Genomic DNA, 72,089 nt, shown 5'->3' with positions numbered 1-72,089 from the left:
AAGCATCTTGTAAAATTATGGCACCTGGTGTGAAGTCGTTTTCAAGAAAATGGTATTTTTGTAAACATTTCCAACGGTGGTCGGCCGACCAGCGTTGGAAAAACCTAACTATTTTTCAACTACTGCTCCAAATTTACCATTTTTTCAGTCCAAATTTGTTTGCTATTGGTTACATGTTCATGAACGGGTGCAGGCCAGCTAGACTGGTTCCCTTGCCTTACAATTTTCCATCATCTATAAATTGGTCCATTTTATCTTTTGTGGAGTCAGGGAACCAGACTACTTGATCATTTGTGTTTTTCTTTGTTTTTCCAACCTTTTCGAACACAAAACTTCAAAAATGTCAGTGTAACGATATTTGATCTATTATACTAACCTCTCAAATAGTTCATTTCTGAAAATTACAGCAAAAGCCAATGATGTACATTCCCTTCAAAACCCAACTTTTTAAATTAAAGAAGCAATATGTTTGTATGCCAAGTTCGAACATTCTCACATTTTAACCCCTACCCATTTTGTACTAGCTGAATCAGGATGTGATAAATTATTATACGAATGTTTGGAAGCTCATATATTATTTTATTGTTAGTCAAGCTATTGCATTAGGTTATACAAGTTGGGTAAGACACTATTGGCAATGTTATTTAACCAACATTTAGAACGAAACTACTTCAATTGTTAGTTCATCCGGGTAACACTTGCCCAATTTTTGGGAGGAATTTGCCCAAGAGTTGGTACCTTGGCCAACTCACTGGCAAAATATCAACCCATATTTACCAGACTCTTTTGAGTTTCGTGAGGTGTCCACACGTTATTTCGTAATATCTGTTTTACCTCTTTCTAGGGATGATTGTGATTGCCGTGCTCTCCGCCCGAAAAATAGAAACGAGAATAGAAAAGAAAACAATAATCAAATCACGTGACCTGCAAGCTAACATCTGACGTAGGGCCTATGCTGCTTTCCCGGATCGTGTTGGGAGATTATCATGAGTGCATTTTTTTTATTTCCAAGAAATTACGCATTAATTGCCGCGAACCATGGGCGTCGCCAGGATTTTTTTCTAGAGGGGGGCAAAAACACATTATTATGTGGAGTACTGTGGCCTCGTGGTTAAGGGCACTGATTCGTGGTCTGCGGGTAAAGCTGCAGGTTGTGGGTTCGAGTCCTGGCGGGGTCATGGTGCGTGTGCCCTTGGGCAAGGCACTTTGTCACTCATTGCTTCTCTCCACCCAGGAGTAAATGGGTACCTGTGAGGGCAGAGATGGTTATTGTGATTGAATTAGCTTCCTTGCGCCTAACAGGCTGCATCGAGCTGTATACTCCCCAGGGAGCTGAGATGGTATTTGGAATGTTTCATGTGCCCAATGAGCAGGGGTAATAATGATGTAGCGCCTTGAGCACCAGTCCTGGTGGATACGTGCGCTTTATAAATATCCACTATTATTATTATTTCCCCCCCTCCAAAAAAAACACCTCTATATTTTCCAGCATTTTCCCGATTGATCTTTTTTCGAGGGTGGGCAGGGACATTTGCCCCCTCCCCAAACCCATTAAATTAACAACAATATGATTTCGGGAGTTCAATTTTTCTGTGAAACCAGCTAGAGCTTCAAAACCCCACAGCCAGTTTAAATTAAACAGAGTACACGATTTATACAAAGTAACAGTCTGAGGTGGAATTATGAACAATCTCAACAACCAACTTGGTTAACATTCATTTAAAAATTTGGGAAGGTAAAATTAGTCTTTTCAGCGTTATCATAACCACTGAGTGCACACCCATTCCCCCCTATTCTCCCAGGTCCCCGAGCCCCCCCCCCCCGCAGTCTCAGCCCTGCAAGTCCCCATCCAAAAGTCATCCCCTCCCTAAAAAGAAAACCCCATAGTCAGGTGGCATATGGTCGGAATCGTGACCGACTGGTCCAAAGCACCAAACTTGGCAGATAGATTCTTATAGACCTAGAGAAGATATTTAGAAGGGGTGACACCTGAAATTCTTTTGGGAAGGGTGCCTAATTTGCATAAATCTTTAATCCCTGCCGTGTAATATATTTTTCCCATATTTGGGTATATTTTTATTTTTTATTTTTTTGAAAAGTGTATACTGGTGATTCTACTTGCATATTCTTACTTCAATAACATTTTCTAAAGCATGTAAGTGACTGAATAATTAAGAGGACATAGTAAATCACCAAAATGGCTACTATTTTACCCTAAAGTTACGCGTATTTACCTTTTCCTCAGATATCATCAAATAGTCTTGCCAAACGTGGGTATTGATGAGCTTCAAATTCACAAAGGTACTTACTGACATAGTTAACCTAACAAAAATAAATGGGAAATCATGTGAAAATTGATATCATCTTGATGTTTGGCCCAAAAGACCAAAAAAGGGGAGAAAATGTGGTGTCCGTAAATTGGGCTACTACGGGAAGGGTAACGAGGGGACTTGAACAAGTTCAACAAAATCCCCCCAAATAAGAGATTATTGTTGTTTACAATTATTTTGTCTACGCCAAAACGTTTTCTCAACAATAGTTTTGGGAATTTCCTTGAACTTATTCCAGTCTTCCATGTTAGGCAACCCTTCACCTTACTTGTTAGCCCAATTTATGGACACCTCGTTTTTTCCCCAGTTTTTGTTTTCTGGGCTAAATATCAAAATGTTCTCATTGTTCACATGATTTTGCATAAGGTTTCAATAGGGTAACTGTACTAGTAAGCTACGTGGTGAATTTGAAGTTCATCAATGCTGATGTTTGGCAAGACTAATTGATGATATCTGGGGACAAGGTAAATGCGCGCAATTTAGGGCATAATAGTAGCCATTTTGGATCGTTACTTTGTCCTCATAATTATTCAGTCACTTATATGCTTTGGAAAATGTTATTTAAGTAAAGATATGTAAGTAGAATCCCCAAAATACACTTTTCAAAAAATAAAAAAATAAAAATATACCCAAATATGGGAATAAATATATTACATGGCAGGGATTAACCATTTATGCAAATTAGGGACCCTTCCCAAAAGAATTTCAGGTGTCACCCCTTCTAAATATCTTCTCTATAGGTCTATAAGAATCTATCTGCCAAATTTGGTGCTTTGGACCAGTCGGTCACGATCTTGACGAAAATTAGATCCAAGCCACCTGACTACCAAGAAATCATGAGTATGAAAAAACAAGTTCGTCCTTGTTCCTTCCCAACAACAACAACAACAACATAAAAGGGTCACCATGCAGATACATGGGAGTCATTCGACGCACGAGGTTTCATGATAATAATCGTCTGTTCCGTTGTGTCAACATTATCGAGAAGTGATAACAATGACCGAGTACAGGGGACCGCTGTGCTCAACAGGCTTCCACGAACTAAAATTACACATAAAAGGTATATGAGGTGTACACTTCGTCATTTTCAGATTATATAGCTTAAAATTATCTCTGGCTCCTAACATTTTGAAATGTTGCTGAACAGGTTAAACTTTACCGTAGAGCACGAACGTTGTATTTTTAATGAATGACATGCATGCATTTACATATAATAGGCCGCTAAATGTATTTTTTACCCTCCATGGTATACTGAAAACAATCGTGATAATGAAAGGTTTGCCGGGAAACACCATGTGCGAATAATTTCTCAACTAAGAGAATGGTTCTGAAAAGAACCAGAGGTATAAACTCGACGTTCCGGTCAGTATGCTCTGACCGTTTTCAGGAGAGGTCGATCAGAGCATACTAACCGGAACGTCGAGTTTATACCTCTGGTTCTTTTCAGAACCATTCTCTTAGTTGAGAAATTATTCGCACATGGTGTTTCCGCAAACCTTTCATTATTTAGTATCTCCACCATGCAAAGCCTCAAATCTTACTTAATCGTCATATGATCTTGTATTCGGGACTAAACCTTCACTCAAAATCACCCACACATCTGTTATACCAATCCTTGCTCATTCTAAACTTGGGATTTCTCTGATGCGGTGATGCCCAATAAAAAGTGTGTGTTTCGCAGACTGTAAATCTTCCAGCGAGGCTGTCAGTGTGTGCTCATTTAACGCAATGGGGAGACGCGTCGCTATGGCAACGGTGTGACCCATTAAGACCGTACCGGGTCGACCCAAGCACCTTGTAGGGTGATCCTATCGAATAACATCACAGCCAGTCTGCACAGTGTGATTGATTCTTGCAAGATGTTGAAGGCCATCTAGAAATTGTCTCAGGAGCCAAGCTATACATGCAGTTCAGCAAATCAGAGCGGTTGGCTCAATTTCTAGTAATTCACATCGTAGAAAAGGGATTTCTTATTATGAGTCACATTTGATATGAAAAAAAAATGTGTATTGGTTGAACAATAATTCTTAAAAACAAACGATGGCATTAAGGACTGCTGCAAACTCTGACTGGATTGACCTACAAATCTAAAAATGTAATGCGGCCTGACGTTGCGATCTTAACAAATTCTTCTTCAGAGGCAAACTGACAGAGGTACAAGAAACAAACATGTAGAGACTCATAAGCATATCGGGTTGGGAGGAGAAACACAACAAATTAATAAGAATTTCGATGATGAGATTGAAAGGGGCCTATCCATAAACATTGACTCTGTTTATCCCAACATGAGGAACAAGAAGATTAAGTGGCTTGCTTGCCAAGCAACAACACCGCAGACATAAACGCGCAGACGTCCCAGGCCCCAATCCACACCACCACCCTCTTCCAATACTGTAGTCATGGAGGAAGGAATAGACTTTTTTTCCTCCTCATCCATATCTGACGCTGAACATAAACTTCTCTCCAAAAGTCCAAGGGTCTCAACTTTTGTCCCGCTGCATGCCCGTTGTGTGAACGACGTTCAGCTCAGCCAAGATCTCACAGATTACTACTGGTAGGATCCGTCTTCGTGAGTTTTTTCCTTGTTTCTGACCCATGTGACCCTCCCGTGTTAAACACCCCCTCCCAAGAATCGTGTACCAGACCTTGAAACATTATGTTGAACTTGTCAGTTCCCAGGTCACTAACCCTGATAACTCCCCCACAGGACAAAACGATCTCCCAGAGAGAATTAGCATTTGGAACTTTCAGCGTAGACGAGGTTCATCGTCACAGGTTCATTATGTCAACAGGCACAACAGGTGCTTGATGGTATGCGATCATGTGACCAGCTATGCAAAGAAAGCTCACAAAATGTCTTCCCCCACTGGCTGTAGGACTGCCAGATTTTACCTTCTCTCCAACCATTCAGCTACATATATGCTCCAACATTCACAAGGCGTGTAAGTTGAATGAAACTTTTATTTACGACTTCTTCTACTTCTTGATATAGCAGAGGTCGATCTACCACAGCCCTTGCAACTGATTACCCAAGCAAGACAACACTTTTATCGAGTCTTAGTTCCCAAATTGAAACTTCAATTGTAGGGGAGTCTCATACCTCCCTTTCCACTCCCCTAACCACGCCTCTCACCTCAACTTCTGCCGAACAACACGTCATATCAATTTGGAGTATAGCCCCCACCATGAAGGATAAGTTTACAGCTTCCAAGGCTCAGCTGGCGCGCGAGGACTCTGTCGTCTCCAAGTCGCCCAGTAAAATTCCCTTCATTTTGGTGGGAATCTTCGCTGCAGCCACCATCGCCCTAATGATTACCACAAGTGAGTACAGATCAAGTTTTTTTCCGGGGGGGGGGGGGTCGAAACCCTTACAATATTGATAAAATGAATGAAAACAATGAATCTGAAACCATTAAAACCTTGCGAATAATTAATCTGATCAGTCTCACATTCTCATAAGGTTCTCACTAACGGTTTGATAACTAAGATTTTACTGTTTGAAATTCTTCGTGAAACACCCCGGTCCAGATACAGAGACCGGCAATTTAAGAAAATTTACAAAGGAACAACCGTGCTCAGCATTGTACTTTACTAGGCTCAGACAGAAAGTTGCTCAGCAAAGTCAGGTTACCAGCCATTTAGTCACGCAGTGTATCATATTGTTCATGGCTGGTTCTCAGACGGCTCATGCTTAGCACTAACATTTCCCAAGCAATTAACGTGGTATGGCGACAGGCGCGGATCCAGAAATATTTTAAACGGGGGGCACACTGTTGTAACAAAATCATTTGCTCCGAGAATTAATGCGAGCGCGGAGCGCGAAGCCGTTACGGCGTGGGGTCCGGGGCCCGCTTAAGGGCCCCGGGAAGTTTTGGCTTCTACATGCTCTGTGGTGCAATCTGAGGCGATTCCTGGCTCCTTTCGCCTGAATTAGTTCAGCAAAAGTTTTTAAGATAAGTATTTTTTAAACACATACTCTTACTTTTACAAATTTAAGTTACTCTGTGCTTGAAAGTCGAAAACTATTTTTTCTCTTTATATTTTCTTGCTTTTATTTTTGAAAAGGAATTGTATTGACTTCGGTTTGTTAACTGTTGCAACGCGTGCGTTGTGACATTTGCTCCGAGGACTAATGCGAGGGTAGATCACGCCTGTCTTACCACGTGGGGTCCGGGGCCCGCTTAAGGGCCCCGGAAAATTTGGAATTTTAGATGCTCTGTGGTGTATTCTGAGGGGACTCCTGGCCCTTTTCCCCTGAGTTATTTGAGCAAAACGTTTTAAGATTACGACATTTTTCATTGGTTTTATAATTTACTCTTTCGTTTACAAGCCTTTTATTTTTTACTGTTCTTCACTTGTATGCCAAACATTTTCGTCTGCATGTCTTCGTGCAATATATTTTTGAAAAAGGAATTGAATTGTAAAAACTTAGTTTGGTAGCTGGTGTAAGGATGCTTTCTATTAAATGTTCTGTTTGAAGTAGAAATTTTCAGTTATATCAACAAGAACAAACCGCTTGAACATGTTAATCGAATTCAAGTTTAAAATTAGTGTAATTTAATCAAACTTAAACAGAGGAGCAATTAGCCTCCATTGTAACTTCACTCCTCAGTTTTATCTCATGACTACAGAAATTAGTCAAACGGTCATCCAAGTTTCTCCCTCTTTTTTTGCGTAATGTAAAATGCCCAAACATTTTAAGGAAATTTACCTCGCTTGCAATTCAAAGAGCAACACACTTGCGTTTCGTCTAGCTTGCAAGAGCATGTCTTGAGTGCTAAAACTTGCTGAGGTTGGGCAATAACTGCTGATTGTTTTGTCCTAAGAACAAACAGATCTCTTTTATGTACCAAAATTATCAGATTTGTATTTTCTGCAAAGCCTAGTAACGTCAAAACCCAACTTTTGGATCTCAACTTTCTTCGTTAAAAAAAATGTTTCATTGACGGATCCATGACCTTCAGGGGTGTTTCAATTTTTTTCAGGGTTTTACATCGTTTCTCGAATAAAGTCTTTACGAATGATGACGTGACGTTGAAAAAGTCAATTGAAAACAAGGACATGTTTTGGACTCCGTGAAAAAGTATAATTTGTAATTCAAAAGCGCGTGGAACTGCTGGCAAATTGTTCTTACTATAACACACTAGTTTAGTCGGAAAAGGGGGGTATCGTGCACCCTCGGAAATCAATTTCTAATCAACGTTCCTAGGTCAGAAAAAATGCGTAGAAAACGATTTGCTATGTTAAAAAATTCAAAAAATGTCCCATGTATTGTTTTTATGCAAATTAGTGCCGCCATTACCGAAAAATCTATTTTTAATTATATCTCAGCCAGTATTGCAGATAACTGAACGAACTAGGTGTCTAAACCCATGTTTTCAAGGTCAGAGATCACAATAAAACTATTCTGGAAGTGACCACATGTGTCTGTGGCATAGGAATATGCAAATTAGTGCCGCTAATACCGGAAAATCATGTTTTTGGCATATCTCGGCCAATATAGCACATAAGTACACCAGTAAGGTGTCTAAACCCATGTTTTGAGGGTCAAGTATCATTAGAAGACCATTCACGAAGTAACTTTGTGTGTCTTTGGCATGAAAATATGTAAATTATAAAGTGTCGGTTTATCAGATATTTGATTCTTAGCCAATATCTCGGCCAATATTGCACTTAACTGCACAAGTAAGGTGTCTAAACCTATGTTTTGAGGGTCAGGTATCATTAGAAGACCATTCACGAAGTAACTATGTGTGTCTTTGGCATAAAAATATGTAAATTCTAAATTGCCGGTTTATCAAAAAAATTATTTTCAGCCAAATTATATTCAATTTCAGCCAATATTACAGTTTATTTTGAATATGATGGCTTAAAATAAACTTTGATCATTATTGCTTATTAAAAACCCTTCTGTCAACATTAGCTGCAATATTGGCCGAGATGTTGGCTAAAAATCAAATTTTCGATAAATCGACACTTTAGAATTTACATATTTACCTGCCAAGGACACACATAGTTACTTTGTGAATGGTTTTCTAATGATACCTGACCCTCAAAACATGGGTTTAGACACCTTACTTGTGTAGTTATGTGCAATATTGGCGAGATATTGGCTAAAAATCAAATATCTAATAAACCGACACTTTATAATTTACATATTTTCATGCCAAAGACACACAAAGTTACTTCGTGAATGGTCTTCTAATGATACTTGACCCTCAAAACATGGGTTTAGACACCTTACTGGTGTAGTTATGTGCTATATTGGCCGAGATATGCCAAAAACATGACTTTCCGGTATTTGCGGCACTAATTTGCATATTCCTGTGCCACAGACACATGTGGTCACTTCCAGAATAGTTTTATTGTGATCTCTGACCTTGAAAACATGGGTTTAGACACCTAGTTCGTTCAGTTATCTGCAATATTGGCTGAGATATACTTACAAATAGATTTTTCGGTAATGGCGGCACTAATTTGCATAAAAATAATACGTGGGACATTTTTTGAATTTTTTAACATAGCAAATCGTTTTTTACGCATTTTTTCTGACCTAGAAATGTTGATTAGAAATTGATTTCCGAGGGTGCACGATACCCCCCTCTTCCGACTGAACTACACCCTTGACCAATGGTGTGGTCCAAAGAGCAATGCACAACGTGTGTTTGTCGCGCACAGCACATAAGCTGCATGTTCGTAGAGAATAAATCGTGTACGTTCTTACGAATCGGTTTAATAACGGTATATGCAGGGTAATACGCACGCACGTACGGGCTACGATGGGATCGTGGTTTATTTCGAAGCTTCTCGTGTTGAGTACGCAATGTTTGCAAGCTCAAATTTAATATCGGCGCCGGTATTTTTGTAAGGAGGTTCCCTCCTCTCCTCCTTTTCTCTCACCTCCCCCTCTTTTTACCCCTTCTATTTTTTTTTTTGACTCAAATTTGACGGGGGGCACGTGCCCCCGCGGCCCACCCCTGGATCCGCGCCTGGGCGACTCCCCTTTGAACACGGTGAAAAAGAATTATGGTGAAATTTCAATCACATTTTGTTTGGGTTTGTCTGATGCTATTTTGTGAATCAGACTTGAATGTTTGCAAGGTCACGAGTAAAAGATTTGACATTGGCAACAGGTGTATTTATTGTATAAGCTGTGATAGGGGACCATTAATCGACGTTTCGATCACGTGGGTATGTTCGCAGTGGCAAAGCGGGGGGGGGGGGGGGGCTGGCCATTCGGCCCAGAACATTTGGGCACATTTTGTTGTGGATCCGCCCTTGGTGCTCACATAAAGTGCTGGTACCCCCGCCGTGGCCACCCCCCTCTTAAAAAAAGATCCTGCCTATTGCACTGTATGTTTGTCTTCAGAATTTGACGAGTTTGTTTACGTGTTTTCCAGTTGTTTTCGCACTACAGAAGAACGAGATTGCCGCCAAGCTGGACGAACTGAAGGCAAATAAACCACCGGTGCCCGTGGATCGGGAGACGTGCACGACAAAGCAATGCTATGACTCCGGTAATAAGACAGGGATATCATACCCTGCACATTATCTGAATGACCAGGTCACACGGGTGACAACATGACCGACACAAGCTACAGTCCCTTTCAACTATTGCCTCGAAGGAATGTCACAGTTCAGAGAGACCGCAATGACACATTGTGGAAAAGTGTGAACTTAATGAACCAAGTTTCCACCTAAGATGTAATTACTGGTGAGAAAACACTTTCAAACTGCCGATATTCATCAAAGAAAATGTGAAACTCGGTAAGACTTTGTTTTACCTTTTTAAATTTTGTTTTACGTCTTATATCGTGTCTTCTCTTTATTTCTACAGCATATGCATACCTGAGTAATATGAATCAGAGCGTGAATCCCTGCGATAATTTCTTCGAGTACGCCTGCGGGGGCTGGAACCAGCGACACACCGTACCAGAGGACCAGACTAAAGTCTCTATTTTCAGTTCACTGAGAGACGATTTGAGGGACAAGCTCAAAGGTAACTCATGCCCCTAAATGTCATCTTATCCGACCTTCTCACATTTGTCTCCTTTAACTGATTGTGTCTGTGACATGTCACCCTCATCGTCACATCCCCGTCATTATCATGGCCCTTGTTTCTATCATCAACATCATCACCATCTTTTTTCATTGCCATCAATATCTTAATCAGCCCAACTGTCGGTTCTTTTCCCGCCGTCATTAATGTCGTCATAAAGATTTTCGTGCGACAATGACAGCACCGTATAAATCAGTCAGACATCTTCATCGACAGTAGCGTCATCGGTGAATGTCGTCGCCGATCTTGTGTTGTTATTGTCGTGATATTTTACTGATTGTTTGAGTACGCTGTACAAGAATTTGTCATTAAAACTGCCGTATTGGTCATTTCTTTATCAGTTCTATTTGAACGGAGCCCCATTGCCGGCGAACCCTCGTCGTATCACATCATAAGGAACGACTACCAGTCTTGCGAAGATCTGGGTAAGTTGTCTCATCTACCAAGCAAAGGACACCATCTATGAATTATCAGTTTGGCTATTTAGAACAGGAATCACACTCAAATTACGAAGTTGTCTTTAAAAAATATTATCAGAGTGAATTTGCTTTACAACTTTTTACCCCTACCCCCCCAAAAAAACAACAATGACGACTTCTATTAATGTCAACGACAGGCTGTACTCACACATATTTTTTTAGCGATTGTAATACGTCGTTGATATTTGTGCGCATCGTTAGCAGTTAGATTGAACTTTAAAAAATATCTATAGTTATTCAGTTATATAAAGGTAACAAGTCAATAACACAGTCAATTTGAGACTTCAGTTTTCGCACTTATCCAACAGACACCATCAATGAGTTGGGAGCCAAACCTCTGACGGACGTGCTGACTTCGCTGGGCGGCTGGCCGGTGCTGGGGTCTACCCCTGCCGGCGGTAACTGGAACGCCACCACCTTCGACTTCGAGAAACTCTGGGCCGCCCTCAGGGGCACACACGGCGTACAGATGATTGTGTACATAGACACGGTGACCGATCCTAACAACAAGACCAAGCACAAGTTGACTGTAAGCTCTTTAGGACACACAAGTTCGACCCGGATTCCGTGTTCGATTTGACCAGACATTCTTCTGAGTCAGAATGAACAGTGACACATTTCTCCTTCCAAAATACGATTTTTGTGTCAAAATAACTCCTTCCCGCGTTTTGTGGTATTGAAAAGTGACTCATAGAATGTCATTTTGACCCTCAAAAGAGACGGGTATTAAAGAGTGTATAATATTATTTGTAGTATTGTCTGTATTTACATGTAATAGGAAAAAGTATGCCTGTATTTTCAAAACAATCGGGACTATATCTTTGCTAGATATTGAAGAGTTGAAGTGCAACGTAGTTTATTCACCGATAAATCTACGCTGATGTAAATCAACGCTCTGTGAAATTAGCACAAAGACATACAAGATTAGAGGTCGATGTATGTCTGAAAACAGATCGTGCAGGGCGAGTCAAAAAAAGTGGAACCCAAACACAAATAAATATATTTCATATTTAAAACAATATTGAGCACCATTGGAAGCCCATTTATTTAACTACTTTTCAGTGCAAAATTTACTTCAGTTGCTCTACACGTTATTTTTTTTTATCACTAAATGCGATTTCACAAATTGTCTTCAAACATCACCAGCGATAAAACCTCAGTTTAAAAGTTAAAAATATTCAACAAAGTCCTTTTGAAGGCTCACCCTTAAAAAAAAATGGATTTTACAAAGCCCAAGCACTAAGCAGAGTTGTTAATACAGATATTTATGTACTTCAGTTGTTGAATCAAGTATTATGTGTTATTTTTCTTTGTTGTCCCAAACAGTCAGAACACACAATACATTGCTTTTTTGGACGAAACTGATTTTGGGGTTACCTTGTTAAAAAAATGATAAAAAAATTAACGCGGAGTAATTGAAATCATTTTTTTTAAATTGAAAAATAGTTTAATAAATGGGCTTCCCAGTCATAATTATTTTTGGTGATACATATTTTTGTAAATATTTATTTGGGTTTGGGTTCTGCATGTTTTGGGTTTTCCGCATTACGATTTTTTTGTGAGTTTATTTTTTTTTTGCCGATTTGCAGTCATGTGAAGCGCAGTCATGTATAATTTCGTGCACAAAGTGCAAATTATAATATTTTGCTATAGTAGCTAAAAAGTATAAATTTTTGAAAGGCCCCTGATGCCATGGCCAAACCCATGATTCCCTTGGTTACCACGTTTCACCCCAATCTCCCTCCCCTTCGCAAGATCACTAACGACAATCATCATATCCTCCATACTTCAGATCGCCTTGCCCGCGCCATCCCCAACGGCCCCACATTGGCTTACAGGCGTCCTCGAAATCTACGGGACTTGATTGTTCGAGCTGAAGTCCCTTCCTTAGATGCATCCCCTCCCACCCAGCATGGTACTTTCAAGTGCAGTTCCAGATGTGTTGTCTGCCAGATTCATGTCCAGGAGTCTGACTCCTTTTCTGGCCACTCTTCTGTCACTACCCACAGAACCATTGGTAACATCACTTGTAACACCTCTAATGTCATATATCTCATTTCTTGCAGGGTCTGTTGAGTGCAGTATGTAGGTGAGACTAAGAATACGCTCAAGAAGCGTTTCTATGCCCACCGGTCAACGGTCAACACCAAGAAACTAGACACCCCTATTGGTCATCACTTCAACCTGCCTAACCACTCCATTTCTGATATGATTTTGCAGGGCATTGAATCTCTTGGCCATCGCAAGGACTCAGTTCGCCTCAGCAGAGAGAAAGTGTGGATGAATCGTCTTCGAACTATTCAACCACATGGTCTCAACATCCAACTTGGAAATGATTAATCCTTTTCTTCCTCCATTGTCTTCTGTTACAAATAATCCATCTGGTCTTCCTTGTTTGTGTTTACCCATCTTCCCCCATCTTTCATCCCTTTCCACCTCAATACTGTTCCCCCCCACATCATCCCTTCACTCTCACACTCTTTTGTCCGTTCCCACTCCCTGTGACCTTTGATCCTTCCCCTTTCTGGTCCCTCCCCTGTTCACACAAGACCCCTTGTGGTTTGCCATCTCCCTTTGTTTCTTTGCTCTCTCATCCACCCTCCCCTGCATCTTTCCACACCTTTCACACCTAATCCTCCTTTTGTGTTTCTTCTTTCAGCCCTGCATGTTTGTGTGCACCCCCATGTTAATGTATGTACCTCTGTCATTTCTGTTTTAGCCTCTGAAGAAGAACTTGCTAAGTTCGCAACGTCAGGCCACATTAATTTTTAGATTTTTTTGAATACTAGTATTATTATTTACATTCGCACAAAGTTTCAAAGCGATCGGATTATGATGACGTCATGATGACGTCACACATTTTCTATATTTTTGTGCAAATATGTATGATCTAACAAAAAGGTGTTTGCCCATAATTACGTCATGATGACGGCACTTGTCATATGATCTTATTCTGTGTGTCAAGTATGGAGTCGATCTGAGCAAAGACAGTGTCAAATTTTGTGAGTAGAATGAAATAACAAAAAATAAATAAATCATCAACAAAAATCACCCGATGTCGTCATCGTGACGTCAGACATGTTGTAACGTATTTTTGCAATTTTTTTTTTTATCAGGCGTCCACTCCGTTTTTCGTGGTACCAAAGGTCGGCATCGAGAAGACGCACTTGCGGGGTGTGAAGACTTTGGTAAGGAAAATCCCGTTATTTGCCATTACGTGTTAATATGCGAGCGATTCTATCCACACAATGAAAACGTGAATCACAAGAAGCTCAGATTGCTTTGGATATTGCGGTGACTTTAGCTGTATTGTTGAAATAGAAATGAAACAGTCTTTCCATGAGCCTTTCCATGAGCGCGTTATACAGGGTGACCCCCCAAAAATGCAACCCTGAAATATTTGCCTTTTTCCAAAAACGTGATCGGTGAATTTTTATGTTTTGGATATCAGATTATAGCTGGTAGCTTTTTTTTCTTTCAAATACTGAAAAAAAAATCATGAAAATAGCACATTGGGTTGCTGAGAAAATGCCAATTATGTAAAGGAAGTGATTTTTCATCTTGTACACAAAAGCTTCAAACAGTGAAACATTTTACTGTAAGCCCACTGTGCAACTATCTTTCATTTGTGCCATTTCTTTATTATTTTGACATATTTATGATGCTGAAAATGTTTGAAATAGGACTAAAAAGGATGATATACATGTTCAGGTAGAAAATAAAAGGTATTTCCGTGAAATTCATTTGTACTCTTGTCATAGTAGGTGCCGTGTTCTTTGTATTAGGACATGCACAAATAGATATACAGTGTAAATCCCTTAATGTGGTAATTTTTGTGTACCGGGAAGAAAAATCACTTCTTATACATAATTGGCATTCTCTCAGCATCCCAATATGCTATTTTCATGATTGTTTTTCAGTCTTTGAAAGAAAAAGCTCTCAGCTTTAATCTGATATCCGAAAAATAAAAATTAACCTATCACGTTTTTTGACAAAGGCAATTGTTTTAGGGTTGCATTTTTTGGGTCGCCCTGTATAGGCGTATTTATACGGATCGGATACAATACAGACTGAAAATACGTTTTACGTATCACCATTTATGACACTGCATCTTTATGTTAACGACTTTAATTTGCATTTGTTTTCTCCAGATTGACGAACGAGACTATTCTGAGGAATTGGGGATAAAGATCCTTTTGGATGAGAGTTATTCGAAGGTAGGTGATGCATAATCCCCTGTTCCCTTCCATACTAATCAAACAGCAGCCTATACTTGCCAGCACGTTGAACTCTTTGTTAGTCATAAACTATCCCAGTTGATGGCAAGTTTCTTCAAATTCCGTTTGGCACGGCCCTCATGCTTGCACGGAGGTCTCTGGCAAGCACATTGATATAGTGTTACGAGGGCGTTCCCTCCAACTTGCCACGACTGCGTCCCGTCATCGTCGCAATACTCAGTGCAAAGTGCACGGTGAAATTGTGCCCGATTGTGTTTTGGGCCCTCCATATGGTCTCATGATTTCATACAATTACGTTTTTTTCACCAACGTTTTCTTTCAGGAGAGGAAAGCGTACCTCCAGTACCTGATTGACATCGCCGTGGCTCTTGGCGCAGACGAGACAGTAGCGAAGGAGGATATGAAGAACCTCATCGAGTTCGAGTCGAATATGGCTAACGTAAGACATTCGTAGAAATTCGTCATCGATTCTTTCCTTGTCGATGTTTTTTTCTGGAAAGGCCAATTGGATTTGAAAATTGGCTTATTTATTTCGAAATGCACCCCTATCCAATTTACACATCTCGCAGCCTATATTGACGTATTTTAAGGGTGTGATATGATTTTGATTTTTACTCATTCGCTATGGTATTATGGAATGCAATTGTCATTTTCCTAAGTATATGAAACTGATATTTATTTATATGTTGAATATATGACAGGTAAAGAAAGTACAGAATTTTAATATTATTGCGTTTCTTTTTTTTCTTCTACAGTTGACTGTATTGCATCCATACCATGGTACCACTGAAAACACTCTCAAGGAAATTGGAATGGATGTGGTAAAGGTTTGACATTATTGCTTCGAGACTTGGTACATGTTCAGACTTTCCGTTGTTGTTGATGGGCATTTCTTCACAAGTAGACGTTTCATACAAATATCATGATATGAGTTGTTAAAGGGGCCTAGACGCAGCAAAGCAGAATTCTCATATATTTAGAGTTTCGAGACAGTTAAAATTAAGTTAGATCCAATACGCAAGGTTTCGCCAATTACTGTGCACTCCATACAACTTTATAACACAAATTGTTGAAACTATTAATTCTTTATCAAATTTGCACATTATACCCAAATTATCATCCAACCGCACTTTTAAACACAGTCTGTAAGGATATTATTTTTTTTTTCAAGATCGACTGGACGCGTTTCTTTCAACTAATGTTGCCGGCAAGCGTTGACCCAGGAGTAACAGACGACGAGCCAATCGTCAACTACAACCCAAACTATATCGGCAATGTCACCATGTGGATAAAAGACCAAGACAACAGGTGGGTAAAGAATTAATAGGAAAAGGACCACCCTAAGCTGGATTTCATGGAAGGAATTCATTGAAAGAACTTTGAAAAGTACCAATTAACATAAAATCCTCCGTGACCATCGTTGTTTTGCAGAATGTCGCTTGCCGGGCTATTAAATGGGACTAGCGGTTAAGTCGTAGCAGCATCGATATTTCATGTCGAAAGTATTTAAATAGGCCCCACCTGTCGGATTGGGGTGAAATGGGATGTGTTATGGAATAGTGGAAAGCCTTTGTCATAATAGCATAAATCTAGACTGCGATACCATTCTTGCATATATTTATTGTATTTGGAGACTCATCACTTCCCATTATATGATATCATCTGATATCATAATGGGAACACGCCATCTGATATCAGACAAGAAAGGGATAATCATTTCTGGAAGCAAATCGTGTTCAGAGAAACTTTAAAGATAGGTCAGTTTGTTTTTTCTTTTCCCGTCAGAGTCAAGGCCAACTACATGATCTGGTGTCTGGTGAGTGAGATGGTCCCCTTCCTGAACGAGACATTCCTAGCCATCCAGCACGAGTACCAACTGGAAGTGAACAAAACGATGTCTCCTACAGCTCGCTGGAAGACATGCGTCAACAACGCCAATGACCAATACATGTTTATCAGCGGTAGGATGTACGTGGATGAACACTTCACTGAAGATACGATACAAAAGGTACTGACAACAAAGAGGCAGTTCAAACGAGGATGATTAGTCAACTAGTGGCTGATTTGTGACGTAAACTGGGCATGCGCACTAATAGCAAAGTCTGAACGTCTCTCATCAATCGATGTTCAAAATGTCATCGCGAATCTTCTTGATCCTGGCTCCCCGTCATGCTTTATGATGCGCGCCTGGCTGTTGGTAACCAGCGATGCAACCGTACGCGTGCCCCATAAATACCTTAGACAGCTTACCCATTCCTTTTGGTCGAGAGTTTGTCCCGTGGCCGGTCTTAAACGGTTGAAAAAGTCTGGTGGGCTGGCTGGTCTTAAACAATTTTCCAGTGTCACAAGAAATTTTGACTCCTATGAAATCCGGTGCTTTTCACCGTTTATTGGTTGAACATTCACAATCCTCACGTAGGCGCATGCGCAGTACTACCAGTGACTCAGTATTTCCATAAGAAATGCGATAGTTTTGTTAACAAAATCTGCTTTCCCCCCTGTAGACGCTTGAAATGGTTCACAATGTGCGGGCGGCTTTCAAGTCCATGCTGAAAACAAATGACTGGCTGCAGGAGGAAGACAAGGGCGCGGTGGCTGAAAAGGTAAGGTCAAAGGTCATCAAGGTGACAGTATGAAGGTCAAAGGGTCGTTATGAATATGATCCCACAAGCTGGTATCCATGCTTTGAAATGTTGGGAGACGTATACATCATTTCGAAGTAACTGTCTCCATGGAGATATGGTCAAGTTCTGAGAAGAAGAAGAAATACCAAACCCATCGTTTCGGTCACTGTGGTCAGAGCCTGACTCGAAAAATATATCTCGGAACCATTTCTCTGTGAATTTTCAACTGTGTCTACCCTGTAAAGCCCCAAATCACTTTGATAATTGGAAGGCTTTTCGTAACTCTGGACTCGGTCATCAATTATTGATTCATGTGCTTTGTGTTACCACGTATAACAGTTGTAAATCAGGCCCTGTTTACTGGCTTTGGTTATTTTTATTAGAAAGATATAATTTTATGGAAATGCAAAGTAGCCGTTTTCAGCGATTTTTGTTGTTATTATCATCCCCATAGGCAGATGCTATGGACATCGCAATTGGTTATCCAGAATGGATCAAAAACAACACCAAGCTTGATGCGAAGTATGCCGATGTAAGTAGCAAAAAAAACCCCAAAAACAAATTGGGTAGTTTTAGGTGAAAATAATGTTAGATTCCACCCCGTGTATGTTAGGGTGCCAGGGTAACCGGGATGCCGTCGTGCATGTATTTGACAAAAAAATAGCACAGTTACACGGCAATAACACAGTTTATGGTGTTGATATAGCGCTTTATACCAAAGGTTTCACGGTACGTCACACTGTCTTACCCCTGTTCATCAGGCCATGAGACCATTTTCTCTGCAGCAGCAGCTTGAGATCAGCGCAATCTGCTTTCCACCTTCGTAGGTTCCCATTTATACTCCTGGGTGGAGAGAGGCAATTATAGTCAAGTGTCTTGCCAAAGAACACAAGCATCCCATGTTCCCAGTCAGGATTCGAACCCACGTACCACGGCACATGAATCGAACACGGTTACGGCGAGGGGTTCGGGCCCGCTTAAGGGCCCCGAAAACTTGTTGGATTTTAGATGCACTATGGTGCGATTTGAGGCAATTTCTTACCACTTTAACCCCCTTTTTTCCTGAGGAAAAGACGGTGGTGTTCGCAGTGCCTGCCTTTATTGCGACGTCACTTAAAAAATAAATAAAATTGGGTTCGTTTTTTTTTTTGGGGGGGGGGGGGAGGGGCCTGGCGCCCGTTGGCTCCCCCTGGATCTGCCCTTGAAACATTGGACCATAGTTTGCTTATGGGGTTGCCGTCAATATACTTCCTCTGATAGTTCTTGATAGCAAGTTGTGGTTCCGAGTCTGTTTGCTCTTTGTTTTACGGATTGACCTTATTAATAAAATCAAATAGAGCGCTGCACCTATATTCGCACAGACCCTTTCACGTCGTCACTACCTGGCTTGTTAAAGTCTCTCCCATCCCAGTATGTGTGTATCGCATTCTGGTACTGTATAAAAATCACAAAGAAAAGGGAGGTCCTCTTCTAGCCGAAACGGAAAGATGACTGTTATGCGATTGTCTCTTTCTCTGCCCAAAGCTGACTGCCACGGACGACGAGTATTTCCAGAATAACCTGAGATACCGCGAGTGGCTATCCCAGGGTGCATTGGCTCGCTTACGTGAAGAGGTGAACGACGATTATTCACTGTGAGTAGGTTTTGAATGTTTGGATAATTTAGTTGCTCGTGTCCCAATGTCGTCCTTTTTCGCTTCGACTAAAGCCTATAAACTTATGTGTATAGCTTTTAAAAGCACCAGCGGTCTTCTGTAATTACAAACTCTACCCTGGGTTTTGTGTCTTGGCTTTCAGTTCATTAATGAACAACAACTGTAAATATAATCTATTTGTTTGTTTCATTTGTTTGTTTGTTTGTTTGTTTTTACGAGAAAAAAAAGAAAGGTTTTTTTTTCTGTTCTGCTTCTAGGTGGTCTATTGCCGGGCCGACCGTCGTCAATGCTATGTACGGTGTATCCATTAATGGAATTTGTAAGCTATTTATGTCTTTCTTTTATACAATTATGTAACACAGAAGACAACCCTACATTAGCCACCACGTCAGCTTTCATTTTGCCAACCATCATCCAAAGCCACACACAACCTAGCCACACAGTCGTGTTTTACTACACTACTGAGGACAATGCTTTGTGTTTCCCTTTGTCTCTGTAATATAACACTTTCCCATAGACTAAGCACATAACTGTACGACAGAGGACGGTCTTCAACAAGGGACACCCGAGGACTGAAACAATTCCTTTGTTCTCTCTTCGTGTATCGGTCCGGGGGGAGGGGTATGTAGTACAGGTACATCCATGCACATCACAATAGACTCTTTAAACTAAAATCCGGAACACTCTAAAACATCCATTTCGACATCCTTTTTGCGGGTCTAAAATGACACTTTTCGGGTCAAACATGACACTTTTTTGGGACAAAATGACATTTTTATTTCGAGTCAAAATGAAGAGTGTCATTTTTAACCCGGAAAGAGTTGAGCCGATAGAACCCAGATTCTGAATCAATCTGATCCGAATTTTTTGTTTAAGTGTGTAGCAACCAAACACTTAATCCATTCACCAACCCACCGACCCGTCTATGCCTCCTTTCCTCTCACGCTCATTGCTTTTTAGCCACAAACTAGCCAATAACTAAAATAAACTCACTACCCAGTTATACAAGACGCCAATTTACTCACCAGTTTAACCAACCCTTGCAACCAACCAAGGAAAGCCTTTCGTCGGCTGGCGGTGGCCGGTACCATCCGGCCAACTGACAAACCGACCGACAAACCGACCGACCAACTAAACTATAAACAACCATTATCAGTACATCAACTGGCCCACCATTTGACACCAGTACCCTCCCAACGACCAATCACGAATCAGCCAACGCCATAACGTAATGTTCTTTTTTTTATTCTAGTGATTCCAGCGGCCATTCTCCAACCACCTTTCTATCACAAGGATCTTCCCTGGTATTAAAAGTAATAATTAGGCCTACTTCAATCCTCTGAATCCATTAATATTTAAAGTTTAATCTTTCAAGATTTTTCCCATTAAAAATGAAGCGAACAAGTGAACTGTAAGAACCTTAGCAATTATGCTAGTTAGCTTATGGTAGTTTCTCAAGCTACCGTCGGGTTAATCTTGTCATTAAACCAATTAAACCAGTTTTCTTTATTTCTATTTCAGGTACTCCAATTATGGTGGAATCGGTGTCATCATTGGGCACGAGATTACCCACGGTTTTGACGACTTTGGTAAATTAATCCTGAGATAACCCACGGTTTTGACAACCTCGGTAAACTAAGCCAAAGTCAATACAGATTATGATACCTCTGGGTAAAACTGAGTACATTTTTGGAAAATGTCTGTATTTGGAACCTTAAAGAGACTAGTTTTTTTTGTGGTGCAAAGATGGGCGTCGAGAGGTTGGGGGGGGGGGAAGGGGGGCGCTTGCCCCCCCCCCCCTCTCCGGAAAAGCCAACCTCCCCCCCCCCCGAAAAAAGGCGAAATGAAAAAAAAAAAAAATGAGAAAGAGGTTTTAAGTCATATTTGCTGTTAACTTAATAGACAGTTAACAAAATGGGCGTCTGCAGGGGTGTCAATGGGATGGGGTGGGCAATGTCCCCCTGCACACCCTCGAAAAAAAATTGATAAATTGAGAATAGATGCTAGAGAAAGTACATGGATATTTTTGGGGAAAATGTGCTTTGCCTCCCCCTCAAAAAAAAAAAACAATCCCGGCGACGCCCATGAGTGCAAAGGATACTTTAACCTAGATATTCAGGTCCCTATCATGCACTAAAAAGGTCGGTTGCAAGGATTTTTCAGGGGTTAACTTTGTTTTATTTGATCTTAGATTTAGCTTTTATTAGAAATCGTATCGTTGAGCACAATCAAATATACGTACTACTTCGATGAAAAATGTTGCTGACTAAATGACGTTAAGGTTCAATTAAAAGAAGGAGGATTATGTAAGTATTATGATTGATTGATGGGAGGCCGCCATTTCCAAGACATAGTTTCAATTCCAATATCTTGGTCTTTTTTTCACAGGGCGACGCTTCGACAAAGACGGCAACTATACAGTCTGGTGGCGTCAAGAGTCCATCGACAATTTCCTGGAGAGGGCGCAGTGTATCATCGACCAGTACTCCGAATTCATCATGCCGGAAAAGAATAGAAGCGTACGTTTTGCTTTGAGCCCTTCCTTGAATGATGACGGCCACACAGTTTAAAAGCGCCTTTTTATTGTGGTCGCTTAAAGAAATGGCAATCGGATCATTTTTGTCAATGGCTTTCCGGTTTCCATAAAAAAGGGAACACAAGGGAATGACTGGTTGACCGTTTGAATCATTGTAAATTTAGAAATTCTCCAAAATCTAATATTTTTTAATTTTTTTTATTTATTGATTATTATTATTATTATTATTTTTTTTTATAGCTGAACGGAGATCAGACGCAGGGTGAAAACATTGCTGACAACGGAGGCCTGAGAGAGTCTTACAAGGTATCATCAGCATGAATCACATCTTAAAATTATATTCATTGCAAGTGTATTTTTATTTCAGAAGCCATCTTGATAATCCAGGAAAGTTAAGGAACTTTGTTTTTTTCCCCAATCGGCTGATTGCATCTCGGTCACCAATATAAACTTTCCTCGTAAGATTCTCTCAAGTTGAGTAATACACAAAATGAACGTTCAGGGAAATTTTTTTGCGGAATTTTTGCGGGATTGTTTTTGAGATGAATCCTTTAATGCATGTAATTACGAACACATACACCCTTCTTAAATATCGTGACGCTAATGAATGGTACAATATATATTTTCCCCAACAACATTTCCTCTTGCGTCAAGGCTAACATGGACAACATATCCAAGCAACCTCGTCTCCCCGGCATTGACTTCACTGAAGAGCAGATGTTCTTCCTGTCATATTCCCAGGTATACAATTAAAACCGATCCATTCAACCCCGCCCACCTGCCCACGTGCGCATGCCCAGTGCTATATGCTGGGCGTGTCATTTGCAAATGCACGCATAGCGGACATTTCTCGGACAATCAAGGCTGTGATTGGTCAATACATCTGGAGGCGGGGCTTAGTCAATCGGTCTATTATCAATTTTACATCATAACACCCAAAACCCAACCCCCAAATGGATAAATCCAAAAAGCAGAGTTTCTTGTTCATTCCATTATTTAGGTAATGTTCAGCTCCTTATAATTTAGAAACCGATTCTCGCTCCAATTTACAGACCCGTCCCTTCAAAACTATTTTGACGTTTTTAACATCATGAACTTAAAAGTATCTATTGTCTCTCCTAATATCATAAGGTTTTATGTGAGGTTGGACAATGACCACAAAGGCCAATATCCATAAAAAAACGCGTCAAAAATTTGGCTAAACTCAAGTTTTTTGTACTTCTTTAATGTACAATAAGAGTTTGAAAAATGAACTATCGTGCAGCTATAGGTTTAGCCATTTTCATGAAAAACTGTAATTAATTTCTTGCAATCAAGCTATGGTGTAGTGTGTTCACACCAGCGGGAGTGGATGACTACATCTACAATAATGTGCACAGTCCTGGCCGATACAGGTATGTCGGGTGATTTTTTAAAACCTCGGGCTCATTGTCCGTCTTTGCTTCAGACGATTTTAAATTCCTCTCTCGGGAACTCTAGGTCAATACAGGTCATCTTCTGGTTGTGATCATATAGAGGTCACAGGTTAAGATGTTTCCGTTTGTATCGGACTTGAAACGTTTCTGGAGTCACACTTGAAGACGATTCATTTCCCATGTCTGATCCAAGGCACATTACGATGAAATTGCGCCACACTCTGCAAAATGTGAAATGATATATCTGTAGCAGGCTTCGTTTTTACACATTTGTCTGAATAATGTACTCGGCCCTCTAAAATCAAGGATTTATACATGTCCAAATCAAGAAATTATGTGTCAGTATGATTCAGAACATGACCAGATTAAAAAAAACACCCTTGCAATAAGCTTGTCAGAGAAAACTGCTAGTGTTATTTGACGTAATAAAACAGAATACTGAAAGAAAGCGCTCAACTGGTAAAGCTTTAAACATTATTCTGCGAGAACACTCTCAGATTTAAAAGTTGAAGCAAGGAGAAAATAAAGTAATTTTGACAAATCAAATAACAAACGGTTTGTAAACATGGGCATGCGAAAACAAAAACGACATACGTGGTAGCACTTATAGTTACTAAATGAAAAAAAGAGCTCTAACTATATTTCCTAATTTACCAATTCTAGCGTTTTAAGTAAACGTAATCAACTATTTCTATAATAATTTCTATAATATCATTTCTATGATATACATTTCCCAAAAATGATAACTCCATCTCGCTTTATCGTTCTCGTTCGCACAGAGTCATCGGTGCGCTTCAGAACAACGAGGCGTTCAGCGCTGCGTTCAACTGTCCGGCTGGAAGCTACATGAACCCAGACCTCAAATGCAAAGCCTGGTACTAACTTCCTCCAGAATAGACCGTATGTGTAGCGGCCATCTTAGAGGGCATCATTATTTTGTTTTATACAACACCTGATTAAAACCCCGTCATCTGATTGGTGGATCGTTGATCACATGTCATTGAATTATTCGTACCAACGCACGGCGCGCGCGTGGCGCGCAGCGCACAGTGCAATGGAAGTTCTATTGCACGGTGAATTGCAACTTCCATTGCACGGTGTCACTGCTGCTGGTGGTGGCGCTGTTTTAAATCGAGATAAATTGAATATGATTGTTCTGAACCTGTTGAACAGTTTGCATTAACATAAATATGATGAACTTGTCGAACTTTGAAACAGTTTTTAACCTGATTAAATTGGCTATTAAAAGTCAACCAATCAGATGACAAGGATTTATTCAGGTGTTATGTAAAACAAATAATGAATGTTTCACGTTCGTGGAATGGAAAGAATAATTTCATGAGGTGACAGATAAAATGTTCCATCCCACTCGGCTTCGCCTCGTGGAATGGAACTTTTCATCTGTCACCTCATGAATTTATTCTTACCATTGCACTTACAAACATTCATTATTTGTATAATAACAAGGGTTGCACAAATGGGTGAACAGATTGCTGCAGTTAAACAAAGCCATTGCTATCCAAGATGGCTGCTACGCACCGGGTCCATTTTGGCGTGGTGTTCATCGTAAATATTATATACTTTATTTGTAAAACATCAAAATTGAAAATCAACTGATAACTTAACTTTGAACAGATTTTCTTATTGAGTTAAAACTTTATCATTTTTTTCCCCGGTTCAGTCACTGGTAACAGTATTCGTAACATGAACAGTATGAACGGAACACAATAATTCTAGAAATGTACTTCTGTTAAATTGTTTTTATTTAATTAAATGCATAGGGCCTAGGATCATTTGCATTTATTCCGGAACTAACCTACATTATCAAGAAGCTTTATACTTGGATTTAATATCGTACTGGTACTAAATACTGGCTTGCTGCCATTAACGACAAAAATGTAGGTGATTTTCCCAAAGATCAGTCAATAAATTGACTTATTTTGACAGAGTGCTATCGACGAAATCGTGTTTCGTGATCAAAACTGTTATGCATGTACTGAGCTGTAACGTCAACATGTTTAGGCCTGAACCAGTGGCGTCACCAGACTTTTCAGTCTGGGGGGCACAGGGGGGGGGGCACCAGCATTTGATGGGGGGGGGGCACTTAGGTGGATACGGATCGCCGTCCTGGGGGAGGGGTCTAAGGGGAGGGGGTACCCCCTCCCCTTTGGAAAATTTTCGCATACGGAGGATGGGCTAGATGCAAAATGGTGCCACATTTGATGCTAAATTCGATCTGAAGATATCTCCAGAAATTGCTATTTTTGAGGTAATGATTTTAACAACGCGCAGAATTTTGCAGAGGATAGGGGGGGGGGGGCACCAGCATTTGATGGGGGGGGGGGGCACTCGGGGGGGGGGGGCACTAGGTTTTCCAGGGGGGGCACATGCCCCCCCTGGCCCCCCCTTGGCGACGCCACTGGCCTGAACATTCTTCTGTGGAATTTGGAGTGATGTCTGACGAAACACTATTTTTTGAGGTATTCGTTGTATGACCCAGAGGAAAACACTTTAATTAAAAGCCATTTGACAATTTTCAGAAAGGTGACTCGGATCCCCGATAGTGTTTTGTTATGAGAGTTCAGCGATCGAGCGTTTTAAAGAGACACAACTTGTTGATTTTCATTCGTGGACGTCGGGCCTATAAATGCCTCACTGATAACAAATATTTGTCCAGGGTATATAAATATGACAATGAACCTCGTTCGTCGAACTCCTGCTATTGTGTCGCGGTCATTCAGCCTTCGTGTTTCGCTGTTATCTTATCCTTCACAGAAGGAATTCAACATATTAATTCCCAATAACAAGTCTTCAATGTGGTCCATTATTCGAAAAGTAAATAGTTTATTCAGATCACAATTCTGTTTGTGTGGAAGCCGTCAATTAATGGGAGTTTCCCACCATTAGAGGGCGCCATGACACCTCTTCGACCAGATGTCTTCACAAATGTTTCCTTCTTCTGAGAGGCAACGGTTTTCTTCAGAAAACGAAACTGATGAAATCTTAAAAGACATGGATTTCGTGCGAGATGGGGAATCGGGAAATGATGTCGGAAGCAATGTCGAAATGTTCTGTTTAAAGGGAATATACAACATTTGCAAACATCGAAAAATAAAACTACCAAGTTTTTACGAAATACCTTACTAGGATGTTGGTAAATGACAGTCTCAAGCATCTTGTAAAATTATGGCACCTGGTGTGAAGTCGTTTTCAAGAAAATGGTATTTTTGTAAACATTTCCAACGGTGGTCGGCCGACCAGCGTTGGAAAAACCTAACTATTTTTCAACTACTGCTCCAAATTTACCATTTTTTCAGTCCAAATTTTGTTTGCTATTGGTTACATGTTCATGAACGGGTGCAGGCCAGCTAGACTGGTTCCCTTGCCTTACAATTTTCCATCATCTATAAATTGGTCCATTTTATCTTTTGTGGAGTCAGGGATCATTGATCATTTGTGTTTTTCTTTGTTTTTCCAACCTTTTCGAACACAAAACTTCAAAAATGTCAGTGTAACGATATTTGATCTATTATACTAACCTCTCAAATAGTTCATTTCTGAAAATTACAGCAAAAGCCAATGATGTACATTCCCTTCAAAACCCAACTTTTTAAATTAAAGAAGCAATATGTTTGTATGCCAAGTTCGAACATTCTCACATTTTAACCCCTACCCATTTTGTACTAGCTGAATCAGGATGTGATAAATTATTATACGAATGTTTGGAAGCTCATATATTATTTTATTGTTAGTCAAGCTATTGCATTAGGTTATACAAGTTGGGTAAGACACTATTGGCAATGTTATTTAACCAACATTTAGAACGAAACTACTTCAATTGTTAGTTCATCCGGGTAACACTTGCCCAATTTTTGGGAGGAATTTGCCAAAGAGTTGGTACCTTGGCCAACTCACTGGCAAAATATCAACCCATATTTACCAGACTCTTTTGAGTTTCGTGAGGTGTCCACACGTTATTTCGTAATATCTGTTTTACCTCTTTCAAGGGATGATTGTGATTGCCGTGCTCTCCGCCCGAAAAATAGAAACGAGAATAGAAAAGAAAACAATAATCAAATCACGTGACCTGCAAGCTAACATCTGACGTAGGGCCTATGTTGCTTTCCCGGATCGTGTTGGGAGATTATCATGAGTGCATTTTTTTTATTTCCAAGAAATTACGCATTAATTGCCGCGAACCATGGGCGTCGCCAGGATTTTTTTCTAGAGGGGGGCAAAGCACATATTTCCCCCCCTCCCAAAAAAACACCTCTATATTTTCCAGCATTTTCCCGATTGATCTTTTTTCGAGGGTGGGCAGGGACATTTGCCCCCTCCCTAAACCCATTAAATTAACAACAATATGATTTCGGGAGTTCAATTTTTCTGTGAAACCAGAGCTTCAAAACCCCACAGCCAGTTTAAATTAAACAGAGTACACGATTTATACAAAGTAACAGTCTGAGGTGGAATTATGAACAATCTCAACAACCAACTTGGTTAACATTCATTTAAAAATTTGGGAAGGTAAAATTAGTCTTTTCAGCGTTATCATAACCACTGAGTGCACACCCATTCCCCCCTATTCTCCCAGGTCCCCGAGCCCCCCCCCCCCCGCAGTCTCAGCCCTGCAAGTCCCCATCCAAAAGTCATCCCCTCCCTAAAAAGAAAACCCCAAGAAATCATGAGTATGAAAAAACAAGTTCGTCCTTGTTCCTTCCCAACAACAACAACAACAACATAAAAGGGTCACCATGCAGATACATGGGAGTCATTCGACGCACGAGGTTTCATGATAATAATCGTCTGTTCCGTTGTGTCAACATTATCGAGAAGTGATAACAATGACCGAGTACAGGGGACCGCTGTGCTCAACAGGCTTCCACGAACTAAAATTACACATAAAAGGTATATGAGGTGTACACTTCGTCATTTTCAGATTATATAGCTTAAAATTATCTCTGGCTCCTAACATTTTGAAATGTTGCTGAACAGGTTAAACTTTACCGTAGAGCACGAACGTTGTATTTTTAATGAATGACATGCATGCATTTACATATAATAGGCCGCTAAATGTATTTTTTACCCTCCATGGTATACTGAAAACAATCGTGATAATGAAAGGTTTGCCGGGAAACACCATGTGCGAATAATTTCTCAACTAAGAGAATGGTTCTGAAAAGAACCAGAGGTATAAACTCGACGTTCCGGTCAGTATGCTCTGACCGTTTTCAGGAGAGGTCGATCAGAGCATACTAACCGGAACGTCGAGTTTATACCTCTGGTTCTTTTCAGAACCATTCTCTTAGTTGAGAAATTATTCGCACATGGTGTTTCCGCAAACCTTTCATTATTTAGTATCTCCACCATGCAAAGCCTCAAATCTTACTTAATCGTCATATGATCTTGTATTCGGGACTATACCTTCACTCAAAATCACCCACACATCTGTTATACCAATCCTTGCTCATTCTAAACTTGGGATTTCTCTGATGCGGTGATGCCCAATAAAAAGTGTGTGTTTCGCAGACTGTAAATCTTCCAGCGAGGCTGTCAGTGTGTGCTCCTTTAACGCAATGGGGAGACGCGTCGCTATGGCAACGGTGTGACCCATTAAGACCGTACCGGGTCGACCCAAGCACCTTGTAGGGTGATCCTATCGAATAACATCACAGCCAGTCTGCACAGTGTGATTGATTCTTGCAAGATGTTGAAGGCCATCTAGAAATTGTCTCAGGAGCCAAGCTATACATGCAGTTCAGCAAATCAGAGCGGTTGGCGTCAATTTCTAGTAATTCACATCGTAGAACAGGGATTTCTTATTATGAGTCACATTTGATATGACAAAAAAATGTGTATTGGTTGAACAATAATTCTTAAAAACAAACGATGACATTAAGGACTGCTGCAAACTCTGACTGGATTGACCTACAAATCTAAAAATTTAATGCGGCCTGACGTTGCGATCTTAACAAATTCTTCTTCAGAGGCAAACTGACAGAGGTACAAGAAACAAACATGTAGAGACTCATAAGCATATCGGGTTGGGAGGAGAAACACAACAAATTAATAAGAATTTCGATGATGAGATTGAAAGGGGCCTATCTATAAACATTGACTCTGTTTATCCCAACATGAGGAACAAGAAGATTGGTGGCTTGCTTGCCAAGCAACAACATCGCAGACATAAACGCGCAGACGTCCCAGGCCCCAATCCACACCACCACCCTCTTCCAATACTGTAGTCATGGAGGAAGGAATAGACTTTTTTCCTCCTCATCCATATCTGACGCTGAACATAAACTTCTCTCCAAAAGTCCAAGGGTCTCAACTTTTGTCCCGCTGCATGCCCGTTGTGTGAACGACGTTCAGCTCAGCCAAGATCTCACAGATTACTACTGGTAGGATCCGTCTTCGTGAGTTTTTTCCTTGTTTCTGACCCATGTGACCCTCCCGTGTTAAACACCCCCTCCCAAGAATCGTGTACCAGACCTTGAAACATAATGTTCAAGTTGTCAGTTCCCAGGTCACTAACCCTGATAACTCCCCCACAGGACAAAACGATCTCCCAGAGAGAATTAGCATTTGGAACTTTCAGCATAGACGAGGCCCATGTCACAGGTTCATTCTGTCAACAAGGCACAACAGGTGCATGTGGTATGCGATCATGTGACCAGCTATGCAAAGAAAGCTCACAAAATGTCTTCCCCCACTGGCTGTAGGACTGCCAGATTTTACCTTCTCTCCAACCATTCAGCTACATATATGCTCCAACATTCACAAGGCGTGTAAGTTGAATGAAACTTTTATTTACGACTTCTTCTACTTCTTGATATAGCAGAGGTCGATCTACCACAGCCCTTGCAACTGATTACCCAAGCAAGACAACACTTTTATCGAGTCTTAGTTCCCAAATTGAAACTTCAATTGTAGGGGAGTCTCATACCTCCCTTTCCACTCCCCTAACCACGCCTCTCACCTCAACTTCTGCCGAACAACACATATCAATTTGGAGTAAAGCCCCCACCATGAAGGATAAGCTTACAACTTCCAAGGCTCAGCTGGCGCGCGAGGACTCTGTCGTCTCCAAGTCGCCCAGTAAAATTCCCTTTATTTTGGTGGGAATCTTCGCTGCTGTCACCATCGCCCTAATGATTACCACAAGTGAGTAGAGATCGAGCTTTTTCCGGGGGGGGGGTCGAAAACCCTTACAATATTGATAAAATGAATGAAACCAATGAATCTGAAACCATTAAAAACTTGCGATTAATTAATCTAAGGTTGATTCTCACTTACCGTTTGATAACTAAGATTTTACTGTTTGAAATTCTTCGTGAAACACCCCGGTTTCTCAGATACAGAGACCGGCAATTTAAGGAAATTTACAAAGGACCAACCGTGCTCAGCATTGTACTTTACTAAGCTCAGACAGAAGTTGCTCAGCAAAGACAGGTTACCAGCCATTTAGTCACGCAGTGTATCATATTGTTCATGGCTGGTTCTCAGACGGCTCATGCTTAGCACTAAACATTTCCTAAGCAACATGGTCTGGCGACTCCCCTTTGAACACGGTGGAAAAGATCTATATTGAAACATTTTGTTTGGGTTTGTCTGATGCTATTTTGTTAATCAGACTTGAATGTTTGCAAGGTCTCGAGTTAAAAGATTTGACATCAGCAACGGGTGTATTCATTGTATAAGCTGCAGTGGGCCACCATTAACCCGACGTTTCGATGACGTTGGTATGTTCGCAGTGGCATAGCCGGGGAGGGGGGGGGGGCGGCTGGCCATTCGGCCAAGAAAATTTGGGCAAATTTTGTCGTTGATCCGCCTTTGGTGCTCACATAAAATGCTGGTACCCCCCCCCCCCGACCACCACCCCCCTCTTAAGAAATATTCTGCCTGTCGCACTGTATGTTTGTCTTCAGAATTTGACGAGTTTGTTTACGTGTTTTCCAGTTGTTTTCGCAGTACAGAAGAACGACATTGCCGCCAAGCTGGACGAACTGAAGGCAAATAAACCACCGGTGCCCGTGGATCGGGAGACGTGCACGACAAAGCAATGCTATGACTCCGGTAATAAGACAGGGATATCATACCCTGCACATTATCTGAATGACCAGGTCACACGGGTGACAACATGACCGACACTAGCTACAGTCCCTTTCAACTATTGCCCCGAAGGAATGTCACAGTTCAGAGAGACCGCAATGACACATTGTGGAAAAGTGTGAACTTAATGAACCAAGTTTCCACCTAAGATGTAATTACTGGTGAGAAAACACTTTCGAATTGCCGATGTTCATCAACGAAAATGTGAAACTTGGGCAAGATTTTGTTTTACGTTTTAAATTTTGTTTTACGTCTTATATCGTGTTGTCTCTTCATTTCTACAGCATATGCATACCTGAGTAATATGAATCAGAGCGTGAATCCCTGCGATAATTTCTTCGAGTACGCCTGCGGGGGCTGGAACCAGCGACACACCGTACCAGAGGACCAGATTAAAGTCTCTGTTTTCAGTTCACTGAGAGACGATTTGAAGGACAAGCTCAAAGGTAACTCATGCCCCTAAATGTCATCTTATCCGACCTTCTCACATTTGTCTCCTTTAACTGATTGTGTCTGTGACATGTCACCCTCATCGTCACATCCCCGTCATTATCATGGCCCTTGTTTCTATCATCAACATTACCACCATCTTTTTTCATTGCCATCAATATCTTAATCACGCCCACTTTCGGTTCTTTTCCTGCCGTCATTAATGTTGTCATAAAGATTTTAAGGGCGACAATGGCAGCACCGTATAAATCAGTCAGACATCTTCATTGACAGTAGCGTCATCGGTGAATGTCGTCGCTGATCTAGTGTTGTCATTGTCGTGATATTTTACTGATTGTTTGAGTACGCTGTACAAGAATTTGTCATTAAAACTGCCGTGTTGGTCATTTCTTTATCAGTTCTATTTGAACGGAGCCCCATTGCCGGCGAACCCTCGTCGTATCACATCATAAGGAACGACTACCAGTCTTGCGAAGATCTGGGTAAGTTGTCTCATCTACCAAGCAAAGGACACCATCTATGAATTATCAGTTTGGCTATTTAGAACAGGAATCACACTCAAATTACGAAGTTGTCTTTAAAAAATATTATCAGAGTGAATTTGCTTTACAACTTTTTACCCCTACCCCCCCCCAAAAAAAAAAAAAATGACGACTTCTATTAATGTCAACGACAGGCTGTACTCACACATATTTTTTTAGCGATTGTAATACGTCGTTGATATTTGTGCGCATCGTTAGCAGTTAGATTGAACTTTAAAAAATATCTATAGTTATTCAGTTATATAAAGATAACAAGTCAATAACACAGTCAATTTGAGACTTCAGTTTTCGCACTTATCCAACAGACACCATCAATGAGTTGGGAGCCAAACCTCTGACGGACGTGCTGACTTCGCTGGGCGGCTGGCCGGTGCTGGGGTCTACCCCTGCCGGCGGTAACTGGAACGCCACCACCTTCGACTTCGAGAAACTCTGGGCCGCCCTCAGGGGCACACACGGCGTACAGATCATTGTGTACATAGACACGGTGACCGATCCTAACAACAAGACCAAGCACAAGTTGACTGTAAGCTCTTTAGGACACACAAGTTCGACCCGGATTCCGTGTTCGATTTGACCAGACATTCTTCTGAGTCAGAATGAACAGTGACACATTTCTCCTTCCAAAATACGATTTTTGTGTCAAAATAACTCCTTCCCGCGTTTTGTGGTATTGAAAAGTGACTCATAGAATGTCATTTTGACCCTCAAAAGAGACGGGTATTAAAGAGTGTATAATATTATTTGTAGTATTGTCTGTATTTACATGTAATAGGAAAAAGTATGCCTGTATTTTCAAAACAATCGGGACTATATCTTTGCTAGATATTGAAGAGTTGAAGTGCAACGTAGTTTATTCACCGATAAATCTACGCTGATGTAAATCAACGCTCTGTGAAATTAGCACAAAGACATACAAGATTAGAGGTCGATGTATGTCTGAAAACAGATCGTGCAGGGCGAGTAAAAAAAGTGGAACCCAAACACAAATAAATATATTTCATATTTAAAACAATATTGAGCACCATTGGAAGCCCATTTATTTAACTACTTTTCAGTGCAAAATTTACTTCAGTTGCTCTACACGTTATTTTTTTTTATCACTAAATGCGATTTCACAAATTGTCTTCAAACATCACCAGCGATAAAACCTCAGTTTAAAAGTTAAAAATATTCAACAAAGTCCTTTTGAAGGCTCACCCTTAAAAAAAAAAGGATTTTGCAAAGCCCAAGCACTAAGCAGAGTTGTTAATACAGATATTTATGTACTTCAGTTGTTGAATCAAGTATTATGTGTCATTTTCTTTGTTGTCCCAAACAGTCAGAACACACAATACATTGCTTTTTTGGACGAAACTGATTTTGGGGTTACCTTGTTTAAAAAATGATAAAAAAATTAACGTGGAGTAATTGAAATCATTTTTTTTAAATTGAAAAATAGTTTAATAAATGGGCTTCCAAGTCATAATTATTTTTGGTGATACATATTTTTGTAAATATTTATTTGGGTTTGGGTTCTGCATGTTTTGGGTTTTCCGCATTACGATTTTTTTTGTGAGTTTTTTTTTTTTTGCCGATTTGCAGTCATGTGAAGCACAGTCATTTCGTGCACAAAGTGCAAATTATAATATTTTGCTATAGTAGCTAAAACGTATACATTTTTGAATACTAGTATTATTATTTACATTCGCACAAAGTTTCATAGCGATCGGATTATGATGACGTCATGATGACGTCACACATTTTGTACATTTTTGTGCAAAATATGTATGATCTAACAAAAAGATGTTTGCCCATAATTACGTCATGATGACGGCACTTGTCATATGATCTTATTCTGTGTGTCAAGTGTGGAGTCGATCTGAGCAAAGACAGTGTCAAATTTTGTGAGTAGAATGAAATAACAAAAAATAAATAAATCATCAACAAAAATCACCCGATGTCGTCATCGTGACGTCAGACATGTTGTAACGTATTTTTGCAATATTTTTTTTTTTTATCAGGCGTCCACTCCGTTTTTCGTGGTACCAAAGGTCGGCATCGAGAAGACGCAATTGCGGGGTGTGAAGACTTTGGTAAGGAAAATCCCGTTATTTGCCATTACGTGTTTATATGCGAGAGATTCCATCCACACAATGAAAACGAGCACCACAATAAGCTCAGATTGCTTTGGATATTGCGGTGACTTAAGTTGTATTGTTGAAATAGAAATGAAACAGTCTTTCCATGAGCCTTTCCATGAGCGCGTTATACAGGGTGACCCCCCAAAAATGCAACCCTGAAATATTTGCTTTTTTCCAAAAACGTGATCGGTGAATTTTTATGTTTTGGATATCAGATTATAGCTGGTAGCTTCTTTTCCTTTCAAATACTGAAAAAAAAAATCATGAAAATAACACATTGGGTTGCTGAGAAAATGCCAATTATGTAAAGGAAGTGATTTTTCATCTTGTACACAAAAGCTTCAAACAGTGAAACATTTTACTGTAAGCTCACTGTGCAACTATCTTTCATTTGTGCCATTTCTTTAGTATTTTGACATATTTATGATGCTGAAAATGTTTGAAATAGGACTAAAAAGGATTAAATGTTCAGGTAGAAAATAAAAGGTATTTCCATGAAATTCATTTGTTCTCTTGTCATAGTAGGTGCCGTGTTCTTTGTATTAGGACATGCACAAATAGATACAGTGTAAATCCCTTAATGTGGTAATGTTTGTGTACAGGAAGAAAAATCACTTCTTATACATAATTGGCATTCTCTCAGCATCCCAATAAGCTATTTTCATGATTGTTTTTCAGTCTTTGAAAGAAAAAGCTCTCAGCTTTAATCTGATATCCGAAAAATAAAAATTAACCTATCACGTTTTTTGACAAAGGCAATTGTTTTAGGGTTGCATTTTTTTGGGTCGCCCTGTATAGGCGTATCTATACGCATCGGATACAATACAGACTGAAAATACGTTTTACGTATCACCATTTATGACACTGCATCTTTATGATAACGACTTTAATTTGCATTTGTTTTCTCCAGATTGACGAACGAGACTATTCTGAGGAATTGGGGATAAAGATCCTTTTGGATGAGAGTTATTCGAAGGTAGGTGATGCATGTCCCCTGTTCCCTTCCATACTAATCAAACAGCTGCCTATATTTGCCAGCACGTTGAACTCTTTGTTAGTCATAAATTATCCCAGTTGATGGCAAGTTTCTTCAAATTCCGTTTGGCACGGCCCCCATGCATGGAGGTCTTTGGCAAGCACATTGATATAGTGTTACGAGGGCGTTCCCTCCAACTTGCCACGACTGCGTCCCGTCATCGTCGCAATACTCAGTGCAAAGTGCACGGTGAAATTGTGCCCGATTGTGTTTTGGGCCCTCCATATGGTCTCATGATTTCATACAATTACGTTTTTTTTCACCAACGTTTTCTTTCAGGAGAGGAAAGCGTACCTCCAGTACATGATTGACATCGCCGTGGCTCTTGGCGCAGACGAGACAGTAGCGAAGGAGGATATGAAGAACCTCATCGAGTTCGAGTCGAATATGGCTAACGTAAGACATTCGTAGAAATTCGTCATCGATTCTTTCCTTGTCGATGTTTTTTTCTGGAAAGGCCAATTGGATTTGAAAATTGGCTTATTTATTTCGAAATGCACCCCTATCCAATTTACACATCTCGCAGCCTATATTGACGTATTTTAAGGGTGTGATATGATTTTGATTTTTACTCATTCGCTATGGTATTATGGAATGCAATTGTCATTCTCCTAAGTATATGAAACTGATATTTATTTATATGTTAAATATATGACAGGTAAAGAAAGTACAAAATTTTAATATTATTGCGTTTCTTTTTTTTCCTACAGATTACTGTATTGCATCCATACTCTGGTACCACTGAAAACACTCTCAAGGAAATTGGAATGGATGTGGTAAAGATTTGACATTATTGCCTCGAGACTTGGTACATGTTCAGACTTTCCGTTGTTGTTGATGGGCATTTCTTCACAAGTAGACGTTTCATACAAATATCATGATATGAGTCGTTAAAGGGGCCTAGACGCAACAAAGCAGAATTCTCATATATTTAGAGTTTCGAGACAGTTAAAATTAAGTTAGATCCAATACGCAAGGTTTCGCCAATTACTGTGCACTCCATACAACTTTATAACACAAATTGTTGAAACTATTAATTCTTTATCAAATTTGCACATTATACCCAAATTATCATCCAACCGCACTTTTAAACACAGTCTGTTAGGATATTTTTTTTTTTCAAGATCGACTGGACGCGTTTCTTTCAACTAATGTTGCCGGCAAGCGTTGACCCAGGAGTAACAGACGACGAGCCAATCTTCAACTACAGCCCAAACTATATCGGCAATGTCACCATGTGGATAAAAGACCAAGACAACAGGTGGGTAAAGAATTAATAGGAAAAGGACCATCCTAAGCTGGATTTCATGGAAGGAATTCATTGAAAGAACTTTGAAAAAGTACTAACAATTAACATAAAATCCTCCGTGACCATCGTTGTTTTGCAGAATGTCGCTTGCCGGGCTATTAAATGGGACTAGCGGTTAAGTCGTAGCAGCATCGATATTTCATGTCGAAAGTATTTAAATAGGCCCCACCTGTCGGATTGGGGTGAAATGGGATGTGTTATGGAATAGTGGAAGGCCTTTGTCATAATAGCCTAAATCTAGACTGCGATACCATTCTTGCATATATTTATTGTATTTGGAGACTCATCACTTCCCATTATATGATATCATCTGATATCATAATGGGAACACGCCATCTGATATCGGACAAGAAAGGGATAATCATTTCTGGAAGCAAATCGTGTGCAGGGAAACTTTAAAGATAGGTCAGTTTGTTTTTTCTTTTCCCGTCAGAGTCAAGGCCAACTACATGATCTGGTGTCTGGTGAGTGAGATGGTCCCCTTCCTGAACGAGACATTCCTAGCCATCCAGCACGAGTACCAACTGGAAGTGAACAAAACGATGTCTCCTACAGCTCGCTGGAAGACATGCGTCAACAACGCCAATGACCAATACATGTTTATCAGCGGTAGGATGTACGTGGATGAACACTTCACTGAAGATACGATACAAAAGGTATGGACAACAAAGAAGCAGTTCAGACGAGGATGATTAGTCAACTAGTGGCTGATTTGTGACGTAAACTGGGCATGCGCACTAATAGCAAAGTCTGAACGTCTCTCATCAATCGATGTTCAAAATGTCATCGCGAATCTTCTTGATCCTGGCTCCCCGTCATGCTTTATGATGCGCGCCTGGCTGTTGGTAACCAGCGATGCAACCGTACGCGTGCCCCATTAATACCTTAGACAGCTTACCCATTCCTTTTGGTCGAGAGCTTGTCCCGTGGCCGGTCTTAAACGGTTGAAAAAGTCTGGTGGGCTGGCTGGTCTCAAACAATTTTCCAGTGTCACAAGAAATTTTGACTCCTATGAAATCCGGTGCCTTTCACCGTTTATTGGTTGAACATTCACAATCCTCACGTAGGCGCATGCGCAGTACTACCAGTGACTCAGTATTTCCATAAGAAATGCGATACTTTTGTTAACAAAATCTGCTTTCCCCCCTGTAGACGCTTGAAATAGTTCACAATGTGCGGACGGCTTTCAAATCCATGCTGAAAACAAATGACTGGCTGCAGGAGGAAGACAAGGGCGTGGTGGCTGAAAAGGTAAGGTCAAAGGTCATCAAGGTGACAGTACGAAGGTCAAAGGGTCGTTATGAATAAGATCCGTGTGAGTCATACCACAAACTGGTATACATCATTTCGAAGTAACTGTCTCCAAGGAGATATGGTCAAGTTCTGAGAAGAAGAAGAAATACGAAACCCATCGTTTCGGTCACTGTGGTCAGAGCTTGACTCGAAAAATATATCTCGGAACCATTTCTCTGTGAATTCTCAAATGTATTTAACTTGCAAAGCCCCAAATCACTTTGACGATTGGAAGGCTTTTCGTAACTCTGGACTCGGTCATCAATTATTGATTCATGTGCGTTGTGTTACCACGTATAACAGGTGTAAATCAGGCCTTGTTTACTGGCTTTAGTTATTTTTATTAGAAAGATATAATTTTATGGAAATGCAAAGTAGCCGTTTTCAGCGATTTTTGTTGTTATTATCATCCCCATAGGCAGATGCTATGGACATCGCAATTGGTTACCCAGAATGGATCAAAAACAACACCAAGCTTGATGCGAAGTATGCCGATGTAAGTAGCAAAAAAACAACCCAAAACAAATTGGGTAGTTTTAGGTGACAATAATGTTAGATTCCACCCCATGTGTATGTTAGGGTGCCAGGGTAACCGGGATGCCGCCGTGCATGTATTTGACAAAAAATAGCACAGTTACACGGCAATAACACAGTTTATGGTGTTGATATAGCGTGGAGTACTGTGGCCTCGTGGTTAAGGGCACTGATTCGTGGTCTGCGGGTAAAGCTGCAGGTTGTGGGTTCGAGTCATGGCGGGGTCATGGTGCGTGTGCCCTTGGGCAAGGCACTTTGTCACGTAAATGGGTACCTGTTAGGGCGCCGAGATGGTTATTGTGATTGAATTAGCTGCCTTGCGCCTAACAGGCTGCATCGAGCTGTATACTCCCCAGGGAGCTGAGATGGTATTTGGAATGTTTCATGGGCCCAATGGGCAGGGGTAATAATGATGTAGCGCCTTGAGCACCAGTCCTGGTGGATACGTGCGCTTTATAAATATCCACTATTATTATTATTATTATTATTTATTCCAAAGGTTTCACGGTACTTCACACTGTCTTACCCCTGTTCATCAGACCACGAGACCATTTCTCTGCAGCAGGTTGAGATCAGCGCAATCTGCTTTCCACCTTCGTACATGGGCGTCGCCAGGATTTTTTCTAGAGGGGGGGCAAAATTTTTTTTTGCCAAAAAATGATTGTATTTCTCAACACATTCTCGATTTATCAGTTTTAGAGTGGGGCAGGGACATTTTGCCCCCCCCCAACTCATTAAATTTACACCACTTTGTCTTCGCGCCTCTTTTTTTTTTTTTTTTTTTTTTTTTTTTGCTTTTCCAGGGGGGGCAAGTGCCCCCCTTGTCCCCCCCTCGCGACGCCCATGCCTTCGTAGGTTCCCATTTATACTCCTGGGTGGAGAGAGGCGATTATAGTCAAGTGTCTTGCCAAAGAACACCAGCATCCCATGTTCCCAGTCAAGGTTCGAACCCACGTACCACGGCACATGAATCGAACACGGTTACGGCGAGGGGTTCGGGCCCGCTTAAGGGCCCCGAAAATTTGTTGGATTTTAGATGCACTGTGGTGCGATTTGAGGCAATTTCTTACCACTTTAACCCCTTTTTTCCTGAGGAAAAGATAGTGGTGTTCGCAGTGCCTGCCTTTATTGCGACGTCACTAAAAAAATTAATAAAATTGGGTTCGTTTTTTTTTTTTTTTGGGGGGGGGGGAGGGGCCTGGCGCCCGTTGGCTCTCCCCCTGGATCTGCCCTTGAACCATTGGACCATAGTTTGCTTATGGGGTTGCCGTCAATATACTTCCTCTGATAGTTCTTGATAGCAAGTTGTGGTTCCGAGTCTGTTTGCTCTTTGTTTTACGGATTGACCTTATTAATAAAATCAAATGGAGCGCTGCACCTATATATATTCGCACAGACTCTTTCACGTCGTCTCTACCTGGCTTGTTAAAGTCTCTCCCATTCCAGTATGTGTGTATCGCATTCTGGTACTGTATAAAAATCACAAAGAAAAGGGAGGTCCTCTTCTAGCCGAAACGGAAAGATGACTGTTATGCGATTGTCTCTTTCTCTGCCAAAAGCTGACTGCCACGGACGACGAGTATTTCCAGAATAACCTGAGATACCGCGAGTGGCTATCCCAGGGTGCATTGGCTCGCTTACGTGAAGAGGTGAAAGACGATTATTCACTGTGAGTAGGTTTTGAATGTTTGGATAATTTAGTAGCTCGTGTCCCAATGTCGTCCTTTTTCGCTTCGACTAAAGCCTATAAAATTATGTGTATAGCTTTTAAAAGCACCAGCGGTCTTCTGTAATAACAAACTCTACCCTGGGTTTTGTGTCTTGGCTTTCAGTTCATGAATGAACAACAACTGTAAATATAATCTATTTGTTTGTTTCATTTGTTTGTTTGTTTGTTTGTTTGTTTTTACGAGAAAAGAAAGAAAGTTTTTTTCTGTTCTGCTTCTAGGTGGTCTTTTGGCGGGCCGGCCGTCGTCAATGCTATGTACGGTGCAGCCATTAATGGAATTTGTAAGCTATTTATGTCTTTCTTTTATACAATTATGTAACACAGAAGACAACCCTACATTAGCCACCACGTCAGCTTTCATTTTGCCAACCATCATCCACAACCTAGCCACACAGTCGTGTTTTACTACACCACTGAGGACAATGCTTTGTGTTTCCCTTTGTCTCTGTAATATAACACTCTCCCATAGACTAAGCACATAACTGTACGACAGAGGACGGTCTTCAACAAGGGACACCCGAGGACTGAAACAATTCCTTTGTTCTCTCTTCGTGTATCGGTCCGGGGGGAGGGGTATGTAGTACAGGTACATCCATGCACATCACAATAGACGCTTTAAACTAAAATCCGGAACACTCTAAAACATCCATTTCGACATCCTTTTTGCTGGTCTAAAATGACACTTTTCGGGTCAAAAATTACACTTTTTGGGGACAAAATGACATTTTTATTTCGAGTCAAAATGAAGAGTGTCATTTTTTACCCGGAAAGAGTTGAGCCGATAGAACCCAGATTCTGAATCAATCTGATCTGGATTTTTTTTAAAGTGTGTAGCAACCAAACACTTAATCCATTCACCAACCCACCGACCCGTCTATGCCTCCTTTCCTCTCACGCTCATTGCTTTTAGCCACAAACTAGCCAATAACTAAAATAAACTCACTACCCAGTTATACAAGACGCCAATTTACTCACCAGTTTAACCAACCCTTGCAACCAACCAAGGAAAGCCTTTCGTCGGCTGGCGGTGGCCGGTACCATCCGGCCAACTGACAAACCGACCGACAAACCGACCGACCAACTACTATAAACAACCATTATCAGTACATCAACTGGCCCACCATTTGACACCAGTACCCGCCCAACGACCAATCACGAATCAGCCAACGCCATGACGTAATGTTCTTTTTTTGTTCTAGTGATTCCAGCGGCCCTTCTCCAACCACCTTTCTATCACAAGGATCTTCCCTGGTAAGTAACAATTAGGCCTACTTCAATCCTCTGAATCCATTAATATTTAAAGTTTAATCTTTCAAGATTTTTCCCAATAAAAATGAAGCGAACAAGTGAACTGTAAGCACCTTAGCAATTATGCTAGTTAGCTTATGGTAGTTTCTCAAGCTACCGTCGGGTTAATCTTGTCATTAAACCAATTAAACCAGTTTTCTTTATTGTATTTCAGGTACTCCAATTATGGTGGAATCGGTGTCATCATTGGGCACGAGATTACCCACGGTTTTGACAACTCGGGTAAATTAATCCTGAGATAACCCACGGTTTTGACAACCCCGGTAAACTAAGCCAAAGTCAATACTGATTATGATACCTCTGGGTAAAACTGAGTACATTTTTGGAAAAGGTCTGTATTTGGAACCTTTAAGAGACTAGTTTTTTGTGGTGTAAAGATGGGCGTCGGGAGGTGGGGGGGGGGGGGGGAAGGGGGGGGGGGAAGGGGGGCGCTTGCCCCCCCCCCCTCTCCGGAAAAGCCCCCCCCCCCCGAAAAAAAGGCGAAATGAAAAAAAAAATGAGAAAGAGGTTGTAAGTCATATTTGCTGTTAATTTAATAGACAGTTAACAAAATGGGCGTCTGCAGGGGTGTCAATGGGATGGGGTGGGCAATGTCCCCCTGCTCACCCTCGAAAAAAATATGATAAATTGAGAATAGATGCTAGAGAAAGTACATGGATATTTTTGGGGAAAATGTGCTTTGCCTCCCCCTCAAAAAAAAAAACAATCCCGGCGACGCCCATGAGTGCAAAGGATACTTTAACCTAGATATCCAGGTCCCTATCATGCACTAAAAAGGTCGGTTGCAAGGATTTTTCAGGGGTTAACTTTGTTTTATTTGATCTTAGATTTAGCTTTTATTAGAAATCGTATCGTTGAGCACAATCAAATATACGTACTACTTCGATGAAAAATGTTGCTGACTAAATGACGTTAAGGTTCAATTAAAAGAGGGAGGATTATGTAAGTGTTATGATTGATTGATAGGAGGCCGCCATTTCCAAGACATAGTTTCAATTCCAATATCTTGGTCTTTTTTTCACAGGGCGACGCTTCGACAAAGACGGCAACTATACAGTCTGGTGGCGTCAAGAGTCCATCGACAATTTCCTGGAGAGGGCGCAGTGTATCATCGACCAGTACTCCGAATTCATCATGCCAGAAACGAATAGAAGCGTACGTTTTGCTTTTCTTCCTTGAGTGATGACGGCCGGCGTATTTTTTTTCCTAGGAGGGTTAGGGGCAATGTCATGAATAATTTAGTTTTTCCTTTGAATCATTGCAAGACTTAGGTTCTCGTTCTATTTTCCCCTTAATTTAAAATTATCTCAGTGATAAATTTGGAGAAGAAAAATAGTTGATGAAAATGAGCAGCGACGACGTGGATTCGAACCAGGGATCTTTGTACCATAGCTCATCTCGCTATCCACTAGGCTACTGTGTGGTAGCTCGACGACAACCGTTCTTTAAAATGCTTTAATGTATTGTAAATAACTAGTTGAGTAACCTATTACAATGCTGTTGATGTCATTGTCCGGTCTCATGAATAACATGAATTATTCATGACATTGCCCCTAACCCTCCTAGGAATAAAAATTACGCTAACGGCCACACAGTTTAAAAGCGCCCTTTTAATGTGGTCGCTAAAGGAAATGGCAATCGGATCATTTTTGTCAATGGCTTTCCGGTTTCCATAAAAAAAGGGAACACAAGGGAATGACTGGTTGACCTTTTGAATCATTGTAAATTTAGAAGTTCTCCAAAATCTAATATCTTTTTTATTTATTTATTTATTTATTTATTTATTTTTTATAGCTGAACGGAGGTCAGACGCAGGGTGAAAACATTGCTGACAACGGAGGCCTGAGAGAGTCTTACAAGGTATCATCAGCATGAATCACATCTTAAAATTATATTCATTGCAAGTGTATTTTTATTTCAGAAGCCATCTTGATAATCCAGGATTATCGGCTGATTGCATCTCGGTCACTAATATAAGCTTTCCTCGTAAGATTCTCTCAAGTTGAGTAATACACAAAATGAACGTTCAGGGAATTTTTTTTGCGGAATTTTTGCAGGTTTGTTTTCGAGATGAATCCTTTAAAGGGAAAATACAACATTTGCAAACATCAAAAAATAAAACTACCAAATCAATTTGAAATACCTTGCTGCACTGTTAGTGAATGACAGTGTAAAGCATCCTGTAAAATCATGGCACCTGGTATACTGTCATTTTCAAGAAAAGTGGTATTTTTGTATCAATTTCCAACGCTGATCGGCCGATCAGCGTTGAAAACAACTGTTTTTTTTCTTCAAATACTGGCCCCAATTGACCATCGCACTTTTTTGCAATCGATTAGAAACCTATGAACGGGTACGAGCCAGCTAGACTGGTTCCCTGACCTTACAATTCCCCAATGTATGTAAACTGCTCTGTTTCTTCTTATATGGAGTCAGGGGAACCAGACTACAGGAAAATGATCGTTTCTCTTGGTTTTTATAGCATTTTCTAACCCAAAACCTCAAAAAAGTCCGTGTAACTATATTTGCTATACATTTCCAACCCCCCCAATTCCATCCATTTCTGAAAATTACAGCAAAAGCAAATGATGTGTATTCCCTTTAATGCATGTAATTACGAACACATACACCCTTCTTAAATATCGTCACGTTTATGTATGGTACAATATATATTTTCCCCCACAACATTTCCTCTTGCGTCAAGGCTAACATGGGCAACATACCCAAGCAACCTCGTCTCCCTGGCATTGACTTCACCGAAGAGCAGATGTTCTTCCTGTCATATTCCCAGGTATACAATTAAAACCGATCCATTCAACCCCGCCCACCTGCCCACGTGCGCATGCCCAGTGCTATATGCTGGGCGTGTCATTTGCAAATGCACGCATAGCGGACATTTCTCGGACAATCAAGGCTGTGATTGGTCAATACATCTGGAGGCGGGGCTTAGTCAATCGGTCTATTATCAATTTTACATCATAACACACAAAACCCAACCCCCAAATGGATAAATCCAAAAAGCAGAGTTTCTTGATCATTCCACTTTTTAGGTAATGTTCAGCTCCTTATAATTTAGAAACCGATTCTCGCTCCAATTTACAGACCCGTTCCTTCAAAACCATTTTGAAGTTTTTAACATCATGAACTTAAAAGTATCTTTTGTCTTTCCTAATAAGTTTTCATGTGAGGTTGGACAATGACCACAAAGGCCAATATCCATTAAAAAAACGCGTCCAAAATTTGGCTAAACTCAAGTTTTTGCACTTATCCCTCTTTAGTGTACAATACAAGTTTGAAAAATGAAATATCATGCAACTATAGATTGAGCCATTTTCATGAAAAACTGTAATTAATTTCTTGCAATCAAGCTATGGTGCAGTGTGTTCACACCAGAGGGAGCGGATGACGTCATCGACAATGATGTGCACAGTCCTGGCCCATACAGGTATGTCAGGTGTTTTCAAAACCTCGGGCTCATTGTCCGTCTTGGCTTCAGACGATTTTAAATCCTTCTCTCGGGAACTCTAGGTCAATACAGGTCATCTTCTGGTTGTGATCATATAGAGGTCACAGGTTAAGATGTTTCCGTTTGTATCGGACTTGAAACGTTTCTGGAGTCACACTTGAAGAAGATTCATTTCCCATGTCTGATCCAAGGCACATTACGATGAAATTGCGCCACACTCTGCAAAATGTGAAATGATATATCTGTAGCAGGCTTCGTTTTTACACATTTGTCTGAATAATGTACTCGGCCCTCTAAAATCAAGGATTTATACATGTCCAAATCAAGAAATTATGTGTCAGTATGATTCAGAACATGACCAGATTAAAAAAAACACCCTTGCAATAAGCTTGTCAGAGAAAACTGCTAGTGTTATTTGACGTAATAAAACAGAATACTGAAAGAAAGCGCTCAACTGGTAAAGCTTTAAACATTATTCTGCGAGAACACTCTCAGATTTAAAAGTTGAAGCAAGGAGAAAATAAAGTAATTTTGACAAATCAAACAACAAACGGTTTGTAAACATGGGCATGCGAAAACAAAAACGACATACGTGGTAGCACTTATAGTTACTAAATGAAAAAAAGAGCTCTAACTATATTTCCTAATTTACCAATTCTAGCGTTTTAAGTAAACGTAATCAACTATTTCTATAATAATTTCTATAATATCATTTCTATGATATACATTTCCCAAAAATGATAACTCCATCTCGCTTTATCGTTCTCGTTCGCACAGAGTCATCGGTGCGCTTCAGAACAACGAGGCGTTCAGCGCTGCGTTCAACTGTCCGGCTGGAAGCTACATGAACCCAGACCTCAAATGCAAAGTCTGGTACTAACTTCCTCCAATAATAGACCGTATGTGTAGCGGCCATCTTAGAGGGCATCATTATTTTGTTTTATACAACACCTGATTAAAACCCCGTCATCTGATTGGTGGATCGTTGATCACATGTCATTGAATTATTCGTACCAACGCACGGCGCGCGCGTGGCGCGCAGCGCACAGTGCAATGGAAGTTCTATTGCACGGTGAATTGCAACTTCCATTGCACGGTGTCACTGCTGCTGGTGGTGGCGCTGTTTTTAATCGAGATAAATTGAATATGATTGTTCTGAACCTGTTGAACAGTTTGCATTAACATAAATATGATGAACTTGTCGAACTTTGAAACAGTTTTTAACCTGATTAAATTGGCTATTAAAAGTCAACCAATCAGATGACAAGGATTTATTCAGGTGTTATGTAAAACAAATAATGAATGTTTCACGTTCGTGGAATGGAAAGAATAATTTCATGAGGTGACAGATAAAATGTTCCATCCCACTCGGCTTCGCCTCGTGGAATGGAACTTTTCATCTGTCACCTCATGAATTTATTCTTACCATTGCACTTACAAACATTCATTATTTGTATAATAACAAGGGTTGCACAAATGGGTGAACAGATTGCTGCAGTAAAACAAAGCCATTGCTATCCAAGATGGCTGCTACGCACCGGGTCCATTTTGGCGTGGTGTTCATCGTAAATATTTTATACTTTATTTGTAAAACATCAAAATTGAAAATCAACTGATAACTTAACTTTGAACAGATTTTCTCATTGAGTTAAAACTTTATCATTTTTTTCCCCGGTTCAGTCACTGGTAACAGTATTCGTAACATGAACAGTATGAACGGAACACAATAATTCTAGAAATGTACTTCTGTTAAATTGTTTTTATTTAATTAAATGCATAGGGCCTAGGATCATTTGCATTTATTCCGGAACTAACCTACATTATCAAGAAGCTTTATACTTGGATTTAATATCGTACTGGTACTAAATACTGGCTTGCTGCCATTAACGACAAAAATGTAGGTGATTTTCCCAAAGATCAGTCAATAAATTGACTTATTTTGACAGAGTGCTATCGACGAAATCGTGTTTCGTGATCAAAACTGTTATGCATGTACTGAGCTGTAACGTCAACATGTTTAGGCCTGAACCAGTGGCGTCACCAGACTTTTCAGTCTGGGGGGCACAGGGGGGGGGGGCACCAGCATTTGATGGGGGGGGGGGGCACTTAGGTGGATACGGATCGCCGTCCTGGGGGAGGGGTCTAAGGCCCCCCTCCCCTTTGGAAAATTTTCGCATACGGAGGATGGGCTAGATGCAAAATGGTGCCACATTTGATGCTAAATTCGATCTGAAGATATCTCCAGAAATTGCTTTTTTTGAGGTAATGATTTTAACAACGCGCAGAATTTTGCAGAGGATAGGGGGGGGGGGCACCAGCATTTGATGGGGGGGGGGGCACTCGGGGGGGGGGCAGTAGGTTTTCCAGGGGGGGCATATGCCCCCCCTGGCCCCCCCTTGGCGACGCCACTGGCCTGAACATTCTTCTGTGGAATTTGGAGTGATGTCTGACGAAACACTATTTTTTGAGGTATTCGTTGTATGACCCAGAGGAAAACACTTTAATTAAAAGCCATTTGACAATTTTCAGAAAGGTGACTCGGATCCCCGATAGTGTTTTGTTCTTGAGAGTTCAGCGATCGAGCGTTTTAAAGAGACACAACTTGTTGATTTTCATTCGTGGACGTCGGGCCTATAAATGCCTCACTGATAACAAATATTTGTCCAGGGTAAATAAATATGACAATGAACCTCGTTCGTCGAACTCTGCTATTGTGTCGCGGTCATTCAGCCTTCGTGTTTCGCTGTTATCTTATCCTTCACAGAAGGAATTCAACATATTAATTCCCAATAACAAGTCTTCAATGTGGTCCATTATTCGAAAAGTAAATAGTTTATTCAGATCACAATTCTGTTTGTGTGGAAGCCGTCAATTAATGGGAGTTTCCCACCAATAGAGGGCGCCATGACACCTCTTCGACCAGATGTCTTCACAAATGTTTCCTTCTTCTGAGAGGCAACGGTTTTCTTCAGAAAACGAAACTGATGAAATCTTAAAAGACATGGATTTCGTGCGAGATGGGGAATCGGGAAATGATGTCGGAAGCAATGTCGAAATGTTCTGTTTAAAGGGAATATACAACATTTGCAAACATCGAAAAATAAAACTACCAAGTTTTTACGAAATACCTTACTAGGATGTTGGTAAATGACAGTCTCAAGCATCTTGTAAAATTATGGCACCTGGTGTGAAGTCGTTTTCAAGAAAATGGTATTTTTGTAAACATTTCCAACTGTGGTTGGAAAAACCTAACTATTTTTCAACTACTGCTCCAAATTTACCATTTTTTCAGTCCAAATTTTGTTTGCTATTGGTTACATGTTCATGAACGGGTGCAGGCCAGCTAGACTGGTTCCCTTGCCTTACAATTTTCCATCATCTATAAATTGGTCCATTTTATCTTTTGTGGAGTCAGGGAACCAGACTACTTGATCATTTGTGTTTTTCTTTGTTTTTCCAACCTTTTCGAACACAAAACTTCAAAAATGTCAGTGTAACGATATTTGATCTATTATACTAACCTCTCAAATAGTTCATTTCTGAAAATTACAGCAAAAGCCAATGATGTACATTCCCTTCAAAACCCAACTTTTTAAATTAAAGAAGCAATATGTTTGTATGCCAAGTTCGAACATTCTCACATTTTAACCCCTACCCATTTTGTACTAGCTGAATCAGGATGTGATAAATTATTATACGAATGTTGGAAGCTCATATATTATTTTATTGTTAGTCAAGCTATTGCATTAGGTTATACAAGTTGGGTAAGACACTATTGGCAATGTTATTTAACCAACATTTAGAACGAAACTACTTCAATTGTTAGTTCATCCGGTTAACACTTGCCCAATTTTTGGGAGGAATTTGCCCAAGAGTTGGTACCTTGGCCAACTCACTGGCAAAATATCAACCCATATTTACCAGACTCTTTTGAGTTTCGTGAGGTGTCCACACGTTATTTCGTAATATCTGTTTTACCTCTTTCAAGGGATGATTGTGATTGCCGTGCTCTCCGCCCGAAAAATAGAAACGAGAATAGAAAAGAAAACAATAATCAAATCACGTGACCTGCAAGCTAACATCTGACGTAGGGCCTATGTTGCTTTCCCGGATCGTGTTGGGAGATTATCATGAGTGCATTTTTTTTATTTCCAAGAAATTACGCATTAATTGCCGCGAACCATGGGCGTCGCCAGGATTTTTTTCTAGAGGGGGGCAAAGCACATATTTCCCCCCCTCCAAAAAAAACACCTCTATATTTTCCAGCATTTTCCCGATTGATCTTTTTTCGAGGGTGGGCAGGGACATTTGCCCCCTCCCCAAACCCATTAAATTAACAACAATATGATTTCGGGAGTTCAATTTTTCTGTGAAACCAGAGCTTCAAAACCCCACAGCCAGTTTAAATTAAACAGAGTACACGATTTATACAAAGTAACAGTCTGAGGTGGAATTATGAACAATCTCAACAACCAACTTGGTTAACATTCATTTAAAAATTTGGGAAGGTAAAATTAGTCTTTTCAGCGTTATCATAACCACTGAGTGCACACCCATTCCCCCCTATTCTCCCAGGTCCCCGAGCCCCCCCCCCCCCCGCAGTCTCAGCCCTGCAAGTCCCCATCCAAAAGTCATCCCCTCCCTAAAAAGAAAACCCCAAGAAATCATGAGTATGAAAAAACAAGTTCGTCCTTGTTCCTTCCAACAACAACAACAACAACATAAAGGGTCACCATGCAGATACATGGGAGTCATTCGACGCACGAGGTTTCATGATAATAATCGTCTGTTCCGTTGTGTCAACATTATCGAGAAGTGATAACAATGACCGAGTACAGGGGACCGCTGTGCTCAACAGGCTTCCACGAACTAAAATTACACATAAAAGGTATATGAGGTGTACACTTCGTCATTTTCAGATTATATAGCTTAAAATTATCTCTGGCTCCTAACATTTTGAAATGTTGCTGAACAGGTTAAACTTTACCGTAGAGCACGAACGTTGTTTTTTTAATGAATGACTGCATGCATTTTTACATAAACAATAGGCCGCTAAATGTATTTTTTACCCTCCATGGTATACTGAAAACAATCGTCATGATAATGAAAGGTTTGCCGGGAAACACCATGTGCGAATAATTTCTCAACTAAGAGAATGGTTCTGAAAAGAACCAGAGGTATAAACTCGACGTTCCGGTCAGTATGCTCTGACCGTTTTCAGGAGAGGTCGATCAGAGCATACTAACCGGAACGTCGAGTTTATACCTCTGGTTCTTTTCAGAACCATTCTCTTAGTTGAGAAATTATTCGCACATGGTGTTTCCGCAAACCTTTCATTATTTAGTATCTCCACCATGCAAAGCCTCAAATCTTACTTAATCGTCATATGATCTTGTATTCGGGACTATACCTTCACTCAAAATCACCCACACATCTGTTATACCAATCCTTGCTCATTCTAAACTTGGGATTTCTCTGATGCGGTGATGCCCAATAAAAAGTGTGTGTTTCGCAGACTGTAAATCTTCCAGCGAGGCTGTCAGTGTGTGCTCCTTTAACGCAATGGGGAGACGCGTCGCTATGGCAACGGTGTGACCCATTAAGACCGTACCGGGTCGACCCAAGCACCTTGTAGGGTGATCCTATCGAATAACATCACAGCCAGTCTGCACAGTGTGATTGATTCTTGCAAGATGTTGAAGGCCATCTAGAAATTGTCTCAGGAGCCAAGCTATACATGCAGTTCAGCAAATCAGAGCGGTTGGCTCAATTTCTAGTAATTCACATCGTAGAAAAGGGATTTCTTATTATGAGTCACATTTGATATGAAAAAAAAATGTGTATTGGTTGAACAATAATTCTTAAAAACAAACGATGGCATTAAAGACTGCTGCAAACTCTGACTGGATTGACCTACAAATCTAAAAATTGAATGCGGCCTGACGTTGCGATCTTAACAAATTCTTCTTCAGAGGCAAACTGACAGAGGTACAAGAAACAAACATGTAGAGACTCATAAGCATATCGGGTTGGGAGGAGAAACACAACAAATTAATAAGAATTTCGATGATGAGATTGAAAGGGGCCTATCTATAAACATTGACTCTGTTTATCCCAACATGAGGAACAAGAAGATTGGTGGCTTGCTTGCCAAGCAACAACACCGCAGACATAAACGCGCAGACGTCCCAGGCCCCAATCCACACCACCACCCTCTTCCAATACTGTAGTCATGGAGGAAGGAATAGACTTTTTTCCTCCTCATCCATATCTGACGCTGAACATAAACTTCTCTCCAAAAGTCCAAGGGTCTCAACTTTTGTCCCGCTGCATGCCCGTTGTGTGAACGACGTTCAGCTCAGCCAAGATCTCACAGATTACTAGTGGTAGGATCCGTCTTCGTGAGTTTTTTCCTTGTTTCTGACCCATGTGACCCTCCCGTGTTAAACACCCCCCCCCAAGAATCGTGTACCAGACCTTGAAACATTATGTTCAAGTTGTCAGTTCCCAGGTCACTAACCCTGATAACTCCCCCACAGGACAAAACGATCTCCCAGAGAGAATTAGCATTTGGAACTTTCAGCATAGACGAGGCCCATGTCACAGGTTCATTCTGTCAACAAGGCACAACAGGTGCATGTGGTATGCGATCATGTGACCAGCTATGCAAAGAAAGCTCACAAAATGTCTTCCCCCACTGGCTGTAGGACTGCCAGATTTTACCTTCTCTCCAACCATTCAGCTACATATATGCTCCAACATTCACAAGGCGTGTAAGTTGAATGAAACTTTTATTTACGACTTCTTCTACTTCTTGATATAGCAGAGGTCGATCTACCACAGCCCTTGCAACTGATTACCCAAGCAAGACAACACTTTTATCGAGTCTTAGTTTCCAAATTGAAACTTCAATTGTAGGGGAGTCTCATACCTCCCTTTCCACTCCCCTAACCACGCCTCTCACCTCAACTTCTGCCGAACAACACATATCAATTTGGAGTAAAGCCCCCACCATGAAGGATAAGCTTACAACTTCCAAGGCTCAGCTGGCGCGCGAGGACTCTGTCGTCTCCAAGTCGCCCAGTAAAATTCCCTTTATTTTGGTGGGAATCTTCGCTGCTGTCACCATCGCCCTAATGATTACCACAAGTGAGTAGAGATCGAGCTTTTTCCGGGGGGGGGGGGTCGAAAACCCTTACAATATTGATAAAATTAATGAAACCAATGAATCTGAAACCATTAAAAACTTGCGATTAATTAATCTAAGGTTGATTCTCACTTACCGTTTGATAACTAAGATTTTACTGTTTGAAATTCTTCGTGAAACACCCCGGTTTCTCAGATACAGAGACCGGCAATTTAAGGAAATTTACAAAGGACCAACCGTGCTCAGCATTGTACTTTACTAAGCTCAGACAGAAGTTGCTCAGCAAAGACAGGTTACCAGCCATTTAGTCACGCAGTGTATCATATTGTTCATGGCTGGTTCTCAGACGGCTCATGCTTAGCACTATTACATTTCCTAAGCAACATGGTCTGGCGACTCCCCTTTGAACACGGTGGAAAGGATCTATATTGAAACATTTTGTTTGGGTTTGTCTGATGCTATTTTGTTAATCAGACTTGAATGTTTGCAAGGTCTCGAGTTAAAAGATTTGACATCAGCAACGGGTGTATTCATTGTATAAGCTGCAGTGGGCCACCATTAACCCGACGTTTCGATGACGTTGGTATGTTCGCAGTGGCATAGCCGGGGAGGGGGGGGGGGGCGGCTGGCCATTCGGCCAAGAAAATTTGGGCAAATTTTGTCGTTGATCCGCCTTTGGTGCTCACATAAAATGCTGGTACCCCCCCCCCCCCGACCACCACCCCCCTCTTAAAAAATATTCTGCCTGTCGCACTGTATGTTTGTCTTCAGAATTTGACGAGTTTGTTTACGTGTTTTCCAGTTGTTTTCGCAGTACAGAAGAACGACATTGCCGCCAAGCTGGACGAACTGAAGGCAAATAAACCACCGGTGCCCGTGGATCGGGAGACGTGCACGACAAAGCAATGCTATGACTCCGGTAATAAGACAGGGATATCATACCCTGCACATTATCTGAATGACCAGGTCACACGGGTGACAACATGACCGACACTAGCTACAGTCCCTTTCAACTATTGCCCCGAAGGAATGTCACAGTTCAGAGAGACCGCAATGACACATTGTGGAAAAGTGTGAACTTAATGAACCAAGTTTCCACCTAAGATGTAATTACTGGTGAGAAAACACTTTTGAATTGCCGATGTTCATCAACGAAAATGTGAAACTTGGGCAAGATTTTGTTTTACGTTTTAAATTTTGTTTTACGTCTTATATCGTGTTGTCTCTTCATTTCTACAGCATATGCATACCTGAGTAATATGAATCAGAGCGTGAATCCCTGCGATAATTTCTTCGAGTACGCCTGCGGGGGCTGGAACCAGCGACACACCGTACCAGAGGACCAGATTAAAGTCTCTGTTTTCAGTTCACTGAGAGACGATTTGAAGGACAAGCTCAAAGGTAACTCATGCCCCTAAATGTCATCTTATCCGACCTTCTCACATTTGTCTCCTTTAACTGATTGTGTCTGTGACATGTCACCCTCATCGTCACATCCCCGTCATTATCATGGCCTTTGTTTCTATCATCAACATTACCACCATCTTTTTTCATTGCCATCAATATCTTAATCACGCCCACTTTCGGTTCTTTTCCTGCCGTCATTAATGTTGTCATAAAGATTTTAAGGGCGACAATGGCAGCACCGTATAAATCAGTCAGACATCTTCATTGACAGTAGCGTCATCGGTGAATGTCGTCGCTGATCTAGTGTTGTCATTGTCGTGATATTTTACTGATTGTTTGAGTACGCTGTACAAGAATTTGTCATTAAAACTGCCGTGTTGGTCATTTCTTTATCAGTTCTATTTGAACGGAGCCCAATTGCCGGCGAACCCTCGTCGTATCACATCATAAGGAACGACTACCAGTCTTGCGAAGATCTGGGTAAGTTGTCTCATCTACCAAGCAAAGGACACCATCTATGAATTATCAGTTTGGCTATTTAGAACAGGAATCACACTCAAATTACGAAGTTGTCTTTAAAAAATATTATCAGAGTGAATTTGCTTTACAACTTTTTACCCCTACCCCCCCCCCAAAAAAACAATGACGACTTCTATTAATGTCAACGACAGGCTGTACTCACACATATTTTTTTAGCGATTGTAATACGTCGTTGATATTTGTGCGCATCGTTAGCAGTTAGATTGAACTTTAAAAAAATCTATAGTTATTCAGTTATATAAAGATAACAAGTCAATAACACAGTCAATTTGAGACTTCAGTTTTCGCACTTATCCAACAGACACCATCAATGAGTTGGGAGCCAAACCTCTGACGGACGTGCTGACTTCGCTGGGCGGCTGGCCAGTGCTGGGGTCTACCCCTGCCGGCGGTAACTGGAACGCCACCACCTTCGACTTCGAGAAACTCTGGGCCGCCCTCAGGGGCACACACGGCGTACAGATGATTGTGTACATAGACACGGTGACCGATCCTAACAACAAGACCAAGCACAAGTTGACTGTAAGCTCTTTAGGACACACAAGTTCGACCCGGATTCCGTGTTCGATTTGACCAGACATTCTTCTGAGTCAGAATGAACAGTGACACATTTCTCCTTCCAAAATACGATTTTTGTGTCAAAATAACTCCTTCCCGCGTTTTGTGGTATTGAAAAGTGACTCATAGAATGTCATTTTGACCCTCAAAAGAGACGGGTATTAAAGAGTGTATAATATTATTTGTAGTATTGTCTGTATTTACATGTAATAGGAAAAAGTATGCCTGTATTTTCAAAACAATCGGGACTATATCTTTGCTAGATATTGAAGAGTTGAAGTGCAACGTAGTTTATTCACCGATAAATCTACGCTGATGTAAATCAACGCTCTGTGAAATTAGCACAAAGACATACAAGATTAGAGGTCGATGTATGTCTGAAAACAGATCGTGCAGGGCGAGTCAAAAAAAGTGGAACCCAAACACAAATAAATATATTTCATATTTAAAACAATATTGAGCACCATTGGAAGCCCATTTATTTAACTACTTTTCAGTGCAAAATTTACTTCAGTTGCTCTACACGTTATTTTTTTTTTATCACTAAATGCGATTTCACAAATTGTCTTCAAACATCACCAGCGATAAAACCTCAGTTTAAAAGTTAAAAATATTCAACAAAGTCCTTTTGAAGGCTCACCCTTAAAAAAAAAAGGATTTTGCAAAGCCCAAGCACTAAGCAGAGTTGTTAATACAGATATTTGTGTACTTCAGTTGTTGAATCAAGTATTATGTGTCATTTTCTTTGTTGTCCCAAACAGTCAGAACACACAATACATTGCTTTTTTGGACGAAACTGATTTTGGGGTTACCTTGTTTAAAAAATGATAAAAAAATTAACGTGGAGTAATTGAAATCATTTTTTTTAATTGAAAAATAGTTTAATAAATGGGCTTCCCAGTCATAATTATTTTTGGTGATACATATTTTTGTAAATATTTATTTGGGTTTGGGTTCTGCATGTTTTGGGTTTTCCGCATTACGATTTTTTTGTGAGTTTATTTTTTTTTTGCCGATTTGCAGTCATGTGAAGCGCAGTCATGTATAATTTCGTGCACAAAGTGCAAATTATAATATTTTGCTATAGTAGCTAAAAAGTATAAATTTTTGAAAGGCCCCTGATGCCATGGCCAAACCCATGATTCCCTTGGTTACCACGTTTCACCCCAATCTCCCTCCCCTTCGCAAGATCACTAACGACAATCATCATATCCTCCATACTTCAGATCGCCTTGCCCGCGCCATCCCCAACGGCCCCACATTGGCTTACAGGCGTCCTCGAAATCTACGGGACTTGATTGTTCGAGCTGAAGTCCCTTCCTTAGATGCATCCCCTCCCACCCAGCATGGTACTTTCAAGTGCAGTTCCAGATGTGTTGTCTGCCAGATTCATGTCCAGGAGTCTGACTCCTTTTCTGGCCACTCTTCTGTCACTACCCACAGAACCATTGGTAACATCACTTGTAACACCTCTAATGTCATATATCTCATTTCTTGCAGGGTCTGTTGAGTGCAGTATGTAGGTGAGACTAAGAATACGCTCAAGAAGCGTTTCTATGCCCACCGGTCAACGGTCAACACCAAGAAACTAGACACCCCTATTGGTCATCACTTCAACCTGCCTAACCACTCCATTTCTGATATGATTTTGCAGGGCATTGAATCTCTTGGCCATCGCAAGGACTCAGTTCGCCTCAGCAGAGAGAAAGTGTGGATGAATCGTCTTCGAACTATTCAACCACATGGTCTCAACATCCAACTTGGAAATGATTAATCCTTTTCTTCCTCCATTGTCTTCTGTTACAAATAATCCATCTGGTCTTCCTTGTTTGTGTTTACCCATCTTCCCCCATCTTTCATCCCTTTCCACCTCAATACTGTTCCCCCCCCCACATCATCCCTTCACTCTCACACTCTTTTGTCCGTTCCCACTCCCTGTGACCTTTGATCCTTCCCCTTTCTGGTCCCTCCCCTGTTCACACAAGACCCCTTGTGGTTTGCCATCTCCCTTTGTTTCTTTGCTCTCTCATCCACCCTCCCCTGCATCTTTCCACACCTTTCACACCTAATCCTCCTTTTGTGTTTCTTCTTTCAGCCCTGCATGTTTGTGTGCACCCCCATGTTAATGTATGTACCTCTGTCATTTCTGTTTTAGCCTCTGAAGAAGAACTTGCTAAGTTCGCAACGTCAGGCCACATTAATTTTTAGATTTTTTTGAATACTAGTATTATTATTTACATTCGCACAAAGTTTCAAAGCGATCGGATTATGATGACGTCATGATGACGTCACACATTTTCTATATTTTTGTGCAAATATGTATGATCTAACAAAAAGGTGTTTGCCCATAATTACGTCATGATGACGGCACTTGTCATATGATCTTATTCTGTGTGTCAAGTATGGAGTCGATCTGAGCAAAGACAGTGTCAAATTTTGTGAGTAGAATGAAATAACAAAAAATAAATAAATCATCAACAAAAATCACCCGATGTCGTCATCGTGACGTCAGACATGTTGTAACGTATTTTTGCAATTTTTTTTTTATCAGGCGTCCACTCCGTTTTTCGTGGTACCAAAGGTCGGCATCGAGAAGACGCACTTGCGGGGTGTGAAGACTTTGGTAAGGAAAATCCCGTTATTTGCCATTACGTGTTAATATGCGAGCGATTCTATCCACACAATGAAAACGTGAATCACAAGAAGCTCAGATTGCTTTGGATATTGCGGTGACTTTAGCTGTATTGTTGAAATAGAAATGAAGCAGTCTTTCCATGAGCCTTTCCATGAGCGCGTTATACAGGGTGACCCCCAAAAATGCAACCCTGAAATATTTGCCTTTTTCCAAAAACGTGATCGGTGAATTTTTATGTTTTGGATATCAGATTATAGCTGGTAGCTTCTTTTCCTTTTCAAATACTGAAAAAAAAAATCATGAAAATAACACATTGGGTTGCTGAGAAAATGCCAATTATGTAAAGGAAGTGATTTTTCATCTTGTACACAAAAGCTTCAAACAGTGAAACATTTTACTGTAAGCCCACTGTGCAACTATCTTTCATTTGTGGCATTTCTTTAGTATTTTGACATATTTATGATGCTGAAAATGTTTGAAATAGGACTAAAAAGGATGAAATGTTCAGGTAGAAAATAAAAGGTATTTCCATGAAATTCATTTGTTCTCTTGTCATAGTAGGTGCCGTGTTCTTTGTATTAGGACATGCACAAATAGATACAGTGTGAATCCCTTAATGTGGTAATGTTTGTGTACAGGAAGAAAATCACTTCTTATACATAATTGGCATTCTCTCAGCATCCCAATAAGCTATTTTCATGATTGTTTTTCAGTCTTTGAAAGAAAAAGCTCTCAGCTTTAATCTGATATCCGAAAAATAAAAATTAACCTATCACGTTTTTTGACAAAGGCAATTGTTTTAGGGTTGCATTTTTTTGGGTCGCCCTGTATAGGCGTATCTATACGCATCGGATACAATACAGACTGAAAATACGTTTTACGTATCACCATTTATGACACTGCATCTTTATGATAACGACTTTAATTTGCATTTGTTTTCTCCAGATTGACGAACGAGACTATTCTGAGGAATTGGGGATAAAGATCCTTTTGGATGAGAGTTATTCGAAGGTAGGTGATGCATGTCCCCTGTTCCCTTCCATACTAATCAAACAGCTGCCTATATTTGCCAGCACGTTGAACTCTTTGTTAGTCATAAATTATCCCAGTTGATGGCAAGTTTCTTCAAATTCCGTTTGGCACGGCCCCCATGCATGGAGGTCTTTGCAAGCACATTGATATAGTGTTACGAGGGCGTTCCCTCCAACTTGCCACGACTGCGTCCCGTCATCGTCGCAATACTCAGTGCAAAGTGCACGGTGAAATTGTGCCCGATTGTGTTTTGGGCCCTCCATATGGTCTCATGATTTCATACAATTACGTTTTTTTCACCAACGTTTTCTTTCAGGAGAGGAAAGCGTACCTCCAGTACATGATTGACATCGCCGTGGCTCTTGGCGCAGACGAGACAGTAGCGAAGGAGGATATGAAGAACCTCATCGAGTTCGAGTCGAATATGGCTAACGTAAGACATTCGTAGAAATTCGTCATCGATTCTTTCCTTGTCGATGTTTTTTTCTGGAAAGGCCAATTGGATTTGAAAATTGGCTTATTTATTTCGAAATGCACCCCTATCCAATTTACACATCTCGCAGCCTATATTGACGTATTTTAAGGGTGTGATATGATTTTGATTTTTACTCATTCGCTATGGTATTATGGAATGCAATTGTCATTCTCCTAAGTATATGAAACTGATATTTATTTATATGTTAAATATATGACAGGTAAAGAAAGTACAAAATTTTAATATTATTGCGTTTCTTTTTTTTCTACAGATTACTGTATTGCATCCATACTATGGTACCACTGAAAACACTCTAAAGGAAATTGGAATGGATGTGGTAAAGATTTGACATTATTGCTTCGAGACTTGGTACATGTTCAGACTTTCCGTTGTTGTTGATGGGCATTTCTTCACAAGTAGACGTTTCATACAAATATCATGATATGAGTTGTTAAAGGGGCCTAGACGCAACAAAGCAGAATTCTCATATATTTAGAGTTTCGAGACAGTTAAAATTAAGTTAGATCCAATACGCAAGGTTTCGCCTATTACTGTGCACATCATACAACTTTATAACACAAATTGTTGAAACTATTAATTCTTTATCAAATTTGCACATTATACCCAAATTATCATCCAACCGCACTTTTAAACACAGTCTGTAAGGATATTATTTTTTTTTTCAAGATCGACTGGACGCGTTTCTTTCAACTAATGTTGCCGGCAAGCGTTGACCCAGGAGTAACAGACGACGAGCCAATCGTCAACTACAACCCAAACTATATCGGCAATGTCACCATGTGGATAAAAGACCAAGACAACAGGTGGGTAAAGAATTAATAGGAAAAGGACCATCCTAAGCTGGATTTCATGGAAGGAATTCATTGAAAGAACTTTGAAAAGTACCAATTAACATAAAATCCTCCGTGACCATCGTTGTTTTGCAGAATGTCGCTTGCCGGGCTATTAAATGGGACTAGCGGTTAAGTCGCAGCAGCATCGATATTTCATGTCGAAAGTATTTAAATAGGCCCCACCTGTCGGATTGGGGTGAAATGGGATGTGTTATGGAATAGTGGAAAGCCTTTGTCATAATAGCATAAATCTAGACTGCGATACCATTCTTGCATATATTTATTGTATTTGGAGACTCATCACTTCCCATTATATGATATCATCTGATATCATAATGATAATGGGAACACGCCATCTGATATCAGACAAGAAAGGGATAATCATTTCTGGAAGCAAATCGTGTTCAGAGAAACTTTAAAGATAGGTCAGTTTGTTTTTTCTTTTCCCGTCAGAGTCAAGGCCAACTACATGATCTGGTGTCTGGTGAGTGAGATGGTCCCCTTCCTGAACGAGACATTCCTAGCCATCCAGCACGAGTACCAACTGGAAGTGAACAAAACGAAGTCTCCTACAGCTCGCTGGAAGACATGCGTCAACAACGCCAATGACCAATACATGTTTATCAGCGGTAGGATGTACGTGGATGAACACTTCACTGAAGATACGATACAAAAGGTATGGACAACAAAGAAGCAGTTCAGACGAGGATGATTAGTCAACTAGTGGCTGATTTGTGACGTAAACTGGGCATGCGCACTAATAGCAAAGTCTGAACGTCTCTCATCAATCGATGTTCAAAATGTCATCGCGAATCTTCTTGATCCTGGCTCCCCGTCATGCTTTATGATGCGCGCCTGGCTGTTGGTAACCAGCGATGCAACCGTACGCGTGCCCCATTAATACCTTAGACAGCTTACCCATTCCTTTTGGTCGAGAGCTTGTCCCGTGGCCGGTCTTAAACGGTTGAAAAAGTCTGGTGGGCTGGCTGGTCTCAAACAATTTTCCAGTGTCACAAGAAATTTTGACTCCTATGAAATCCGGTGCCTTTCACCGTTTATTGGTTGAACATTCACAATCCTCACGTAGGCGCATGCGCAGTACTACCAGTGACTCAGTATTTCCATAAGAAATGCGATACTTTTGTTAACAAAATCTGCTTTCCCCCCTGTAGACGCTTGAAATAGTTCACAATGTGCGGACGGCTTTCAAATCCATGCTGAAAACAAATGACTGGCTGCAGGAGGAAGACAAGGCCGTGGTGGCTGAAAAGGTAAGGTCAAAGGTCATCAAGGTGACAGTACGAAGGTCAAAGGGTCGTTATGAATAAGATCCGTGTGAGTCATACCACAAACTGGTATACATCATTTCGAAGTAACTGTCTCCAAGGAGATATGGTCAAGTTCTGAGAAGAAGAAGAAATACGAAACCCATCGTTTCGGTCACTGTGGTCAGAGCTTGACTCGAAAAATATATCTCGGAACCATTTCTCTGTGAATTCTCAAATGTATTTAACTTGCAAAGCCCCAAATCACTTTGACGATTGGAAGGCTTTTCGTAACTCTGGACTCGGTCATCAATTATTGATTCATGTGCGTTGTGTTACCACGTATAACAGGTGTAAATCAGGCCTTGTTTACTGGCTTTAGTTATTTTTATTAGAAAGATATAATTTTATGGAAATGCAAAGTAGCCGTTTTCAGCGATTTTTGTTGTTATTATCATCCCCATAGGCAGATGTTATGGACATCGCAATTGGTTACCCAGAATGGATCAAAAACAACACCAAGCTTGATGCGAAGTATGCCGATGTAAGTAGCAAAAAAAAAAACCCAAAACAAATTGGGTAGTTTTAGGTGACAATAATGTTAGATTCCACCCCATGTGTATGTTAGGGTGCCAGGGTAACCGGGATGCCGCCGTGCATGTATTTGACAAAAAATAGCACAGTTACACGGCAATAACACAGTTTATGGTGTTGATATAGCGTGGAGTACTGTGGCCTCGTGGTTAAGGGCACTGATTCGTGGTCTGCGGGTAAAGCTGCAGGTTGTGGGTTCGAGTCCTGGCGGGGTCATGGTGCGTGTGCCCTTGGGCAAGGCACTTTGTCACGTAAATGGGTACCTGTTAGGGCGCCGAGATGGTTATTGTGATTGAATTAGCTTCCTTGCGCCTAACAGGCTGCAGCGAGCTGTATACTCCCCAGGGAGCTGAGATGGTATTTGGAATGTTTCATTGGCCCAATGAGCAGGGGTAATAATGATGTAGCGCCTTGAGCACCAGTCCTGGTGGATACGTGCGCTTTATAAATATCCACTATTATTATTATTATTATTATTTATTCCAAAGGTTTCACGGTACTTCACACTGTCTTACCCCTGTTCATCAGACCACGAGACCATTTCTCTGCAGCAGGTTGAGATCAGCGCAATCTGCTTTCCACCTTTGTACATGGGCGTCGCCAGGATTTTTTTCTAGAGGGGGGGGCAAAATTTTTTTTTTGCCAAAAAATGATTGTATTTCTCAACACATTCTCGATTTATCAATTTTAGAGGGGGGCAGGGACATTTTGCCCCCCCCAACTAATTAAATTTACACCACTTTGTCTTCGCGCCTCTTTTTCCTTTTTTTCTTTTTTTCTTTTTCTTCCTTTTTTTTTTTTTTTTTTTTTTTTTGCTTTTCCAAGGGGGGGGGGGGGGGCAAGTGCCCCCCTTGCCCCCCCCCCCTCGCGACGCCCATGCCTTCGTAGGTTCCCATTTATACTCCTGGGTGGAGAGAGGCAATTATAGTCAAGTGTCTTGCCAAAGAACACAAGCATCCCATGTTCCCAGTCAGGATTCGAACCCACGTACCACGGCACATGAATCGAACACGGTTACGGCGAGGGGTTCGGGCCCGCTTAAGGGCCCCGAAAATTTGTTGGATGTTAGATGCACTGTGGTGCGATTTGAGGCAATATCTTACCACTTTAACCCCTTTTTTCCTGAGGAAAAGATAGTGGTGTTCGCAGTGCCTGCCTTTATTGCGACGTCACTAAAAAAATTAATAAAATTGGGTTCGTTTTTTTTTTGGGGGGGGGGGGAGGGGCCTGGCGCCCGTTGGCTCCCCCCCCGGATCTGCCCTTGAACCATTGGACCATAGTTTGCTTATGGGGTTGCCGTCAATATACTTCCTCTGATAGTTCTTGATAGCAAGTTGTGGTTCCGAGTCTGTTTGCTCTTTGTTTTACGGATTGACCTTATTAATAAAATCAAATGGAGCGCTGCACCTATATATATTCGCACAGACTCTTTCACGTCGTCTCTACCTGGCTTGTTAAAGTCTCTCCCATTCCAGTATGTGTGTATCGCATTCTGGTACTGTATAAAGATCACAAAGAAAAGGGAGGTCCTCTTCTAGCCGAAACGGAAAGATGACTGTTATGCGATTGTCTCTTTCTCTGCCCAAAGCTGACTGCCACGGACGACGAGTATTTCCAGAATAACCTGAGATACCGCGAGTGGCTATCCCAGGGTGCATTGGCTCGCTTACGTGAAGAGGTGAAAGACGATTATTCACTGTGAGTAGGTTTTGAATGTTTGGATAATTTAGTAGCTCGTGTCCCAATGTCGTCCTTTTTCGCTTCGACTAAAGCCTATAAAATTATGTGTATAGCTTTTAAAAGCACCAGCGGTCTTCTGTAATAACAAACTCTACCCTGGGTTTTGTGTCTTGGCTTTCAGTTCATGAATGAACAACAACTGTAAATATAATCTATCTGTTTGTTTCATTTGTTTGTTTGTTTGTTTGTTTGTTTTTACGAGAAAAGAAAGAAAGGTTTTTTCTGTTCTGCTTCTAGGTGGTCTTTTGGCGGGCCGGCCGTCGTCAATGCTATGTACGGTGTATCCATTAATGGAATTTGTAAGCTATTTATGTCTTTCTTTTATACAATTATGTAACACAGAAGACAACCCTACATTAGCCACCACGTCAGCTTTCATTTTGCCAACCATCATCCACAACCTAGCCACACAGTCGTGTTTTACTACACCACTGAGGACAGTGCTTTGTGTTTCCCTTTGTCTCTGTAATATAACACTCTCCCATAGACTAAGCACATAACTGTTCGACAGAGGACGGTCTTCAACAAGGGACACCCGAGGACTGAAACAATTCCTTTGTTCTCTCTTCGTGTATCGGTCCGGGGGGAGGGGTATGTAGTACAGGTACATCCATGCACATCACAATAGACGCTTTAAACTAAAATCCGGAACACTCTAAAACATCCATTTCGACATCCTTTTTGCTGGTCTAAAATGACACTTTTCGGGTCAAAAATGACACTTTTTGGGGACAAAATGACATTTTTATTTCGAGTCAAAATGAAGAGTGTCATTTTTAACCCGGAAAGAGTTGAGCCGATAGAACCCAGATTCTGAATCAATCTGATCCGAATTTTTTTTTTTAAGTGTGTAGCAACCAAACACTTAATCCATTCACCAACCCACCGACCCGTCTATGCCTCCTTTCCTCTCACGCTCATTGCTTTTTAGCCACAAACTAGCCAATAACTAAAATAAACTCACTACCCAGTTATACAAGACGCCAATTTACTCACCAGTTTAACCAACCCTTGCAACCAACCAAGGAAAGCCTTTCGTCGGCTGGCGGTGGCTGGTACCATCCGGCCAACTGACAAACCGACCGACAAACCGACCGACCAACTAAACTATAAACAACCATTATCAGTACATCAACTGGCCCACCATTTGACACCAGTACCCTCCCAACGACCAATCACGAATCAGCCAACGCCATAACGTAATGTTCTTTTTTTTTGTTCTAGTGATTCCAGCGGCCATTCTCCAACCACCTTTCTATCACAAGGATCTTCCCTGGTAAGTAATAATTAGGCCTACTTCAATCCTCTGAATCCATTAATATTTAAAGTTTAATCTTTCAAGATTTTTCCCATTAAAAATGAAGCGAACAAGTGAACTGTAAGAACCTTAGCAATTATGCTAGTTAGCTTATGGTAGTTTCTCAAGCTACCGTCGGGTTAATCTTGTCATTAAACCAATTAAACCAGTTTTCTTTATTTCTATTTCAGGTACTCCAATTATGGTGGAATCGGTGTCATCATTGGGCACGAGATTACCCACGGTTTTGACGACTTTGGTAAATTAATCCTGAGATAACCCACGGTTTTGACAACCTCGGTAAACTAAGCCAAAGTCAATACAGATTATGATACCTCTGGGTAAAACTGAGTACATTTTTGGAAAATGTCTGTATTTGGAACCTTAAAGAGACTAGTTTTTTTTGTGGTGCAAAGATGGGCGTCGAGAGGTTGGGGGGGGGGGGGGGGGGGGGGGAAGGGGGGCGCTTGCCCCCCCCCCTCTCCGGAAAAGCCAACCTCCCCCCCCCCCGAAAAAGGCGAAATGAAAAAAAAAAAAAATGAGAAAGAGGTTTTAAGTCATATTTGCTGTTAACTTAATGGACAGTTAACAAAATGGGCGTCTGCAGGGGTGTCAATGGGATGGGGTGGGCAATGTCCCCCTGCCCACCCTCGAAAAAAAATTGATAAATTGAGAATAGATGCTAGAGAAAGTACATGGATATTTTTGGGGAAAATGTGCTTTGCCTCCCCCTCAAAAAAAAAACAATCCCGGCGACGCCCATGAGTGCAAAGGATACTTTAACCTAGATATTCAGGTCCCTATCATGCACTAAAAAGGTCGGTTGCAAGTGATTTTTCAGGGGTTAACTTTATTTTATTTGATCTTAGATTTAGCTTTTATTAGAAATCGTATCGTTGAGCACAATCAAATATACGTACTACTTTGATGACAAATGTTGCTGACTAAATGACGTTAAGGTTCAATTAAAAGAGGGAGGATTATGTAAGTATTATGATTGATTGATAGGAGGCCGCCATTTCCAAGACATAGTTTCAATTCCAATATCTTGGTCTTTTTTTCACAGGGCGACGCTTCGACAAAGACGGCAACTATACAGTCTGGTGGCGTCAAGAGTCCATCGACAATTTCCTGGAGAGGGCGCAGTGTATCATCGACCAGTACTCCGAATTCATCATGCCGGAAAAGAATAGAAGCGTACGTTTTGCTTTGAGCCCTTCCCTGAGTGATGACGGCCACACAGTTTAAAAGCGCCCTCTTATTGTGGTCGCTAAAAGAAATGGCAATCGGATCATTTTTGTCAATGGCTTTCCGGTTTCCATAAAAAAGGGAACACAAGGGAATGACTGGTTGACCTTTTGAATCATTGTAAATTTAGAAGTTCTCCAAAATCTAATATTTTTTAATTTTTTTTATTTATTGATTATTATTATTATTATTATTTTTTTTTATAGCTGAACGGAGATCAGACGCAGGGTGAAAACATTGCTGACAACGGAGGCCTGAGAGAGTCTTACAAGGTATCATCAGCATGAATCACATCTTAAAATTATATTCATTGCAAGTGTATTTTTATTTCAGAAGCCATCTTGATAATCCAGGAAAGTTAAGGAACTTTGTTTTTTTCCCCAATCGGCTGATTGCATCTCGGTCACCAATATAAACTTTCCTCGTAAGATTCTCTCAAGTTGAGTAATACACAAAATGAACGTTCAGGGAAATTATTTTGCGGAATTTTTGCGGGATTGTTTTTGAGATGAATCCTTTAATGCATGTAATTACGAACACATACACCCTTCTTAAATATCGTGACGCTAATGTATGGTACAATATATATTTTCCCCAACAACATTTCCTCTTGCGTCAAGGCTAACATGGACAACATATCCAAGCAACCTCGTCTCCCCGGCATTGACTTCACTGAAGAGCAGATGTTCTTCCTGTCATATTCCCAGGTATACAATTAAAACTGATCCATTCAACCCCGCCCACCTGCCCACGTGCGCATGCCCAGTGCTATATGCTGGGCGTGTCATTTGCAAATGCACGCATAGCGGACATTTCTCGGACAATCAAGGCTGTGATTGGTCAATACATCTGGAGGCGGGGCTTAGTAAATCGGTCTTTTATTAAATTTTCATCATAACACAGAAAACCCAACCCCTAAATGGATAAATCCATGAAGCAGAGTTTCTTGTTCATTCCATTATTTAGGTAATGTTCAGCTCCTTATAATTTAGAAACCGATTCTCGCTCCAATTTACAGACCCGTCCCTTCAAAACTATTTTGACGTTTTTAACATCATGAACTTAAAAGTATCTATTGTCTCTCCTAATATCATAAGGTTTTATGTGAGGTTGGACAATGACCACAAAGGCCAATATCCATAAAAAAACGCGTCAAAAATTTGGCTAAACTCAAGTTTTTTGTACTTCTTTAATGTACAATAAGAGTTTGAAAAATGAACTATCGTGCAGCTATAGGTTTAGCCATTTTCATGAAAAACTGTAATTAATTTCTTGCAATCAAGCTTTGGTGCAGTGTGTTCACACCAGCGGGAGTGGATGACTACATCGACAATAATGTGCACAGTCCTGGCCGATACAGGTATGTCGGGTGATTTTTTAAAACCTCGGGCTCATTGTCCGTCTTTGCTTTAGACGATTTTAAATTCCTCTCTCGGGAACTCTGGGTCAATACATGTCATCTTCTGCTTGTGATCATTAAAATCTATTATAGAGATCACAGGTTAATATGTTTCCATTTGTGTCGGACTTGAAACGTTTCTGGAGCCACACTTGAAGAAGATTCATGTCCCATGTCTGATCCAATGCACATTACGATGAAATTGCGCCACACTCTGCAAAATGTGAAATGATATATCTATAACAGGCTTCGTTTTTACACATTTGCCCAAATAATGTACTCGGCTCTCTAAATTCAAGGATTTATACATGTCTAAATCAAGAAATTATGTGTCAGTATGATTCAGAACATGACCAGATTTTAAAAACAATCCCATTCAATAAGCTTGTCAGAGAAAACTGCTTGTGCTATTTGACGTAATAAATCAGAATATTGAAAGAAAGCGCTCAACTGGTAAAGCTTTAAACAGTATTCTGCGAGAACACTCTCAGATTTAAAAGTTGAAGAAAGGAGAAAATAAAGTAATTTTGACAAATCAAACAACAAACGGTTTGTAAATATGGGCATGCGAAAACAAAAACGACATACGTGGTAGCACTTATAGTTACTAAATGAAAAAAGAGCTCTAACTATATTTCCTAATTTACCAATTCTAGCGTTTTAAGTAAACGTAATCAACTATTTCTATAATAATTTCTATAATATCATTTCTATAATATACATTTCCCAAAAATGATAACTCCATCTCGCTTTATCGTTCTCGTTCGCACAGAGTCATCGGTGCGCTTCAGAACAACGAGGCGTTCAACGCTGCGTTCAACTGTCCGGCTGGAAGCTACATGAACCCGGACCTCAAATGCAAAGTCTGGTACTAACTTCCTCCAATAATAGACCGTATGTGTAGCGGCCATCTTAGAGGGCATCATTATTTTGTTTTATACAACACCTGAATAAATCCCCGTCATCTGATTGGTGGATCGTTGATCACATGTCATTGAATTATTCGTACCAACGCAGGGCGCGCGCGTGGCGCGCAGCGCACAGTGCAATGGAAGTTCTATTGCACGGTGAATTGCAACTTCATTTGCACGGTGTCACTGCTGCTGGTGGTGGCGCTGTTTTAAATCGAGATAAATTGAATATGATTGTTCTGAACCTGTTGAACAGTTTGCATTAACATAAATATGATGAACTTGTCGAACTTTTAAACAGTTTTTAACCTGATTAAATTGGCTATTAAAAGTCAACCAATCAGATGACAAGGATTTATTCAGGTGTTATGTAAAACAAATAATGAATGTTTCACGTTCGTGCAATGGAAAGAATAATTTCATGAGGCGACAGATAAAAAGTTCCATTCCACTCGGCTTCGCCTCGTGGAATGGAACTTTTCATCTGTCACCTCATGAAATTATTCTTACCATTGCAACTCACAAGCATTCATTATTTGTATAATAACAAGGGATGCACAAATGGGTGAACAGATTGCTGCAGTTAAACAAAGCCATTGCCATCTAAGATGGCTTCTACGCACCGGGTCTATTTTGGCGAAGTGTTCATCGTAAATGTTATATACTTTATTTGTAAAACATCAAAATTGAAAATCAACTGATAACTTAACTTTGAACAGATTTTCTAATTGAGTTAAAACTTTATTATTTTTTTCCGGTTCAGTCACTGGTAACCGTGTTCGTAACATGAACAGTATGAACGGAACATAATAATTCTAGAAATGTACTTCTGTCAAGTTGTTTTTATTAAATTAAATGCATAGGGCCTAAGATCATTTGTATTTATTCCGGAACTAATCTACATTATCAAAAAGCTTTATACTTGGATTAAAGATCGTTCTGGTACTAAACACTGCATGGCTTGCTGCCATTAACGACAAAAAATGTAGGTGATTTTCCAAAAGATCAGTCAATATATTGACTTATTTTGACAGAGTGCTATCGACGAAATCGTGTTTAGTGATCAAAACTGTTGGGCATGTACTGAGCTGTAACGTCAACACGTTTAGGCTTAAACATTCTTCTGTGGAATTTGAGTGATGTTTGGAGAGAACAAAATCCATGAAAAGCAAAAAATGATTCTTTATATAATATTCCTTAAAATATTTACAAATCCTCTTTTACCCTGTAAATGGCGTCTATTATACATCTTCCGGAGGTAAAAAAAAATGTAAAAAAAAATCTTGTCAATGTCATCTTGTCAATGTCATCATTTGCTGATGACATTTTAAAAAATATAATTGAAAAAAGATTTTTCGAAAATGTATGTTGTAGGCCTATTTTGTATTCACCATAAAAATTGTTTACACTGTTTGCAATTTAGTCATGTATCAGGCGCGGATCCAGGAGGGGGTTGGGGGTTGGGGTTGGGGGGGGGGTCTTAACCACACCCCCAAATCTGTCAATTCTTTTCTTCATAGAAATATCTTAACAATAATCCGAACCCCCCCCCCCCCCCCCCCCGCTCTGACACCCCAAAAAGTTATACTGGTAATATGTCCGCCTGTGCACAAAACACGGACAGAGCCAGCTTGGTTAAGTGCTATTTTTACACTTTTATGTAATATAGGGTAAATAATCGTCGGATTTGAACAGCGCACCCATTATGGTATGGTATGGTACGAGCCCCCACCCCCCTCCCCCACTATTGATTTTCGGAGGCCAAGTGTCCGGAAAAAAACCCCTGTCTACATTTCAATTTTTTGCTGATGAAACCCCCTCCCCTGGAAAACTCCCGGATCCGCCCCTGTTTTTACATAAGTAGCATTATAATTGTAAGGATTATTTTTAGTTGTGTATGCAGTATTACCAGGGTTTATGCGAACTTACGTTTTTACATGCAATGTAAAGCTAAAGGTCCCATATGTATTATTGATTATTTTGTATTATGCAGTCATTGTAAAAGCGCCTTTGTGTTCCACTATAGATACATGACTCCGAACTCTATTTTTTTCAAACACCTGAAGTCGTCATTAAAAAAGTGTATTATTGAATTTAAATTCGCCTCTTTCGTAGCTAAAGTCATACATATTCAATCAAAGTAAACTACTAAAAATAGCACGTACATTAAGCACAACCCAAAAACTCATTAGTTTGAAATAACAAACAGCATAAAAAGGGTCACCAGAGGCCTGGGGTATTATTCCAATGACTACGAGGTTTCATAATCTGTTCTATTGTTTCAATATATCGAGAAGTGATGACCGAGTACCGGGGCCTGCTGTGCTCAAATGCTTCCACGAAAAGTTCAAGGCTATACCTCGAGTTCAAGAAGGAAGAAATATATACAACTTCAAAGAATGCCTTTGGCTCCTCATAAAATGTCAGTTGCTGTACATACAAGTCTAACTGTCCACGAGCGTTGTAATTTTAATGAATTAATGGATTTACACATTAATAGGCTCCTATATTATATCATTTCCCCTCCATGGTTTAACTGATAACAATCAAGTCAAGATCTTGCATTTTAGACAAACTTATGTACCTTCACACCAAACATGGAGGAACCCAGGAAGGTTCTTTTCTCCATGCACCAACGTACCCACACATCTGATACCATTCTAAAATCGGCATTTCTCCAAAGATATCGATACTGACGCCAACATTTTTCCAGAATGTAAATCTTCTAGTACCAGTAGCGAGGTCATAAGTTCGTTGCTCCTGGCTCCATGGTTCCTTTAACGCAGCGGTATCGAATAACATCACAGCCACAGCGGGAATTGTTCTTGCAAGATGTTGATCGCCATCTAGAAACAGCTGATGTACCCGGTTGCTAGCATACAACATATACATGTAGTTCAGTGTTTGGTTGTCTCAGGAGCCGAGGTACATTGTACAGTTCAGCAAATCGCAATTTGGCTTAATTTCTAGTTCACATCACAGAAAAGGGATTTCTTGTCATGAGTTACAATTATAATATAAAAAAATGTGTATTTGGTTGAACAATAATTCTAAAAAAAAAAGATGATAAGGACTGCTGCAAACTCTCACTGAATTGATCTGAAATATACAAATCTAAATATTTAGGCCTAATGCGGCCTGACGTTTTCTTAACAAGGACAGAGGTACAAGAAATAAACATGAAGAGACTCACAAGCATGCAGGGTTGGGAGGAGAAACACAGAAGGGATTAATAAGAATTTCCATAATAAGATTTAAAGGGGCCTATGTTCTTCTCAACAGGAGGAACAAGAACATTGGTAGAAGTCCCAGGCATGGGGGGGGGGATCGAGCGCTTCCCCGGAAAAGCAACCAACTAAAAAAAAGGAGAAAAAAGGGAGAAACAAAAAGGAGAAAAAAGGGAGAAACAGAAAGAAACAAAAAGTCATATTGCTGTTAATTCAATGGGTGGGTGGGGGGCAAATGTCCCTGCACAGCCTCGAAAAATGATAAATCGAGAATATGCTGGAAAGTACAGGGATTTAGGGGAAATGTGCTTTGGCCTCCTCTAGAAAAGATCCTGGCGACGCCCATGGTCCCAGGCCCCAATCCACAAAACCACCACCTTCCGTTCCAATACTGTAGTTAACATTTCCTCCTCATCCATATCTGACGCTGAACATGAACTTTCCTCCAAGGTCTCCACTTTTGTCCCGCTGCCCGTACCGTGAACCAGCCTTTCAGCTTAGTCAAGATCTCACGGATTACTA

General features: G+C 40.6%; 3 protein-coding genes across 4 annotated transcripts; all 3 read left to right on the top strand.

Moving 5' to 3' along the window:
- Positions 1–5,493: 5,493 nt before the first annotated feature.
- Positions 5,494–24,225, top strand: LOC119745534 (neprilysin-4-like). Its single transcript, XM_038221928.1, has 22 exons — positions 5,494–5,651; positions 9,731–9,847; positions 10,168–10,329; positions 10,731–10,814; positions 11,177–11,397; positions 13,985–14,056; positions 15,020–15,085; positions 15,429–15,545; positions 15,862–15,927; positions 16,278–16,414; positions 16,892–17,114; positions 17,611–17,709; positions 18,185–18,262; positions 19,255–19,364; positions 19,643–19,704; positions 20,638–20,689; positions 20,907–20,974; positions 21,774–21,904; positions 22,162–22,227; positions 22,576–22,662; positions 23,239–23,315; positions 24,116–24,225. The coding sequence occupies exons 1-22, from the start codon at positions 5,516–5,518 to the stop codon at positions 24,216–24,218; spliced, it is 2,334 nt and encodes a 777-aa protein (XP_038077856.1). The 5' UTR covers positions 5,494–5,515; the 3' UTR covers positions 24,219–24,225.
- A 5,696-nt stretch (positions 24,226–29,921) lies between these two features.
- LOC119745532 (neprilysin-4-like) lies at positions 29,922–46,220 on the top strand. Of its 2 annotated transcripts, XM_038221926.1 has the most exons (22): positions 29,923–30,500; positions 31,296–31,412; positions 31,733–31,894; positions 32,297–32,380; positions 32,746–32,966; positions 34,444–34,515; positions 35,474–35,539; positions 35,879–35,995; positions 36,310–36,375; positions 36,724–36,860; positions 37,342–37,564; positions 38,061–38,159; positions 38,620–38,697; positions 40,295–40,404; positions 40,684–40,745; positions 41,664–41,715; positions 41,927–41,994; positions 42,797–42,927; positions 43,567–43,632; positions 44,477–44,563; positions 45,141–45,217; positions 46,016–46,220. In XM_038221926.1, the coding sequence occupies exons 1-22, from the start codon at positions 30,365–30,367 to the stop codon at positions 46,116–46,118; spliced, it is 2,334 nt and encodes a 777-aa protein (XP_038077854.1). In that variant the 5' UTR covers positions 29,923–30,364; the 3' UTR covers positions 46,119–46,220. The 2 variants fall into 2 exon arrangements, with proteins under 2 accessions (XP_038077855.1, XP_038077854.1); XM_038221927.1 differs by lacking the exon at positions 44,477–44,563 and having other exon boundaries at positions 29,922–30,500.
- Positions 46,221–52,140: 5,920 nt separating this feature from the next.
- Positions 52,141–68,394, top strand: LOC119745530 (neprilysin-4-like). Its single transcript, XM_038221924.1, has 22 exons — positions 52,141–52,387; positions 53,188–53,304; positions 53,625–53,786; positions 54,189–54,272; positions 54,634–54,854; positions 57,442–57,513; positions 58,471–58,536; positions 58,874–58,990; positions 59,304–59,369; positions 59,720–59,856; positions 60,340–60,562; positions 61,059–61,157; positions 61,618–61,695; positions 63,334–63,443; positions 63,723–63,784; positions 64,710–64,761; positions 64,974–65,041; positions 65,849–65,979; positions 66,237–66,302; positions 66,651–66,737; positions 67,314–67,390; positions 68,202–68,394. The coding sequence occupies exons 1-22, from the start codon at positions 52,252–52,254 to the stop codon at positions 68,302–68,304; spliced, it is 2,334 nt and encodes a 777-aa protein (XP_038077852.1). The 5' UTR covers positions 52,141–52,251; the 3' UTR covers positions 68,305–68,394.
- Positions 68,395–72,089: the final 3,695 nt, after the last annotated feature.

Source organism: Patiria miniata, unplaced genomic scaffold (assembly GCF_015706575.1).
Source record: "Patiria miniata isolate m_02_andy unplaced genomic scaffold, ASM1570657v1 HiC_scaffold_7, whole genome shotgun sequence".
Classification (NCBI taxonomy): domain Eukaryota; kingdom Metazoa; phylum Echinodermata; class Asteroidea; order Valvatida; family Asterinidae; genus Patiria; species Patiria miniata.
This window is presented reverse-complemented; position numbering and strand designations above follow the sequence as displayed.

What these genes read in the sequence shown, in the direction of transcription:
- LOC119745534 (XM_038221928.1), top strand. Translation starts at nt 5,516, where the DNA reads ATGAAGGATAAGTTTACAGCTTCCAAGGCTCAGCTGGCGCGCGAGGAC. An exon ending in CTGAAGATACGATACAAAAG is followed by an intron (nt 17,115 to 17,610) that starts GTACTGACAACA and finishes TCCCCCCTGTAG; the next exon opens with ACGCTTGAAATGGTTCACAA. An exon ending in AGGGCGCGGTGGCTGAAAAG is followed by an intron (nt 17,710 to 18,184) that starts GTAAGGTCAAAG and finishes TCATCCCCATAG; the next exon opens with GCAGATGCTATGGACATCGC.
- LOC119745532 (XM_038221926.1), top strand. Translation starts at nt 30,365, where the DNA reads ATGAAGGATAAGCTTACAACTTCCAAGGCTCAGCTGGCGCGCGAGGAC. An exon ending in AAAGCAATGCTATGACTCCG is followed by an intron (nt 31,413 to 31,732) that starts GTAATAAGACAG and finishes TCATTTCTACAG; the next exon opens with CATATGCATACCTGAGTAAT. An exon ending in TTGATGCGAAGTATGCCGAT is followed by an intron (nt 38,698 to 40,294) that starts GTAAGTAGCAAA and finishes CTCTGCCAAAAG; the next exon opens with CTGACTGCCACGGACGACGA.
- LOC119745530 (XM_038221924.1), top strand. Translation starts at nt 52,252, where the DNA reads ATGAAGGATAAGCTTACAACTTCCAAGGCTCAGCTGGCGCGCGAGGAC. An exon ending in TCGAGTCGAATATGGCTAAC is followed by an intron (nt 58,991 to 59,303) that starts GTAAGACATTCG and finishes TTTTTTCTACAG; the next exon opens with ATTACTGTATTGCATCCATA. An exon ending in CCACGGTTTTGACGACTTTG is followed by an intron (nt 65,042 to 65,848) that starts GTAAATTAATCC and finishes TTTTTTTCACAG; the next exon opens with GGCGACGCTTCGACAAAGAC.